The sequence below is a fragment of the Hemitrygon akajei genome, chromosome 6, assembly GCF_048418815.1.
Source record: "Hemitrygon akajei chromosome 6, sHemAka1.3, whole genome shotgun sequence".
Classification (NCBI taxonomy): Eukaryota; Metazoa; Chordata; class Chondrichthyes; order Myliobatiformes; family Dasyatidae; genus Hemitrygon; species Hemitrygon akajei.
Window position 1 is genome coordinate 59,163,192 of NC_133129.1, and position 72,089 is coordinate 59,235,280.

Here is a 72,089-nt window from a genome sequence, read left to right on the forward strand (position 1 = left end):
TGAGCCTATAAGACCTTACTGTTTCCTTGATTACAATAAGAAGTTTAACAAAGAATATTGAATAGAACTTCAAATTTTCAAAACAAATCTCTGACTAATTGCTGCAGTGCTAGAAAGCTGAGGTTGGATATAAATCTCTTAAGGTCTTGAAAAATGAATGTCCATGCAGTATAGGTAACCATATCAAGAACACTAAATACAATAGGAAAGTTTATATGAGATGAATGAAGAGCCCTAGATAAATTGTTGAGACTAGGAGCCAATGACCCTCAAGGACTCTACATCCTAGAGTTTTGAAAAAGTTTTATCATCTTCCAAAATTTAAGGCAAAGGGCTGCAGGCATCAGGCCATTATTTAAGAAAAAGGAAAGAAAAAACTAGAGAACAAGCAGGCTGATAGTCTAAAGTCAGCAGTAAGGAAATAAAAACTTAGAAACATGGAAAACTGCAGCACAATGCAGGTCCTTCGACCCACAGTACTGTCCCAAACATGTACTTACTTTAGAAATTACCTAGAGTTATCCATAGCCCTCCATTTTTCTAAGCTCCATGTACCTATCCAGGAGCCTCTTAAAAGACCCTATAGTATCCACCTCCACAACCATCGCCGGCAGCCCTTTCCACACACTCACCACTCTCTTCGAAAAAACTTACCCCTGACATCCCCACTGTACATATTTCCAAGCAACTTAAAACTGTGCCCTCTCATGCTAGCCATTGAGCCCCAGGAAAAAGCCTCTGACTATCCACACAATCAATCCCTCTGATCATCTTGTACACCTCTATCGGGTCACCCCTCATCCTTCAGCACTCCAAAGAGAAAAGGTCAAGTTCACTCAACCTGTTCTAATAAGGCATGCTCCCCAATCCTGACAGCAACCTTGTTTCCACATCCTTCCTGCAGTGAGATGACCAGAACTGAGCACAGTACTTCAAGTGGAGTCGGACTAGAGTCCTATACAGCTGTAACATTACTCCTCGGCTCCTAAACTCAATCCCATGTTTGATGAAGGCCAATGCACCATATGCCATCTTAACCACAGAATCAACCTGTGCAGCAGCTTTGAGTGTCCCATGGACACAGATCCTAAGATCCCTCCGATCCTCCACACTGCCAAGAGTCTTACCATTAATATTATATCCTGACACTATATTTGACCTACCAAAATGAACCACCTCACACTTCTCTGGGTTGAACTCCATTTGCCACTTATCAGCCCAGTTTTGCATCCTATCAATGTCCCACTGTAACCTCTGACAGCCCTCCAGACTATCCACAACACTGCCAATCTTCGTGTCATCAGCACATTTAATAACCCATCCTTCCACTTCCTCATCCAGGTCATTTATAAAAATCACGAAGAGAATGGGTCCCAGAACAGATCCCTGAGGCGCAACACTGGTCACCAACCTTCATGTAGAATATGACACGTCTACAACCACTCTTTGCCTTCTGTGGGGAAGCCAGTTCTGGATCCACAAAGCAAGGTCCCCTTGGACCCCATGCCTTCTTACTTTCTTAATAAGCTTTGGATGGGGTACCTTATCAAATGCTTTGCTGAAATCCATATAAACTACACCTTCTGCTCTACCTTCCTCAATGTGTTTAGTCACATCCTCAAAAAATTCAATCAGGCTTGTAAGGCAAGACCTGCCTTTGACAAATCCATGCTAACTATTCCTAATTGCATTATGCCTCTCCAAATGTTCATAAATGCTATTTATTTATATTTGCATTTGCACAGTTTGTTTCCTTCTGCATCTGGTAGATCTTTTATTGCGCTTGTTATAACTACTATTCTATAGATTTCCTGAGTATTCCCACAGGAAAGTGAATCTCATGGTTGTACTGTAAATGATGATATTGTAGCGGTGTGCTACACGCAGCGCTGCAATAACGACACAGAGTCGGTGAGCTGCAGTTACAAAAGAGATTTATTCAAACTTCGCGGCCTCGCTTTAAAGCCTTCCTGATCCCGCCCTCCCCGGGCGGGAATACTGTAGGGGGCGCATATTCACAGTCCCATCCCGCGTGCGGGCTTTTCCCCTTGCTGGTGAAGCAGGCTTGGCGCCCTCTTTGGGACCTGCCTCAATGCCGGCGCGCGCCACTTTGTGAGCCAGTTCAAGTGCGCTGGGAAGTAGGTCGCCACATAACCCCCCCAATGTCCACAGTCTGGGTCGGACTCCGTTTAGGAGGTTTGCCTCTGCGCCGCGGTGCCTGAATCTCGACCGGCTGCGCCAAGTCCACATAGGCTGGTTTGAGTCGGTCCACCGTGAAAACCTCCTCTTTCCCCCCAATGTCCAGCACGAATGTGGACCCATTGTTTCTGATCACCATAAACGGTCCCTCGTAGGGCCGCTGTAGCGGTGCCCGATGTCCGCCCTGTCGTACAAAAACGAACTTACAGTTTTGCAGGTCTTTGGGTACGCAGGTCGGGTTCTGCCCATGCTGTGAAGTGGGTATGGGGGCCAGGTTACTGAGCCTCTTGCGTAGTCTGCCCAGGACTGCTGCGGGTTCTTCCTTTTGCCCCCTTGGGGCTGGTATGAACTCTTATGGGACGACCAGGGGTGCGCCATACACCAACTCAGCCGACGAGGTGTGCAGATGCTGAGCAGGACCCAGGAGAGCTCGTCCACCCAGTTAGGCCCTTTGAGGCGGGCCATGAGAGCCGACTTCAGGTGACGGTGGAAACGCTCCACTAGTCCGTTCGACTGTGGGTGGTAAGCAGTTGTGTGGTGCAGCTGTGTACCCAAAAGGCTGGCCATAGCTGACCACAGGCTGGAGGTGAACTGGGCGCCTCTGTCGGAGGTAATGTGGGCCGGTACACCAAAGCGAGATACCCAGGTTGCAATCAGTGCTTGGGCGCAAGATTCGGAGGTGGTGTCGGTGAGCGGGACCGCCTCTGGCCATCTTGTGAACTGGTCCACGATAGTCAGGAGGTGCCACGCTCCTCGCGACACTGGCAGGGGTCCCACGATATCCACATGAATGTGGTCAAAACACCGGCGGGTGGGGTGGAACTGCTGCGGCAGAGCTTTGGTGTGCCACTGCACCTTGGCTGTTTGGCAGTGCATGCACGTTCTGGCCCATTCACTGACCTACTTGCGGAGTCCGTGCCAAATGAACCTCTTGGCTACCACCCGGATGGTTGTCCTGATGGAGGGGTGTGCTAAGTTGTGAATGGATTTGAAAATGCGCTGCCGCCAGGCTGCCGGAACGACGGGGCAGGGTTGGCCGGTGGTGACATGACAGAGTAGGGTCCTCTCACCTGGACCTACGGGGAGGTCCTGGAGCTGCAAACCGGAGACTGCAGTCCTGTAACTAGGGATCTCCTCGTCTGCCTGCTGCGCCTCTGCCAGCGCTTCATAGTCTACCCCCGGGACAGGGCTTGGATGCCACAACATTGTCCTTTCCCGAGACATGCCGGACATCCATCATGTATTCGGAGATGTAGGACAGATGTCGCTGCTGGCGGGACGACCAGGGGTCAGATGCTTTCGTGAACGCAAAGGTAAGCGGTTTGTGGTCCGTGAACGTGGTGAAAGGCCTACCTTCTAAGAAGTACCTGAAATGCCAGATTGCCAGATATAGCGCCAACAGTTCCCAGTCGAAAGCACTGTATTTGAGCTCGGGTGGTCGTAGGTGTTTGCTGAAAAATGCCAGGGGTTGCCAGCGACCCTCGATGAGTTGTTCCAGCACCCCACCGACTGCCGTGTTGGATGCGTCCACTGTGAGGGCAGTAGGGACGTCCATTCTGGGGTGCACTAGCATAGCGCCGTTTGCTAAGGCTTCTTTGGTTTTAATGAAAGTGGCGGCGGACTCCTCGTCCCAGGTAATGTCCTTGCCCTTACCCGACATCAGGGCGAACAGGGGCTGCATGATTCGGGCAGCTGAAGGGAGGAAGCGGTGGTAGAAATTCACCATATCCACGAATTCCTGAAGGCCTTTGATTGTGTTGGGTCAGGGGAAATGGCGGACCGCGTCTGCCTTGGCGGGCAGAGGGGTTGCCCCGTCTTTAGTAATCCTGTGACCCAGGAAGTCGATGGTGTCGAGCCCGAACTGGCATTTGGCCAGGTTGATTGTCAGGCCGTATTCACTCACTCGGGCGTACAGTTGACGGAGGTGAGACAAATGCTCCTGTCAACTGCTGCTGGCTATAAGGATGTCGTCCAAATAGACGAAAGCGAAGTCCAGGTCGTGCCCCACCAAGTCCATTAACCGCTGAAACGTCTGTGCGGCATTCTTTAGGCCGAATGGCATGCGGAGGAACTTGAAAAGGCCGAAAGGGGTGATGAGTGCCATTTTGGGGATGTCGTCTGGATGCATCGGGGTTTGATGGTATCCCCGGATGAGGTCTACCTTGGAGAAGATCTGTGTGCCGCGCAGGTTTGCTGCAAAGTCCTGAATCTGCGGCACAGGGTAGCGGTCCGGTGTTGTAGCCTCGTTCAGTCTGCAGTAGTCGCCGCATGGTCTCCAGCCCCCTGTCGCTTTGGGCACCATGTGCAGGGAGGAGGCCCATGGGCTGTCGGACCGCTGTATGATCCCCAATTCCTCCGTCCTCTTGAACTCCTCCTTCGCCAGTCGGAGCTTGTCTGGGGGAAGCCTTAGAGCATGGGCGTGGAGGCATGGTCCTTTTGTTGGGATGTGGTGCTGTACGCCGTGTCTGGGCATGGCTGCCATGAACTGTGGTGCCAGAACCGATGGGAAATCCGTCAGGACTCTGGTGAAGTAGTTGTCGGACAGCGTGACGTCCGCCCGGGCCGCCACCTTCCGGGGGTCACTGAAATCCGTGTCGGACAGCAGCAGGCGTATGTCCTCGGGCAGCTGCTCCAGGAATGCCTGCTCAAACATGAGGCAGGGCTTGTGACCTCCGGCCAGGGAGAGCATCTCGTTCATCAAAGCCGACAGAGGCCTGTCCCCCAAACCATCCAGGTGCAGTAAGCGGGCAGCTCACTCACGCCGTGAGAGTCCGAAAGTCCTTATGAGCAAGGCTTTGAATTCTGTGTATTTGCCATCCGCTGGGGGCGATTGTATGAACTCCTCAACCTGGGCGGCTGTCTCCTGGTCGAGGGAGCTCACCACGTAGTAATAACGTGTGGCATCCGAGGTTATCTGCCGAATGTGGAATTGGGCTTCTGCTTGCTGGAACCATAGGTGAGGTCGCAGCATCCAGAAGCTTGACAGTTTTAATGAAACTGCGTGAACAGATGCGGCTTTGTTCATCTCCGGTCCAAATATCGTTTGGGCCGTTGGGGTCACCAATTGTAGCGGTGTGCTACATGCAGCGCTGCAATAACGACACGGAGTCGGTGAGCTGCAGTTACAAAAGAGATTTATTCAAACTTCGCGGCCTCGCTTTAAAGCCTTCCTGATCCCGCCCTCCCCAGGCGGTAATGCTGTAGGGGGTGCGTATTCACAGTCCCATCCCGCGTGCGGGTTTTTCCCCTTGCTGGTGAAGCAGGCTTGGCGCCCGCTTTGGCACCTGCCTCAAAGCCGGCGCGCGCCGCTTTGTGAGCCGGTTCGAGTGCGCTGGGAAGTGGGTCGCCACAATATATACATTATGTATTTTAATAATAACATTTACTTTGAACTTTGAACTTCTTTATGTTTTACAATTTCTGGCAAAGTTGGATTTAATTGCATTTTTAACTTCCCTTGAGTGCATGACTTCTCCTGTTGAGCTTTTGTGGCTTATACAAATACTTATTTTGCAAGTTATGCATTGAAAATTTCAGAATATGTCAAGCACATTTTTTCCTTATCTGTGATGTGTGTCAATCATAAACTGGATGCAGGGTTTTGACTCAATTCCTTTCCCTTCCATAGATGCTGCTGACCTTTCTACCACATCATTTATTGCTTCAGTTTTAGTATCTGCAGTCTCTTGTATTCCTGGTTATTTTGGATGCTTTTTATTATTTGCAGTTTATTGAAGTTCTTACCTTGCCTTGTGTGTGAGTGTGCACGTGTGTGTAAAATTGCTATTCCTTCACAAGTGCATGAAAAGAGTTTTGAGACTTAACCTATCTCAGTGGGAGGTATTATTGGCTTAGTTCTGCCCATCTCCAGAAGCCTGATAATTGATCTGATTATTAAGCAGGACAATTGATTCTAGTTGATTCTTGCAAAGTCATACTACGAGTTTGCACATTTATTGTTTCCTTTGCGTATTGTATGGAAGTAGAATCAGAAGACATTAACTTAGAAGAGTTTCTTCAATAATACAGTATTTTACTACATACGGTAATGGGAAAGTTTTTGCATTAGCCTGTATAAGTTAAGGGGCACATCCTTAATTTCAGTAATGTGCTGAACTTCAGAGTAAGTTTATTACAATGCTTAACATGTTGGGGTTGCTGGAAGCAATTTACAATGTGAATATAGTTGACAACTTTGAAATTGGACATAGGGCCATGAGATCAGATTCCACTATAGCATGCAGAGAGACTGGTCAATTTTGTTCAGTTTTGGGATAACAGTGAAAGCATATAACCATCTGATTTAAGAGCAGGAGAACTTACTTAGGTCCTCAAGCTTGTTCTATTGTTTAATAATGTAACTTCAATACTCTTACATCTATTCATGGTAAAGTTTTAAAAAGTATACAAAGTCAACTTCCATGGCTATTTGAGGCAGAGATCCTCATTCTACCACTATTTGCAGAATGGAACTGCTAAAATGCATGAATGAGATAGATTGATTATTTGAATGGTGTCACAATAACCTCACACTCAACATCAGCAAGGACAAGGAATTGATTTTGGGGTTCAGGAAGGGGAGGTCAGGAGAGAATGTTCCAGTCTTTATTGAGGATTCAGTGATGGAATGGGTGAGCAGCTTTAAGTTCCTGGGCATTAACATCTCAGAGGATCTACCCTTGGCTCAACACATTGATGCATTCGTGAAGAAGGCATGCCAATGGCTCTACTTCCTTAGGAATTTGAGGAGACTTGGTATGTCACTGAAGATGCTTGCAAAATTCTACAGGTGTACAGTGAGGAGAATTCTGATTTGGTTGCATCACCACCTTGTATAAAGGCACCAGTGTACAGAATTGAAGGAGTTTGCAGAGGGCTGTAGACTCAGAAAGTTTCATCAGGGGCACATTCCTCCCCATCATAAAGAACACCTTCAAGAGGAGATGGCATCCATCATTAAGAGCCCTCAACATCTGGGACATGCACTCTTCTCATTATTGCATCCAGGAGGAGGTACAGAAGCAGAAAGGCCCACGTTCAAGTTTTAGGAACAGATACTTTCTTTCCGCCATCAGATTTCTGAACAATACACGAACCCATGAACATTACCCTGTTATTCATCTTCTGCACTATTTATTTATTTTTGTAACTTATAGTAATTTTTATGCCTTCCATAGTACTGCTGTTATAAAACAGTAAATTTATGACATATGTCAGAGATAATAAATTTAGCCCTGATTTTGATTCCAAAAAATACTTTAAGAATGCTTCCACTAATATCATTCAGAGAAAAAAAACAATCATTCTCTTTGACTTGGCCGGTATGTAGTTCCAGTGTAATAGCACATGGTTAACATTGATTGTATTCTGAAGAACCTTAACAAGCCAATGAATTGCTACTGATACTCATTTACGGAAGGGAGGATGAAAAATATAACTTTGATGATGTTACCCACAATAAAACAATTCTGAAAGTATTTCTAATTTAATAAGACTCATCGTGTTCTTATAAAATCCCCCACAGGGTGACCCCTAACTTTTACTTCAGTTATATTCAAGAGAACTTTCTGAACTATTGTGTTTATTTTGTAAAATGAGTTACAGGATGATATCCAGATACAAATCATTCATATTTTTGATAGTAAGGCTCTCTCATGGATTTATATTGATGCATTACATGTATCAGCACGGGATAAATCTAGACCTGCTTAATTACTCATTTTTACCTCAGATCTTTGTCAGCTGGGCCCAGACAGCTCAGGATGTTGGAGGAATTAATTATTCATGCTTGTATGTAAGATTCTGCAGTCTGCATCAGTTTGCATTAATAGGTCAGTAATGAAGATTACAAAGCTCAGCACGAGCTGATGGCAGATGATAATTATTTTTAAAATCTCAATTTTCACCTGGTGAAGTTGTTTGCCTTAATATGCCTTCTTTGAGCTGCCAGTCAAAGCTATAAGCACAACTACAATGAAAATTGTTTAGTCTTCAAAGAAAAAGAAGATACACGTTGGTCTAACAATGCTTTAAACTGCTTAGTAAGAGCTGATTTATATTGGAAATACAATGATAGTTTTGGAAGGTCAACCTGTGTCACTTGAATAGCAAGTCAACAGCATTACCACAAAAAAGCTTCAAATCAAATGAAAATTCTGAATATTTTGTTTGAAATTGAACTCAGATAAGCATGAACAAATGAATAGAAATGAAGAAGAATTCTAGAATAATAAAAAAACAATAATTTTGAATCTGTGAATCTCAGAACCATATTAACCAATTTCCCTTCTGTGAATCAATTCTATTTGGTGGATTAGTAATGCAATTAAAAAGAAGCAGAGGTGTTAATTTCAGTTGATGACTCAGCAGGATGGAAGACTGACATTTGAAATACACACATAGAACAAAAAAGGTGTTAAATTACATTGGTGTGAATCCATCTTTGAACCTTGACCTCCAGTATGCATTCTATTTTCACTCCTCCAAAATGTTTGATGTTTTATCGATTTCGTTCTTCCCATTTCCAGATATACAGTTAACTGGACTGCAGATGATTTTTTTCTCTCTGACTCACAAGTAGATAGAGTCAACTTTCATTCCGTTGACCTGATGTCAACCTCAGGGTTAATCAGCTTACAACACTATTATTAATTGCCATACAGATGTTGATCAGTCACAGATATTCAGGATCTGTGGCTTTTGAAGAAAGTAATGGGGGTAGTGTAGAAGGTCATCAGGTAACTTGTTCTTTCCAGCACTCTAAGACTTTTGGGATAATTTAATTCAAGGACTAGATTAAGTTATAAAGTTGTGGAAATTTTGTAACCAGGGCATATGTCCCAAAGTGCCACTAATAATGATTGATAAACAACATCAAAAACTTGAGGCATTAATATTTTAGTGTTGGAAAATTAATTGATACATTCATTTGTAATAGCCACATATACCAAGGTAGAATGAAATCATACAAATCATACAAATCATACAAATCATACAAATCATTATATTACATCAGCACAGGTAGTAACAAGAAAAGAAAATAACAATGCAGAATAAGGCATTGCAATTACAGAGAAATTGCTATTCAGACAGTGAATGATGAGTTAGAATGTGAGGTCAAGATTCCATCTTATCACACAAAAAATCCATTCAATAGTCTGCGAAAAGTAGGATAGAAGCTATCCTTTGAGCCCGGCAGTACATTCTTTCAGGCTTTTGTATCTTCTGCCATTTGGAAGGGAGGGGAGAGAGAATATTTAGAGTGGCTGTGTCTATGATATTATTATCTCCTTTACTGTGGCAGTGAGAATATCAGATAGAATAAATGGATGGGAGGATGGTTTTCATGACGTTGTGAGTTGTGTTCACAATTCTCTACAGTTTCTTGCAAGCTTGGGCAAAGTGATTGACAGGTCAATTATTGATGCACTTAGATAAGGTGCCTTGTGTAGTGCATGTAAAAAAAATGGTGAGGGTTAAAGTTGACATGGCAAATTATTTTTGCCTGTTGGAAAATAGAGGTGCTCATGTGCCTTCTTGGCATGGCTTCTATGATGTTTGAGCAGGACAGGCTATTGCTGATGTTTACTCTTAGAAATTATGCTCTGAACTATCTCAACCTCAGCACCATTCTTGTAAGTAGAAAAGTGTGCACTAGTCCCTTTCTTAAACTTGAAGGCCAGCTGTTTGTTTTGCTGATATTAACGGAAAGGTTGTTGTCATAACACTAAGCCATTCGACACTTCGTCATCTGAAATGGTCCAGGAGTTTTGAGAGAAGTTTGCTTGGAATTAATGGTGTTGAAGGTGGAGTGTAGTCCATGAATAGAAGTCTGTGAGATATCAGAACAACCTAATTCTTTCAATACATTCCTTGTGCAATTTGGAAATAATAATGATTATAGTTTTTTAGGAAGAGTGACCACCTTTATCCACATCTACACTTAACACATCTCCAGAGATAACAAATGAGATCTGGTATACTCTGGGCATGGGCCACTGAAATTTTGTAGTTAATGCTCACTCTGCCGTGATCCACTTGTCACTTGATGAAAAGGCTTCACATACATCTCATTTTCCATTCACTACATCCTGTTTTTGTGTCTCCTGAAAGTATGTACTCAGCTGTAGTGAAAAACAAACATGACATTGTCAATTTTGGCAGTTCTTCAATAGCCTGATCAAATGGCAATCCCACATTAGAAAAGTCAGTATGCTGTTTGACCAGGTAAATTTCTGTTTCTTTCATCATTTATAGTTTCCAATCTGTATAATGTTTTAATTTTCAAACTACTCTTTAATGCAATCAGAGTTAAGATTAGCAAATATTTTAATTATGTCTTAAAAGATTTTCAAAACTTGATAGGAAAATAATTTACAAATAGTTTCTCAAAATACACGTTACAACTCAATCTCACTTCATGAGACTAAGGGGATTTATTGCTTCTGATATCCTCCTTGTATCATGATCTGTCTTCTGATATAGGTGTTGGTTTTATCTGCAAAGTTCAAAGTACATATTATGTTACCATATATAACCCTGAGATTCATTTTCTTGTGGTATACTCAATAAATCCAAGAACCACAACAGAATCAATAAAAAACCGTACCCAACAGGGCAGCCAACAACCAACTTGCAAAAGACAGCAAATTGTGCAAATACAAAAATTTTAAAAAAAAATAAGCAATAATTATTGAGAACATGAGATGAAGAGTCCTTGAAAGTGAGTCTGTAGGTTGTGGGAGCAGTTCAGTGATCGGACAAGTGAAGTTGAGTGAAGTTATTCCCACCGGTTCATGAGCCTGATGGTTGAGGGGTAAAAACTGAACCTGGTGGTGTGAGTCCTAAGGCTCCTCTACAACTTTTCCTGATGGCAGATGCAAGAAGAGAACATAACCTGTGTGGCGGGGGTCCCGGACGCTGCTTTCCTCCAACAATTGTCCATGTAGATGAAATCAATGGTGGGGAGGGCTTTACCCATGATGGACTGAGCTGTATCCACTACTTTTTGTAGGATTTTTAGTTCAAAGGCTTTGGTGTTTCCATACCAGACTGTGATACAACCAATCAATATACACCCCACCACATATCTATATAAGTTTGTAAAAGTTTTAGATGCGACACTGAATCTTTGCAAACTTCTATGGAATTAGAGGTGCTGCCATGACTTCTTTGTAATTGTACTTACTCGCAGGGCCCAGAACAGCTCCTCTGAATTATAAACACCGAGGCATTTAAAGCCGCTGACCCTCTCCATCTCTGATTCCCCACTGAGGTCTGACTCATGGAGCTCTGGTTTCCTCCTCCTGAGTTCAATGATCAGTTTCCTGCTCTTGCAGACATTGTGTAAGAGTTTGTAGACACCACTCAGCCAAATTCTCATTCTCCCTGCTATATGCTGATTCATCACCATCTTTGATTCAGTGGTGTTGTCAGCAAACTTATACAGCATATGGCATTGGAACTGCACTTAGCCACACAGCCATCAGTGTAAAGTGAGTAGAGCAGGGGGCTAAGCACACAGCCTTGTGGTGCACCTGTGCTGATGGAGATTGTGGAGGACTGGGGTCTGCAGGTGAGGAACTTGAGGATCCAATTGCACAATGAGGTATTGAGGCCAAGGTCTTGAAGCTTTTTGATTCGTTTTGAAGGGATTGATAAGGGGCATCCTGATGTAAGCACCGTTGTTGTTCAGGGTTGAGTGAAGAGCCAATGAAATGGCATCTGTTGTGCTGGTAAGCGGATCCAAGTCACTGCTCAGGGAGGAATTGGTGTGCTTCATCATCATTTCCTGTTTCACAATCTGGGCATCGTTGGCAAGGTCAACATTTGTTGCTCCATCCTGATTGCCCTTCAGTTACATTGTTTACGGGAGGGCATTTGGAACTCTGGCACATGGGCACAGAGTTATATCGAAGTCAGATTGAATACAGACAGTAGTTTTCCTTCCTTGAAGGACGTGCATGAGTATGAAGTATTCTTGTGATAGTCTAATAGTTTTTCTCATCATTCGTACTCAGTTGTTTTAGTCTATGTGCCTTTGGACTATAATTAAACAGCTCAGCAGTGGGTTTTTTCTATAACTTTCCTTTTCATCATTTTTCAGTCTCTCAGGTGTGATTAAGCAGCCAAATTATATTTACTCTCCTTATTTATTTTCACAAAAATTGCTTGAGGTTGTAAATAGTATAACAGTTTAGCTGGTGTTCTATGGACATTGTGGAAGGGTGTTGATGCACCATCAATAACTCTGTGAGATGTGAGGCGAGATATAGGCTTTTATTGGCTGGAGGAAAGAACAAGCAGCAATTGACCACTACACTGCATCCTGGAGACTGAGGCCGGAGTGGTGTCTCCAAACGCCTTTATACTGGGGTCCTTGGGAGGAGCCACGGTCAGTGGGAGGAGCCACAGGAGTCAGTGGGGGGGCGTGTCCAGACAGGTATATGTAGTTCACCACAGGTGTGTATGGAGTTCTGGATGATTCTTAATATTCAGTGAGCGGGTGCACTGTCAAGGCAAGTAAGAAACCTGAGCTCATGTCTGATCATGCTGCCAGCTCTAATGGAAGCCCCATTTGAAGTACTGGGCTGAGAGATTCCCCTCATCCTGCTTCAGACCTCAGCAATTGGGCCTTGTAGTAGCATATAGGAAAGCACCAGTAAAGATACATTTCCTGCAACACCCTCATACTTTCTTCATCTTTCAGCCATAAATGAAAGAAAAGGGGCTTTAACTAAATTTGGAGATAACTGGTTGCTTCTTTGTTGAGAATTCCATGGCTATCTTCAGAGACTCAGGAAATGATGAGAACTTGGGATTATGCTTGAGCAGATCTTTATCGTCCCGTTATATTCTGCTCTTGAAATCAATGATAGGTAATTTTTAACTCAAATATACACTCCAATTTCAAGCAGCAATGTCAAGTATGTATTGCATATGAACTGTCATCTCCCACTGTGCATCCAGTCTCCCTTTGCATAGAAGCATCAATTGCTGAACTAATTGCACTTTTAGAAATCAAAGGCTTTGAATCCATTTTCTCAAAATCTATATGTAAAAACTACATTGGAAAGACTAAACGCTTTCACAGAGTTAGAAGTACATGGAAAAGATCAAATTCTTTGACTTTAAAAAACTGAACAGTTCATTCTACATTACATCTTTCCTGGTGTGCCTAACAACAAATGATCTTAGTAATGACTGGAAGTACTGAATGTTCTCAGTTTTATTTACCCTCACTCTTACAACTCAGTGGTGCAGGCAGTTATATTTTCATACCTGTTTTATGATTAATATATTCAAAGCAGGAGATGAAACCCGAGACTGTTGTTTGGGGTTTAGCATTATGTCAGGAAAAGTGTTAGCTTCCTTAGTTGTCAGGTTTGAACAGATATTTGTATTAACTAGGTATTATGTTCTTCTTCATTCTGGTAAAAAAAGAAATAGTCGACAAGTTAACACTGTAACAATATAGCAACAATGATATATTGTGTGGCCCGTTCCTCTTATTTTCACTGTTCAATTAAATCTTACTAATCTATAGGTTAACTTTATCTACAAATACATGCTTTGCTTTTTGTAGATACCAGCAAAATTTTTCTTGCTTTCCCTTTTTGTAGCAATCATTACAGGTCATCCTTAGGTTATTGCAGGGTGACCTGTTCATAACCCAAACAATTCGCAAGTCAGAAATGTAGCTGTAATGCTGGTTCCCAGGAGGTAGAAGGTGCTTGCAGCCCCACAGCAGCCAGAAAACCTATCCTGCCGGTCTCTCAATTGCTCATTTGTAATGCAGAGGCTGTACATAAGGTGAGTATTCCTAAGCTGGGGAAGATCTGCACTTAACTTTAATGTTGTTCAAATCTTCCTTGATAGATACAACCTCCAGTGTTCTCTGTATCAATAGATGGAAAGAGAAAAAATCCCTGATGTTGGTAAACACAGGTGAGCACTGTGATACAGCAATACAGACAACAGAATTAACAGATCACTACCAAAAAAATTCTGAGATATGGAATAGAAACTTACTCTCATAGAACTCCCAACTTCTATTTTTTTTTAAAAAAAGATATACAGATGCTGGGTCTCATATTAAGAAAGGTGGAAAGAAATTGTCGACCAGTTAACCTGACTTCAGTGGTTGGGAAGATGTTGGAGTCAATTGTTAAGGATGATGTGATGGAGTACTTGGTGACATAGGACAAGTTAGGACAAAGTCAGCACGGTTTCCTCAAGGGAAAATCTTGCCTGACAAACCTGTTGGAATTCTTTGGGGAGATTTGAGAGATTAAGGGAATGCAGTGGATGTTGTTTATTTGGATTTTAAGGAGGCAGTTGACAAGGTACCATACATGAGGCTGCTTACCAAGTTAAGAGCCCTTGATATTACAGCAAAGTTACTGCCATGCTTAGACTGTTGGCTAATTGGTAGGAGGCAGTGACTGGGAATAAAAGGATCTTTTTCTGGTTGGCTACCAGTGACTAGAGGTGTTCCACAGGGGTCGGTGTTGGGACATCTTCTTTTTCTGCTGTATATCAATGATTTAGATGATAGAATAAATTACTTAGTTGCCAAGCTTGCAGATGATACGAAGATTGGTGGAGGGGCAGGTAGTGTTGAGGAAACAGTAATGCTGCAGAACAACTTAGACAGATTAAGAGAAGGGGCAAGAAATTGTGTGTCAGTGTAGCTGTCTCAGTTTTACATCTATCACAATAACTATCAACATTAGAAAAGATCTTAGACAATCTCTCCTTCATCAAATTGTAACGAGGTACAATTTTAAATTGAATCAGTGAATGACTAGCGTAAATCGAAGAAGAGTTAACCAAATTCAAGATTCACATCCAGTCTTCCATCGTAAAAGTCAGATTAAGTTCCTTTACCCAATCTTATTTAATCTTAAAGAAAGGGTGCTTATCCCATTGTAATAACAAATTATAAATTCTTCCAATGGAACCCTTCATCAAAAGGTTCTTACTCGTAATAGTATCTAACAGGTTGGCATCTAATAAGTAAGGAAAATTACTTAAATATTTTTGTAAGAAATGTCTAACTTGAAGGTATTGTAAAAAGTGTGAGTATGAAAGAGAATATTTATCAACTAATTGTTCAAAAGACATCAGTTTATCTTCTTTAAATAGATCCAAAAAAGAATTAATATCTTTACTTTTCCAAAATAAAAAAATTGGATCACTCAAAGAAGGCTTAAAAAAATATTTTCGATAAATTAAACTACAAAGTTTAAAATTTTAAGATTAAAAAAATTACAGAACTGGAGCCGAATTTGTAAAGAATACTTAATCACAGGGTATAAGTTTAAATTAGCAACTTTAGCTAATTGTATAGGTAGAGCAGCTCCCAATAATGAGGTAAAATAAAATTAATTTACAACCTAACAAATTAACTGAGCTCTTTGGAATAATTCCTCAAAATATCTATGGTTTTTTTTTGTCTGACCAACATGTTATTGCGTTTGTTACATTGATAGCTAGGAGGGCCATTCTGTTGAAGTAGAAGGATACGTCGGCTCCCACTCTGTTACAATGGTTCTCTCAAGTTTGGAGAAAATTAGAAGTTGAACCTTCGAGCCTATGTTTGATTTTGAGAAAAGACGGGGTTCATTTGCTCATTACTACCATTTGAGTTCATTGATACATTTCCTCCACGATCTAATTGTAAATTTTGGAATAATTTTTTTTGCTGGCGGTTTGATGTTTATCTTTAGAAGCTTTTTGTATGACACGTGGCTCCGGGGTTGAACACCTAATGGGTCCTTTTTTTTTTCTCACTTTTCTTTGCTTTAGTAGGGATTTGTTTTTTTCTTTTCTTTTTTTTGTGTCACCATATTTTTCAATCTTTAAAACATTGGGTTTTTTTTCCCTTTGAGACATTGTAAGTGTTACTTACTTTAATGTACTCTTGTTATTTTGGATTATAATAATAATAAAAAGATTTGAAAAGGAAGAAATACAATGTTGGAAAATGCATGGTTATGCACTTCGGTCGTAGAAGTAAATGTGCCAACTACTTTCTAATTGGGGAGAAAATCCAAAAACCAGAGATGCAAAGGGACTTGGGAAACCTTGTGCAGAACACCTTACAGGTTAACTTGCAGGCTGAATCGATGGTGAGGAAGACAAATGCAATGTTAGCATTCATTTCAATAGGAATGTGATGCTGAGGATTTATAAGGCACTGGTGAGGCCTCATCTTGAGTATTGTGAACAGTTTTGGGTTCCTTATCTTAGAAAAGATGTGCTGGCATTGTAAAGGATCCAGAGGCTGTTCATGAGGATAATTCCCAGAATGGAAGTGTTATCATACCAGGAACATTTGATGCCTCTGGGTCTGTACTCACTGGAATTTAGAAAGTTGAGGTCAGATCTCATTGAAACCTTTCGAATGTTGAAAGGCCTAGGCAGAGTAGAAGTTGGAAGGATGTTTCCTATGGCGGAGGAGTCTAGGAAAAGAAGGCATAGTCTCAGGATAGAGGGATGTCCATTTAAAATAGAGATACGGAGGAATTTCTTTCACCAGAGGGTGAAATTTGTGAAATATGTTACCACAAGCAGCTGTAGAGGCCAGGTTATTGGATGTATTTAAGGCAGAGATTGATAGATTCTTGATTAGACATGGCATCAAATGTTGTGGGAAGAAGGCCTGGGAATGGGGTTGAGGAGGGGGTAAAAACAATCTGCCATGATTAACTAGAGAAAATCTACAGATGCTGCAAATCCAAGCAACACACACAAAATGCTGGAGGAACTCATCAACTGTACTTTTGTCCATAGGTGCTGCCTGGCCTGCTGTGTTCCTCCAGCATTTTGTGTGAGTGGACCAACCGTGATTGAATGGTGGAGCAGATTTGATGGGCCAAATAGCCTAATTCAACTCCTATGTCTTATGGTCTTATGGTCTATTACTAAAAATTACAATGCAGGTGGTTTTCTGGAAAAAACAAAAACTTCTTCCTCACTCCCAACCTCCCCATCCCCCGAACCTGCCAACTTATCTGCCCTAACAGGGGAGTTGCTTGTTTCTTGCTTTCAGGCTGTATTGAAAATATGCACTCAGTGGCCTCCTTATTAATTATCTCATCTTACTAAATTGGTTACTGAGTGTATGTTTGAGGTCTTCTGCTGCTGTAGTCCATACACTTCAAGGTTAGACACATTGTGTATTCAGAGATGCTCTTCTACTCATTACTGTCTATTGCATGATTATTTGAGTTTTTGTCGCCTTCCTGGCAGTTTGAATCAATCTGGCCATTCTCCTCTGATCTCTTTCATTAACAAGACACTTCACCCACAGAACGGTTGCTCACTGAATTTTTTTTTTGTTTTTTGCACCATTCTCTGTAAGCATCAGAGACTTGTGTATGACAATCGTAGGAGATCAGCAGCATTTGTGATACTCAAACTACCCCATCTGGCACCAACAAAACTGGACAACAAAAATTTTGCTTCCTGATTACTTTTTGGTGTATCTTATGAATTTTCGACTGCTGATCAGCTCAGAAAAGTAGAGGGCTGTGGGTAACCCTAGGTAATTTCTAAGGTAAGGACATGTTCAGTGCAGCTTTGTGTGCCGAAGGGCCTATATTGTGCTGTAGATTTTCTATGCTTTCATGTCTCTATGATCATGAAACTCACCATCATGCACAATTATTTTTTAAAAATTGCCTACTTTTGTTATTTCAATTCATAATTCAAGTTATAATAACTGATGCCAAGATTAAAGAAGGCATTTTTGTTGGTCCACAAATCAAACAGGTTATCAATGACAGGCAATTCAAAGAACTTCTAGTGGGACTGGAGAAAATTGCATGGAAGGCATTCAAGGATATTATTGAAAATTTTCTTGGCAACAACAGAGCAGCAAACTACATGCAGTTGGTTGACAAGATGCTTTAAGCGTACAAAATCAGGAAGTGCAACATGTCACTGAAGGTTCATTTTCTGCATTCCCATTTAGATTTCTTCTCTGAAAATCTTGGCGCTGTCGGTGACAAGCATGATGAAAGGTTTTACCAGGACACTGCAGTCATGTAGAAATGGTATCAGGGCAACTGGAATCCATCAATGGCGAGTATCTATTGTTGGACACTTCAGCGTCAGACACTGAGTACAAATGAAAATCATCAACAAAACATTTTTAGCTTAGTTAAGCTATTGCAAAGTATCAGCACCATTATGCAATTAAACATATTATCTTCAATAAAAGTTAATTTCTTGTTTCTCCAAATTCCTATGTTGTATAAGTAGTCTGAAATTATATTTGTGTTCAGCTTCAAGTGGTGTATCATAAACAAAAACAATTCTGAGGGAGCAACAATTATGGAACAAAAATTGTTGTCCAGTGCAATTATTCTACAGTCAAAGTCAGTTGGATCACATTTCTTCCCCATTCTTCTGTTTGATCTGAACAAAAACAAAACCTCTTGACCATGTCTGCATGCTTTTAATCATTACGTTGCTGCCACGTGACTTCATGATTAGATATTCACATTAATGAGCTTTATCAGGCATACAGGTATACCTGATAAAGTGGCCACTGAGCATAATGTCACATTGCACTTTTTTTTAACACATTATTTGGGAACTCAACTTTCCCACTTTAAAATTGCTTTGAGGGTTGATATGATCTTTATTACTTAACAACATTAAGAGAAGATGGATTAATGGAGCTAAGATCTATTTTAGCCACAAACTAAATGAAATGTCAGAATGGATTCAAGAAGGTGAAGTTTTACCTCTTGTTCCTGATTTATCGATTGTGTTTGTAATAGAAAATCATTTCTGTATTCCGAGAACTAACTCAATAAATAGTTCACAGCTTGGTGAAATTGGGAAGTGTTTGGAGACTCATTTTTACATCAATCCATAAAAATATCAATTTTTTGAAATAAGATTATAATTAACTCAAATATATATTTATTCATACTGTCAATGAGATATACTATGAAGATATTTTACTGTCCTTTTTTATTGATGTACAGAGATTATATTTTACAATGTAATGACAATCAAATCTCCTCTATTCATTCATTTAATTTATGTCAATCTTATCATAATACATAGCGTATTTGAAGTAAATTGTGAGTCTGGCAGCAGAATACAAAAAAAATATGAATATTTATTAAAGCTTGTTTCAAATATAAGATTTAGAAATAGTTTTGCATTTGTTATACTCCTAATTGGCAAACCATTGAAAATTGAATGCTGATGCAGATTGTTTCGTTAGTGTGAGTTATTTGATGAATATCATATAGTGCTTGAAGTGCTTTCAAACATTAAGGTGACACAGTAGAGCAAGTGGTAAAGCTGCTCCTGTAACCCCGGTTTAATTCCGACTTTGGGCATTATCTTTATGGAGTTTATACATTTTTCCTGTAACTGCTTGTTTTTTTTCCTGGGCGCTGTGGTTTCCTCTCATATCTCAAAGATGTGTAGATTGGCCGTTTAATAATCATCGTAGGTGAATTTGAGGCTCTGGATGGGAATTTGGGAATCATAAAGTGAGTTGGGATGAGATGAGTATAAATGACTGCCTGATGCCCCAGACTTGATTGGCCTACTTGATTCACCATATACATTTATATGTGTTCGGAATTTGCTCTGGTGTGTTGGTCAAGGTGCAACATGCACAAAAAAATGGCATTCAACAATTAAAAAGAAATTAGCATTATTTTAAGAAAACAAAACAAAGGTTAAAGTACAGATATGGAATAAAATATGCATAAATATGAAGAGAATTGTTAAAATGGTTTAAAGGGTTTACAGTGCAGTGCAGTGATGGGGGTAACAGAGAGAGGGGGTGGGCTGGGAGCTTACTAGAATGGTTGATCAGATTATCTGCCTGGGAGAAGGAACTTTTAAGATACTTCTATGCCATATCTATGCTTTGACTCTATGGCGCACTTGGCCCTTCTAATGTAAAATAATCATGGTACTGTCATAGCAGATAATGGGGCAACCTCCCATTGAGATTTGCTTGCACCTGTCTATAGTTTAGCGCGTAACAGAGCTACTCCCAAGTGTCGGCTGACATGCAGCCTTTAGTTCAGCAGGATATTCCACCCGCACCAGTGGACTCTGGAATCCATTAGGACAGCACCAATATCCAGAGTGAACCCACTGAATTTGATCCTGATTAGTCCTGATGCAGAGTTTTGAGCCAAAACATCAACAGTTTGTTGTGGTTTGCTTCTCCAGCTCCTAGTGTCTATAACCTCTTGTGTCTCCCTAGACTCACTGCAACTACCATTAAAATGAATGAAACAGACTGCTTGATGCAAGAGACTGCAGTTGCTGGAATCTGGAGCAACACACTGGAGGAACTCTGCAGATCAGTCAGTATCTATGGCTATCGATGTAGGGTCTTGATCCGAAACATCAACCGTCCATTTTTCTCCATAGAAAAATGTGCCTGACCTGCACAATTTTTACAGTTTTTTTTTGTGGAAACAATCAGTTGCTGGGAAAAATTCTGTATCATTCTTTCCATCTAATTTAACCAAGTTAGCTTACATGCATCTTATTCCTCTGAAGTATTTTTTAGTCTTTGATTTGTTAAAATGTAGTTTTTATAATAGGTTTAATTCTGTGATTTTGAATGTCTGTGAACATCAATGATGTCTAGGGAAATTCAATGGTAGTGACACTGAGCTTGGATCAGTGCCTGCAATGGATATCAAAGCCACTTTGTCAGTGTAACAGTCAATATTTGAAGCCTGCACTGTACTTTACCGAACCACACCAAATATGCAGTAAGTGCCAATTTGGCAGAGGATTGCAAGACATCAAAGAAAACAATATTATGATCCGTGAACAGAGAGCAGCAATCTTGGGGAAGGCCAATGATCTGTCCCATCTGGAATAAATGGACAACAGCTCTTGCTAGCAGTATTCGTGTTACCAAGTATGAAATTCACAATCTGCTGTGCAGTTCAACCAGTCTCTACTTAGCTGCAAGAACCGCTCTTTAATAGAATTTGGATTAAAACACACAAAAAAAACATAAAAGTTGCATAGTCAGAGATAAGTGATGTTATAATGAATATGTTAATCTAAAGTAGGACCAAACTTCTTTATTGGTCTGGGAAATTTAATTTTATAAACACTGAGTGTTATTCAATTTACCTATTGTTCAGTTTTTTTCAAAGATATCTCTCTGATATTATATTTCATTCTCTTTATTTTACTTTGAATTCAGTAGTTAATTTATGCTTCTCTATTTCAAATCTATGAGACACAATGAGGATTCTACAATGTGATTGGTTAGAAGTATACAGTAATGCTTAGTCCACAGACTCTTAGCACCCCTCCTCTTTCTCTCTCTCTCTCACACACACACACACACACACACACACACACACACACACACACACACACACACACACACACACACACACACACACACACACACACACACACACACACACACACACACACACACACACACACTCTCCATTTCTAATCAACTAAGGACTTGTGTTCTTTTGCCAATGTCAACAACACCCAGGCCATCAGACGGAAGACGTTGTTTGATGTTCCTCTCCTTATGCTGTGTATCTGTACTGTTAACTTTATAAAGAACTGATTGATTGGTATTTAAGTCCACGTCCACAATATCCAATGTTCTCATGTAATACATTTACTGAAGATAGGATATTGAGTTAGAATTAGGCCTTCCATTTTCACCTTTTGAGCACATTAGATGATGATAGAATAGGGCATGTTTGTGTTTCATCGCTGTGCTGCACTGCATAGTTTAAATAAGTGTGGTTTATCATTAAATCCTGGCAAAAAAGATGCTTTAATTCTTTATTTTTTTCTGTGTTATCTATGCTGCCATCAGGAAGAAGGTAAAGAAGCCTGAAGGCACTCACTCAATGATTCAAGAACAGCTTCCTTCTATTTGCCATCTGATTTTTAAACGGACATTGAACCCATGAACACTATTTCACTACTTCTTTATTTCTATCTTTTGCACTACTTATTTAATTTAACAATATAATATATACCTACTGTAAATCACAGTTTTTTTTTATTATTAGGTATTGCATTATACTGTTGCTGCAAAGTTAACATATTTCACGACATATGCTGGTAATATTAAACCGAATTCTGATCCTGACTACATAAGGATAAGAGTCAGATAGGTTGATATAATATTTTAAAGAATACTTGAAATTTTAATATGCATAATTTATTTCTGAAATTCAAAAGAATGTACTTTGAGTTCATAATTAGTATATGATCTAATTAGGAAAGTGCTGGTATAAACCCTGGTAATAGACAATAGACAATAGGTGTAGGAGTAGGCCATTTGGACTTTTGAGCCAGCACCACCATTCACTGTGATCATGGCTGATTATCCACAGTTAGTATCCCTTTCCTGCCTTCTCCCCATATCCCTTTAACTCCATTCTTCTCCCCACGTTCCCAAAAATGGATGGGTCATTTCCATTTTCTTCCAAAGATTTACAGATAAGATTGTCATGCTAAACCTGTCACAACACTCATTTGCAGACCACAGAACTTCAAGGAATTACAGAATGGTGACTGCATAATCATAGACAATTGAGCCCATCAAGTTGAAACTGCCTATATCTAAGAGCAATCGCGCTTGTTGTGCATCCCCCCCTTTCCAATAACTTTCCTTTCAAAAACTTAATGGGCTTCCATTCCATAAATGGGCTTTTATTTTTTGTCCTTTCTCATTCTCTTCTTCTGCCTTCCATATTCCCTCTTTCTGTTTCCCTTTTGAACTTCCCGTAACCACATTGACCCTCAATTACATTAACAATATATTGCATCTGTCATGCATTCTATTTTTCTGTTCTATTTGCTTCCTAACACTATCTCAAACTATGTTTCTATTTCCCTCTTTCAAATTGTGCTTGAGTCATTACCAAAATACAGTCGGCCCTCCTTATCCGCAAATTCTACATGCACGAATTCTACTCACGAAAACCCGGAAGTGCTCTTCCAGCACTTGTTGTTCGAGCATGTACAGTCTTTTTTTTTCTTGTCATTATTCCCTAAACAATGCAGTATAACAACCATTTTACATAGCATTTACATTGTATTAGGTATTATAAGTAATCTAGAGATGATTTAAAGTATACGGGAGGATGTGCATGGGTTATCGTGGATTGGGATCGAAAAAAATCGGAAGTGCTCTTACTAAGTAAATCAGAACAGGTACATCCGGTATTATTTAGCGTCAGTTAGTCAAACATTTGTCTTAGTATGTAGTATATAATTATGTTTCAGTGCCGGGTTCAATCCAGTGACAGACCGCTCCCGAATGCGCTCTTCTCCGTGCCAGTTTGATGTGGAGGATCAAAAATTCAAAACCCAATAATTAAACCACAGCGTTACTTAGTAATAATTGTAGCTTTCTTCAGGGCAGAACCTTTCTCACTTTATCCTATAAAATTGTTCCGATCGTTGACCGATGTAGCCTAATGCTTTTCTAATGACCGATGGCATTTCACCTCTTTCCAATCGCTTTATTATTTCCACTTTATTTTCAATCATGATCGTGATTATTTTTGTGAACAGAAACACTGCGGATTCAGAGCTCTGACGCCGGGTCCTAATGTCCACCGCACTGAACCGGTGAAATAAGGCCTGGGGTTCCGCTGGGTCCTAAGGTTCACAGCATTGGGACAGGTTGAATAACGGACTTGAGCATCCGTGAATTTTGGTATCCGCGAGGGGTCCCAGAACCAATACCTCGCGGATAAGGAGGGCCAACTGTACACAAAACGCTGGAGGAAAGAGTACAGTGGCCATTTCGGGCCAAGACCCTGAGTCCTACCGAAGGGTCTTGGCCTGAAATATCAATTGTACTCTTCTCTATAGATGCTGCCTGGCCTTCTGAGTTCCTCCAGCATTTTGTGTGTGTTGCTTGGATTTCCAGCATCTGCAGATTTTCTCTTGATTGTGCTTGAATCATTATGCTTATTTTGTCATGTAAGTTATCATAATTTATGTTAATTTGCATTAATTTATGTTTGCAATATGCTCTGCTGCATAAAACAAACTTTGATAACATTTATACCCTTTCTATGTAGGTCTATGACAAAATCTTGAATTCAAATTCTGTCTTTCCGGTTATCTAGTGAGATTTGTCTTAAACAACACAGCAAGCACTTGAGGAACTCAATGAGTTAAACAACATCTATAGAGGGAAATTGGCAGTCAACATTTTGTGTCAAGAGCCTTGTTTTTCCATATTTAGTTTTAAGTTCCTGATTCTTCCACATTGAAGAGTACTCTGATTGTAGCACCACCTTAAAGGATTTCAATGCTCAGTTATAGTTTTAGCTGTCAACTATTGACTCCAATTTACCCAGGCTAGTTATGTTCTGATCCCATTGATATTAACAGAAGGAATATCTTTTTATTATGCCCTGAGAATTTAGCAGTGAAGTGCTGTCAGTGCTGGCAGTTAACAGCAAAGGAATAGCATGTGTTGGCACTATTGCAGACATTGCAAATACAGGTCCAGGCTTAACTACCTGGCAGTGACTGAAGAACACGACCACAAGAGGCTGAGAATTAGTGAGGAAATAGCAACTGAGGTTTACTAGCTTTTAAAAATGCAGTATCGAGTAATTAGGTGTCTGCCTGCCTGTCTTGTTTGCATAAAAACTGACATTCATTTAAGTCTTCTTGACTACGAACAAAACCTTGCAAATCTCATGTAGATGATTTAGTTCCAATGCACCAGATTGATTTATATTCCAATGCATTGATATGTAAAGTTGGCTGCATGTTGCATACAAATAGAGCACTTGATCACTTGTACGGGTAATTGTTTGTGGCCCATTTACATGAATTATCTGCTCTGGCTTTGTGGTTTGTAGCAGTGGCAACATTGCATTCATAACCACTTGTCCCTGCAGACACAATATTTTGTTCAATAACTTTCATAATTTTAGTTTCCTGGCTACTACTAATTGACTTTTGTTCACTTAAAGTTGGTTATGAGTAGTGAGGTGAGAAACTTGATTCAAACCAAGCTTTGATACTAAAAAGATACAAATCATCGTTGGAGTCTGAAGCACTAGTACAAAAAACTTAGGGATACATCACAGAACAAGCCCTTTCAGTCCACCCAGCAAGCCACCGATTTTAACCCTACTCTCATCACGGAATCACTTACAATGACTAATTAACCTACTAACCAGTACATCTTTGGACTGTGGGAGGAAACCAGAGCAACTGGAGGAAACCCACGAGTACACAGGAAGAATGTATAGTAAAAACTTTCTTACAGAGGGACGGTGCCAGAATTGAACTTCGAAATTCTTCAAAGGATGTTTGTGTAGCACCTCAGCTTGTCAGTACAGTCTGCACGTAACTTCAAAATTAAATCCAAGCTCAATTAGGATATTTTTGATATAACTTTCATAACTGACCCGGATAACCATTGAAAAGTAACTGCATCACTGAGTTAAATTGTCTAATTGCAATTCCATAGTTTATAGGTGAATAATGTCTCCAAATATAATAAATCATTCCTCCAAAAACAACTGACACAAGCCTTTCAGGTTCACCAATTATGGAGTGTTTATGTGGAAATAGATTTGATTCAACACCAATCTCTTCCTCTTTGCTGTGTTTCAGTGAATATTTAGTGTGAGTGGATTGATGGGATGAGACTAAATGGTTCTGTACTTTGGACTGTGAAACTGATTACATCTAAAAATAACCCATCACATTGAGGTGTATTATGTAAAATATATTCCATTTACCACAGCTGGGAGTTTCCTGAAGAGAAAGGAATTGCCCTGACTGTTATGTGCATTGACATTGTAAGCAAGTTATTTTTTAAAAATACAATTACGATGTCACTATGCAAAAGGAAGCTGAACAATTGTTTCACCATGTTGTTAAATCGATGGTTTCCATCATCTGTGAAATTTATTGACTGACACTGTGCAAGCACAGGTGCTTTGATGATGTAACAGCAACACTCACGAAATTTACCTGGGCCACATCCTGAAGACCAGTCTCAGTGTCCCAGACGGTACCAGGGCAGAGAGCGAATGCAGTTGCAGAGTCTCCAATGAGATAATGGAGGATCAGAACAAGCCCTACCACTCAAACATGACTGAATGAAAGAACAAAATGACCCACTTATACAAGTGGAATAGCCCCAACTGTCAAGCATCTCTGAATGTGCAGTAATTAAAACAGCATGTAAGCATGGTATTTAATGATAAAATGAAGGTTTCTATATATTTTTAAGTACTTTGCTGAACTTTTATTTTCCATCATGCCTCAAGAAGGCAACTTTCTGTTTTTTTTTACATAAACCTAGAAAGGCAGATAGAACCTCAATTTGCTGGAAGAGGGCACCCTGAGATGTGCAAACTTTTCCCCATACCATAGTACAAGGTCAAACTGGACTATTCGGCTAAGTGTCTGGAGTGGAGTTTATACTTCACATCCTCTGACTCCAGAGGTGAGAGTGCTATTACTGAACTGTAGCTAATAGCTAACCAAAAGGTTTAGAATGGTGTAATTCCAATCATTATAAAACTTAGATCTAAACAACAGAAAATAATATTTTTTCTGCTATTTGATCCTTCTTCGTCATTATCTATTCTGCACATGGTGACACATCAGTTAACATATTTCTTCCATACTGTAATATATAGCAGGTATATCATCTCAGATATATCATGGGTTATGTTTTTCTACTTGATAATAAAGACTCTTTATATGCTGACAGGCTATCAGCACGACACATTTTCACCAGACATGAGTATCTCACAGGACGCTACCCTGGTAATCAGAGGTTGCAATTTTCATTTCCGCTCACTGAGGCAGTCTCCCTTGAGGTGAGAACCCACAGCTCTCTGACTCAGAGAAAATTATACTTATCACACAAAATATCTATTTCTAAGAAAAGTAATTCCTTTCCATTTTCTCATTTATAACTACTTTTTATTTTGCCTGCGGAATGTTCAGTACTGGCTCTCCCCGGCTTACAAATACTTGACTAATGTACAGGCCAAACATACAGTTGAGCATTTGGGACACGGCAGGAAGCTGCTGTGGAGCTGATGGCTCCTTTGTCGTGTGGGAACTCAGCTCACGGTAATATTGTTGATTTAAACACATTGGTTTAACTACATGTTGCCCTTGGTTGGCTGATTTTTTTATTTAAATATATTGCTGTGCAGCTGCATTTCCAAGCAGTGGACTGCAGAGGTTATGAACATTTCTCAGGAATGGAATACTGTCATAATCTGGGGAGGGCCTGAAGTTGATTTGGAAAGAGACTGTGGTAACATTGCCTTGCCTACCTGCTCATGCCAAAGTCATGTGTATTATTGAAATCCCAAAAGCTGTAAACTCCTGATGGAGTAATAACTACCAGTAATAGCAGCGGCTGGACAGCAAAGCACAACACAACTCACAGATGAAGCACTCTGGAGAACGCTTGCCAGGGTGATAAAATGCTGAACTGACATCTGTGGGCCAACTGGCCAAATGTAAGTGCCCAGGCAAGAGAATCTGTCAATGATAGTGTTAAAGTAGTTGAACTGAAATCTGATGAGAGAAAAGAAATACTACCAGGGTACTACTTGGTTACTGATATAAAGGAGGAAGGAATACAATGCACAGGTCTGCAGTTCGCTCTGAAGTTTGATCTGAATGTGCACTCAATGTCATTCAATTTTAGCAACATCAACTGACACCCAAATATCCTCCCAATCTGATTAGATTAGCCATGAATTTAAAATGGACAAAAAATTCAATGATAATCTCACACCATAAGTATGAATATTTAAGTTTTATGCTTTTAATTATTCATATACATCAGATACAGCATGTTTAGAAATCTGAAATTGGGGAAGCCAATCAATTTTTAATGTGACCTCTACTTATGCCATTAAAATAAATCAGAAACAGGGAATTCAAAGCCGGTCATGTGAGGGTGAATGAAAAATGTACATTTGAAGAAACTGCTGGAAAACAGCAGGTAGGTGACATTCCTTTGCACTGCCCCTGAAAGATGTAACCGCAACTTTAAAAGGACTCCAACATTTAATTGGAGGTCACATGAATTTATAGCCAGGGGAAGGGTAGCTTTAGAGGTGGAAATCATCCTGACAAAAGATTTGTCAAAAGAAGATGTTGCTGCTTTGCAGAATTATAATCAGGTATATAGTATCACTGATTTATCTTGTGAAATTTGTTGTTGTGTGGCAGCAGCACAGTGCCTTACATAAAAAAATAAATAACATTAAAAAATGACAGTTACTCTGGGGCTAAGGTGCAAAAGACAGTACCAACAGGTGTACACAGCTCAAGCACACATAGCACATATAAAACAGCAGTAAAATACAGTCACACAAAAAAATATAGTCCAAGTCCTTGAGTCAATGAATGTTGCAGCAGTCTACAATCAAACACGATAGATCTTGTCTCCTGCTGAGCAAACACTGGAAAGCAGCACCAACTCCAGCATGGACTCTGCACCACTCCACCTCCAGCATTCCAGTGGAGCACACTGACTTTGATGCTTCTCTCCTGGGTGGCTGCAAACAGGCAACACCATGGTCTGAGGCTTACTCCTCCCTACAACCAATGCCACACAGCTCCTCTGCTGTCCGTATACACCATTCACCAATAAAGCAGTGAATCAGACTGTAGTATTCCACATTACCAATGTCCAACAGGGTCTTGTGATCACAAGAAGAGCAACTATGATGATGACTTGCTGTTAGACTGTAGAAGGAAGGACTGCAGACAGATGTAAGTATCTTCCATTGATATGGTGTTTACTCTCTGATGCACCTGTATGAAAACATTGAGCAGTAATCTAAATGCAGATCAATCATCATTGGCTAATGGATCTGGGTGATTAATTGGGGAGCAGAACACTTTCAGTAAGTCAAAGGCATTCCTGATCACACAATTGCTTGTCTGTGTGTTGTATGTGTGTTGCACAGCATTCTAGGAAACAAGGCATACATCAATGTGTTGCACTGAGGAGACCCCAAGTGCAGGACACCGGCACGTCGACTGAGTTGGGGATGCTGGCGTAGATGTGAACATAGAACAGCAGACCGGAGGAATCTTGACAAGGAGACGGGATTTACAGGGACTATCTTGAAACTGGAGCTGAACTTAGAACTAACAGTTCTAATCAGACAAGGGAACAAAGTATAACACTCTGTCAGGTTACAAACTGACAACCGTAATAGTAAAGCCATTGAACTTATTTCACAGTCTCTGATGAAAACCAAGTGTACTGTGTTACGAATGTGCCACAACTCTGAGGGGCTGAAGGGTACAAAGTCGCCCCCTCCTTTTTGAGAATCGCAAGATCGCTATTAATTCGGGTCTGGGACCCAGGAAATGAGAGAGAATCCACAAGGTTTGGAATGTGTCCTGGCCTCAGCGAAAACAAAACCATTGATAACGGCTATTGTCTCTTGGAGACGGAATTGTGTATTGAGTACTGTACTATTCATTGAAGCCCCTCAGGGGACGACCAGAGTGGGCTGGTTGAGGGATTGCATCATCCCAACCTGATCGACATCTGAGACCCCGTGAGTAAGGATAAAAGAGGGTCTGGGGAACAACCCCTTTAGACGCACCAGGAGAAACGCTGGAAATCCAGTGACAGTGTTTTATAGCGAACGCCGGTGAGGGCCTGTGTGCGTCCTCCCTTGCCAGGGTAGCGGGCTCATCACAGAAGAACGGCTTAGCTAAAGGAGAGGCCACAAGTGAATGGCCACACCAACGAGACTCCGACGGATCGAATTCATAAAAGGAATCGGCATGTTTTTCTCCCAAAACTCTCTCTCTCTCCAACCATTGAAAACCCAGCGGTCCCCAAAGGCTGCAGCCTGCATGAACTGAGTGACTTTTATATTTCCATCGGACAATACATTATCCTCTAGACAACGATAGAGCTTATTTCTTATTGATTATTATTATACCCGCACTTTTAGATTTAGTATTGACGACGTATATTATCTGTATATTTGCATTGACATTATTTTTGTGTATTTTTACTAATAAATACTGTTAAAAATAGTATCATCAGACTTCAACGGACCTCTCTATCTTTGCTGGTAAGTGACCCATTTACGGGGTTCGTAACAACTGTAATTAAGTAAACTAGCAGCAATTGGAAGTCTAATGATTGAAATTAGGGTATAATCAGGGAGAAAGGAGCGTTAAAGGGGAACAGCCAACCGGAACCATGACACAATGTTCAGATCTTTATTGTACTTAGTTACTTATTTGGGCCCTTAGCTCTGAAGTGGAACATCGACCATTGATGACCTCCCATCTCCATTGCCCTTTGAAGCCAATGGTATAGTCAGAGTACATCAATGATTCTGCAATCCATTGCAACCTCTGTACAGGAGATTGGCCTATACAGCTTCACCAGAGCCCTGCTGGCTAGCATTACCTGTTTCCACCTCTCATGAAGAGGACACAGGTTGGACTTTAAGATGCAATATTCAGATCTTTGTTGTTCTAACCAACATCAATTGTGGTTGGCAGAGCAGTTATTAGTTCTGCATTTATTGCTAAATGTTTGCCAATATATTTGGAACCTTCAGTTCGGACCTCTGACGTGCAGAAGAGATATTGCTCATGGTTGACCTTTTTCACTTTTTTTTGTTGCACAAGATGCAAAGCTCTCCAGTAGCTCACTGTAGTGACCTTGGAGGTAGGTCAAAGGGAACTATATGAAGATAGGTGGAGGTGCAGGTAGTGTTGAGGAAGCAGGAATTCCGGAGAACAACATAGACAAATTGGGTTGGAATATAGTGTAAGGTAATATATGGTCATGCACTTTGGTAGAAGGAGTGAAGGCACAGACTATTTCTTAAATAGGGAGAAAATTCAAAAATCATAAATGCAAAGGGATAGGATTCCCTAAAGGTTAATTTGAAGATTGGATTTGGTGATAATGAGGGCAAATGCAATGTTACCATTCATTTTGAGAGGACCAGAATACAAGAGTAAGGATGCAACAGTGAGACTTTATAAGGCATTGGTCAGACCGTGCTCAGAGTATTGCAGACAGTTCTGGGCTCCTTATCTAAGAAAGGATGTGCTGGCATTGGGACTGTAGGAGTTTTATGAAAATTACTCAGGAAATGAATGGGGTAACATATGAGGAGAGTTTCATGGCTCTGGGCCTGTAGTCACTGGAGTTTAGAAGAATGAGGTGGGGATTTCATTGAAACCTATTGAAAATTGAAAGACTGGGATAGAGTGGATGTGGATAGGATGTTTCTTAGACTGGCTGATTCTAGGACCAGAGGGCACCAACTCAGAAAAGAGAGTCATCCATTTAGAATAGAGACCTTATTTGCTCCCTGTTTCCTATACATGTTGTACATCTCTCTCTTCTTCTTTAACAGAGTTCCAATATCCCTTGAGAACCAAGTTTCCTTATTCTTATTCACTTTGCCTTTAATCCTGACAGGAACATACAAACTCTGCACTCTCAAAATTTCTCCTTTGAAGGCCTCCCATTTACCAATCACATCCTTGTCAGAGAACAATATGTCCCAATCCACACTTGTTAGATCCTTTCTCATTTCTTCAGATTTGGCCTTTTTCCAATTTAGAACTTCAACCTGAGGATCAGATCTATCTTTTTCCATGATCAAGTTGAAACTAATGGTGTTATGATCACTGGAACCAATGTGTTCCCCTACACACACTTCCGTCACTTGTCCTAACTCATTTCCTAATAGGAGATCTAATATTGCATCCTCCCTAGTTGGTACCTCTATATATTGATTTAGAAAACTTTCCTGAACACATTTTACAAACTCTAACTCGTCTAGACCTTTAACAATATGGGAGTCCCAATCAATGTGTGCAAAATTAAAATCCTCTACTATCACAACTTTATGTTTCCTGCAGTTGTCTGCTATCACTCTGCAGATGTGCTCCTCCAATTCTTGCTGACTGTTGGGTGCTCTATAATACAACCCCTTTAATGTGATCATACCTTTCCTGTTTCTCAGCTCCACCCATATGGCCTCGGTAGTCAAGCCCTCTAATCTGTCCTGCCTGAGCACTGCTGTAACATTTTCCCTGATTAGCAATGCCACCCTCCTCCACCCTTCATCCCTCTGCCTCTATCACGTCTGAAACATCGGAACCCTGGAACATTAAACTGCCAGTCCTGCCCCTCCTGTAGCCAAGTTTCACTAATGGCTATAATGTCTTAATTCCATGTGTCAATCCATGCCCTCAGCTTTAAAACAGAAGTTGGTAAGTTCCTGGTTAGTCAAGGCAACAAAGGTTAGGGGGAGAAGGCAGGAGAATGTAGTTGAGAGAGATAATGAATCAGCCATTATAGAATGGAGGAGCTGACTCGATGGGCCAAATGGCCTTATTCTTCTTCTCTGTCTTATGGTCTAAATTTCAGCCTGCAGCTGGCAGGCATTTTGCAAGTGATGTATTCCATGCTCTAAAACAAAATATACCAAACAACACAACTATTTAGTTTCAAATAATGTCATGTTGTGCATCAACATTAGAACAGGTATCTGCATCTTATTATGATGCAAGAGCTATGTCAACATCACTGATGCAAGGAGCTCATAATAAAGGCACTGTTCAAAAGCATGTAGAATATCTTTGTTGCATTTGAAGGCAGATGAAGTAGAATCTCAAAACTACATAAAGATCAACTTGCAGGCAAGAGTGACATTTACTCATGCCCACCGTTTAGAGCATGTAATTAGTTTCCTTATCACAAAAATTACAGCACAATCAGGTATCTGGCTACATTCAGTTCTTCACTACAGGCAGTCCTTGATTAATTGTTGAAATTTTGTTTTACTTGCCGTTTTATAGATAATTGAAACTATCAGCACAAAGGAGTTACATAAAGATAACATAAAAGAATTGATTAGGAACAGTGCTGTTTAGTATTGGAAAATAATACATTTGATACCCTCACCTCATCACACCCAATCCCAAACAATAAGTAGCCCAGTTAAAACATATGGAATGAGAAGCATAATGTTCATATAAGCAGACCTTTCTTCAATAACTTGTTAGCATTAGGAGTGGGTAATGGTATGTGGATCTCCTTGAGGTTTTCAATGAAAGAAAGGCCACCACCCTGCCCCCACACCGGCCATACAACTGTGTCATACACCTCCTACCTGGCACCAGTCCTCCCCGGGGTGGGCTCTTTTCCCTTTCTCGTCCTGAAACAGTGACCATGGAGGAATACATTAAGGAGGAATTGAGCATGGGTTCTATCCATCCGTCAACCTCACCAGTAGGAGCGGGCTTCATTTTTTCTCAGCAAGAAAGATGGTGAGCTCCATCCCTGTATCAATTATCAGTCCCTGAACAACATCACTGTGAAGAACCACTACCATCTTCCCTTGCAGGCATCTGCCATTTGAACATCTCCAGGGGGCAACAATATTTTCCAAAATTGATCTGTGAAATGCTTACAATCTGATTCGCGTATGAGAAGGGGATGAGTGGAAAACAGCTTTCAGCACCTCTAATGGCCACAATGAATACCTGGTGATGCCTTTTGGTCTGGTCAACGCCGCGCTGTATTCCAGACCTTGGCTAACGATGTGCTCAGGGTCATGTTGAACCAGTTTGTGTTTGTGTATTTAGATGACATCCTTATCTATTCCCGCTCTCATCAGCAGCACGTCCAGCATGTCCGGAGAATACCAAGACACCTTCTTGAAAATAACCTGTACGCCAAGCCCGAAAAATGTGAATTCCATAAAGACCAGGTGTCATTCTTGGGCTATATACTTACTCCATCCAGTGTTCAAATGGACCCTAGTAAAGTTCAGACAGTTGCAAACCATCTACAGACAAACAGGTACAGCACTTCATGGGGTTTGTGAACTTTTATTGCCGCTTCATCCGGAATTTTGGCTCTGTCGTGGCTCCAATTAATGCACTCACCAAGAAGACCTCAGCAGGATTCCATTGGACGGAAGATGCCCACCAAGCATTTTCCGAGCTAAAGCGACGTTTCACCACCGCCCCGCTGCTGCCACACCCAGACCCATCTCAGCCATTCATTGTCGAGCAGGATGCATCCAACGTAGTCATTGGAGCTGTCCTCTCTATGCACTTATCTACGGATATCCACCTGCACACTTGTGCCTTTTTTTTCTGTCGCTTGACTCCGGCCGAGAGGAATCACGACATTGGGCTGTCAAGGAGGCTCTGGAGGAATGGCAACACTGGCTGGACGGGGCAGAGCATCCATTCTTGGTCTGGACAGATCACAAGAACCTCTCCTATATTCAGGATGCTCGGAGACTCAACTCTCGTCAAGCCCAGTGGGCTGTCTTCTTTACACGCTTCAATTTTGTCCTCACTTATCATCCTGGCAACAAGAATACAAAGGTCGACGCTCTCTCCCGGCAGTCCAATGCCTGTCCAGAGCCCATTCTTCCTCACTTGTGTATCGCTGCTCCGGTGATCTGGGGTGAGGCAGAGGCAGAGGTGAGGGCCACCCAACAATCAGACCCAGGCCCGGATGGGGTTCCTCCCAACCGGCTGTTTGTCTTTGCTGCGGTGCATTCCGAAGTGTTGGAATGGGGTCACTCCTTCCATCTGGCTGGACATCCGGGAATTCAATGGACTCAGGAGTTTATAAAGAGACAATTTTGGTGGCAATCTATGTCCCAGGATGTCCATGACTTTGTATCTGCCTGTCCCACCTGCGCTCAGAACAAGACATCATGCCAGCATCCTGCAGGTCTGTTATGTCCACTGCCTGTGCCCCACCGCCCCTGGTCCCACCTCTCAGTAGATTTCATCTCTGGGCTGTCCCCATCTAATGGAAACACCAACATTTTGGTGTTGTGGATCAATTTTCCAAGGCTGCCCACTTCATTGTCCTCCTCAAGCTCCCATCGGCTCGTGAGACTGCCACACTCATGGTTCAACATGTGTTCAGGCTCCATGGCTTTCCTCAAAACATAGTGTCTGATCATGGACCACAGTTCACTTCCCGCTTTTGGAAGGCTTTCTGCTCTCTTGTAGGAGCCATGGTCAGCCTCTCGTCTGGCTTCCTCCCCCAATTCAATGGCCAGACTGAGAGAGTGAACCAGGAGTTGGAGACAACCCTGTGCTGTCTTGCCCCTTCCAACCCCACATCCTGGAGCTCCCAATTTGTTTAGGCAGAGATCATCCACAATAATCTCCAGGTGTCCTCCACCGGTATGTCTCCCTTTGAATGACAGAAGGGATTCCAGCCCCCGCTCTTCCCTGATCAGGAGATCGTTGCAGGAGTTCTGGCTGCTGAACAGCTGATCCAGTGCTACAATGCACCTGGAGACAAGGCAGGGCTTCTCCGCTGCGTGCCCAGAAACAGCATTCCCAGCAGGCTGATCAGCTCCGTCGACAGGTAAAGCTATTCAAGACAGGAGAGGAGGTCTGGTTGGCATCAAGGGATCTTCCGCTGAAAGTCAAGAACCGAAGATTGGCTCCGCGCTATGTGGGACCATTTGAATTGGAAAAGGCCGTCAACAAGGTGTCCTGTAGGTTGCGTCTACCAGCATCACTGAAGATCCACTCAGTATTCCATGTTTTCCACCTCAAGCCAATTACTACCTCTCCCTTGGCCCCAGTCACCCAACCTCCCACTCCTCCCTGGTTGATGGTTCCCTTCTCTATACTGTGGGAGGCCTCCTGGCATCTCACCGGGTACGTGTTAAGGTCCAATTCCTTGTGGACTGGGAAAGGTATGGCCCAGAAGAATGTATTTGGATCCCAGCGAAGGACATCTTGGACAAGTCACTGATCCGGGACTTCCAGCGGACACAGGTCTGTGGCGCCTCAGTGGCTGCGCCTAGAGAGGGGGCCCTGTCACAAGCATGGATTTGGCAGTGTAGTAGATATCGCAACTGCGCTTGTGAATTTGCACATGTCAGCTATTTATTATTTAATTGTGATAGTATTTAACTCCATACTTATCATCGTCATGCTTGTCGAGACTTGGACAGAGCAAAGCGATGTTTTGCTGCTGTTTTGCATTCGGCCTTCCCTGAGATATTGGACTTTCAAGTCAACTGACTCTGAAGACCAGCGGTATTCGTTTAATGTTTAGATGTTCTTTTCAGTCACAGTGAGACTTCATTTCCTTTTGAGAGTTTTAGCTAACAGTCATGTTTGGCCTAGCGTTTATTGTTTTATTTTCCATTTTACACTGTTCGTATTAAAGTCTGTGAACTATCGATCTGCTTCAGTGTCTCTCACTCCGCACTTGGGCCATATCCGAACCTGGTAACACATTAAGTACCTCCGTTACCTCCTTCGACTCCATGTGTGGCAACACTTGTAGGCTGCCCCCAGCACATCCTTGGGTGTGGTGGTTGCTAATGCAAACAATGCATTTCACTGTGTGCTTTGATGTACTTATGATACATAAATCTGAATCTGATACTCTGCATCAGTAATTGGAATGAATTATTGTTTGTTGAAACCCTAAAAGTAACTCTTCACATTTAATTTATAAAGACAGTTCAAGTGAATCTTCTCATTGGAGGAAGGATGGTTGAAATATATATTGTTTAATAGCTACCATTAACAACCTGTATTTTGGTGGCAAAAATAGAGTTAGTAAGTTCCTATAGATAGAACAGCATTCAGCAACTTTCTCAGTTGAGACTTTTCTGTTTTCCAGTTCTGCTCTGTGTGTCTGGTCAGATCAATCACATAATCCATTTTTTTAAACAATTATGAGATGTTTCTCCATTGCCGCTACTGTAAGATATTACTAAAGGAACTAGAGTAGCACTGGAAAATTGTCCATTCAGTTAATAATGTGAACAGGATCAGTAGTTACTGTGGTCAGTAAGTAATTGCATTTCAAGCTTTTCATTCTAATCCATTATAATCCAGATATATGGTCCAATATTCTACAATAATGAATAGAGTTTTTGAAACTGATGAATATTGCTCTATTTTGCTTTCCCTGGAGTTTGGAAAAAATGAAAATAAACTGTGTTCTGTACATTAGTCTCTTAATACTTCCTAAGCATTTTACTGGAATTGCGAAGTAAAAGAATATATTCTCCTCTGAATTAATAAACACCCACTTCTAAGTTATAATTATCTTTATGTATTACACAATCCTTGACCCCAAAAGGCTGAAAAATAGAAGGAAAAATTTAACACAGAGCTTTCATTTCAAATACAGACCAAGTAACATTGAGAAACTGTAGGCTCTTGCTGACCTGAACATTTGGCAGTCAGGCAGTTTCCTTTCTACCTGCCTCTGGAATTGTGCATGAACATCTTCGTAATGATGTACATGCCACTCCTGGCAAACATAAAGTGGTATTTTTAAGAGCAATCATAAGACAGTGTACCTTGATGCCTTCCTGATCATTGTGGGGGTCTTAAACCAGGCTAGCTTGAAAAAGTTTCTGACAAACTACCACCAATGTCACCAAAGGAGCCAACACACACAATCACCGCTGCACCACCATCAAGTACACTTACTAAGACATTCTGACCCCATATTTTGGCCAGTCCAATCACCTGGATGTAGAGAGACTCCTTACAGAGGATGCAGGCATTGATCTCTGAATTCCACCACTCCGAACTGTAATAGCATTACACTAACCATGGCACCTAGGAATAAGGGCGATGAATTTAGAGCATGCGTAAATACATGGAACTACAACGTCATGGCCATTCCAAAGACTTGGCTGTCTCAAGGGTAGGAATAAGTGCTAAATGGTAGAGACACTGATAATATGAATAAGGCAAAGTATCACAGTTGCAGAAAGAGAGGGATCGATCGTCTACTCAGTCAGTGAGGATGTTAAGTAAGAAACAATGAGGGAGCAATCACTCTGTTAGAATATTCTGTTCTCAACCAGCCCCCCCCTCACTCCCAATAGCCACAGGGACACCGAGGAGCAGATGGGAAAGCAGATTTTGGAAAGGTACAAAATATGCAGGTTTATTGTCATGGGTTGTTGTATCTTCTCTAATATTACCTGGCACCTCCTTACCTACTACCTTGTGTTTCTTCCTCCCCTCCCTTCCCCTCCCCACCTTCTTACTCTGACCTCAACTTTTTTCTCCAGTCCTGATGAAGGATCTCGGCCTGTAATGTCAACTGTTTACTATTTTCCATAGATAGTTCCTCCGGCAATTTGTGTGTGTTGCTAGGATTTTCTTTTGATAGGAATGTGTAGTTTGCAAGTTACTGTTGGTGCCATAGAACTCACGCAGTGTGTCCCCAGCATTTGCACTTTGGTGGGGGGGGGGGGGTGATGGGCGAGGTGGAGGGGTCGTACACAGCCATAAATACAATAGCAGTGAATCCTTCAGTAAATAGAGGGGCTTGCATTTCACCATGACAAACTGTACCACAGGCAAACAGTGGGCCATCACTAACAAAGCATACCAGTTCTTATTAGCAACAATATATACAACTCCACCGCAGGTCTTCCAGAGATCACTGGAAAGACATAAAACACTCTAGTTTGACTGTTGACTCGAGGGGTGGTATCCCAGAGACACATTTCCCTCAGGATAAGCGCACTGCTGTCCGTCATCACACACACTGATTTAATCTCAGGCACAAGCAACCTAGTTGATTCTCTAGTGATTGAACACTTAAAAGTAGAGTCAATGGGAGAGCTGACCTGCAGGGGTTCGCCTTTATTCTCACACGAATTTCAGCGCGCTTTCTGCTTGTTTTCAGGATGAGTCAGCTCTCTTTCTACTTCACTCCAAAGAGATAAGGTCGTAGCTCACTCAAAAAGGCACATGCATGAAAGAAAAATGGAGAGCTATGTGAGACAGAAGAGCTAGGTTTGTCATAGAATATGCTAATGGTTGGCACATCATGATGGGCCGAAGGGCCTGTACTGAGCTGTAATATTCTATGTTCAATTCCTCAGCCAAGTGTACAATGAGAACAAAATAATGGGGATTTATTAACAACTTCTTGCCCAACAAAGTATTTTTGTCTGAAGTTGTCTGTAAGTACACAGTCACTCAGAGGAAGACGAAATGTTGCTTCATCACCAGCAACATTGCTCATGGAATCTCTCAATCCAGTCAAGTAGATTAATTTAGGATCCTTACAGAGAAATGCTGTGGTTGAAGTTTATATAGTTAAAAATCAATAATAGCAATACAATCTGCCAGTCATTCTTCTGGTGAAAGGGAGAAGCTTGTAAATCTGTGACTCACGACTACATCATAATAGACTCTTGCAGAATGGTGGCCATGCACTTTGATCAGATGCCATAGTATAGCTTTGAGTCCAGAGGAATTTGTTATTTGAGTCTCCAGTGAGGCATGAAACCTAATGCTGAGTAAAGACTTTGGGATATTTTTTTGTTGTCACAAGGAGAAGAATCACAAAGTTACAAACCCACATGGAATAAATGGCTAAATCATTGATCAATGCAGGTTTATGAATAAAGCAAGACATTGGGCACAATCATTCACTTTTGTGATTGACTACCCCAATATACAGTACATCAGTAATAGCAGTTTGATGCAATCTAATTCATGTCATGAGAAAGGCTTGACATGGAAACCAGTAAGGTTTCAACTCTTTTCATTGAAACATTTAATCAGTGACTTTCTCCTGCCAGCATGTATTGAATTCACCACATGAACAGCTGAACAGAAAGACGACAGTTTATGCTCAACATAAAAGGAACAAACCCTAAACTTTTAAATGGTATGATTTGTACCATCTGTACCATATTCCTGAAGAAGGGTCTTGGCACAAATGACTGATGGCTTATAAAGTTCCATTGATGCTGCCTGACCTGCTGAGTTCCTCCAGCATTTTGATTTATACAGAGTTATGAAAGCTCATCTGGCCCAAATCTCTTTACATCCATGCAGCTGACCTTCATAAGTGCTCAGACCAATGCAAGTAGATGGCTTGGACTAGATGGATCAATCATAGGGTCATGCCATCAACTCACAGCTATCATGAAGTAGGAGGTACTGAAGCACCACAATGTTTAAGAACAGCTAGCTGTCCCTTCAACCATTTGGTTTGGATCTTGAACTGACCTATATAAATCAAAACACCATCTCAGTACAGAACTTCGATAATCATTTTGATCACTTTGCATTAGAGTGGACTTTGCTTTTTGATCTAATTGTATTTTTCTTGTAAAAATGCATATAGTGTATGTTTAATTTAAGTTTCCTTCTTATGACTGCTTACCTGATGCTATGTACCTGTGCTACAGCTTGCAAGTAAGTTTCTCATTGCACTGGTGCATATGACAATAAACTCAACTTCTGGCTTTTCTTTAACTTTTGATTGAAGTAACTTTAGAAAGTTCTTTAATTATGACTGTCGGGTATAGATTTGTGGTAGTGCATAAGAGATGTAGAGGGGATTTTAAGCAGGATTGACTTTCAGCTAGAGACTGGTTGAATCTGGAACACTGGAATCTGAGGAGATGATGGAGGCAGGTACTCCCACAACTTTTGAAAGGTGTTAGTTGAGCAATGAACACACCATGGTATTTACAGTTTTGGTCTTTAAAGGGCATTTGGACAAGTGCAGGGATAGAGAAAGTCAAGAGGAATATGGGCCAAAGGCATACAAATGGAGGATGCCAATTTGGACATTTGAGTCAGCGCAGATGTTTTGGACTGAAGAGCATGTTTATTTCTCTACCCATGTTGCATTACTCCATGACCCCATGACATAAAAGACAGAGTTGTAAAAATAAAATTAGTATAGACAGGTTCTTTTTAACCAGCATGGATAGTGAGTAAAATAACTTGTTTCCACAATTTGTAATTCTGAGTCTGAGAGTAATTCTGAGAGAATGAGAGAATGAAAGACAATATTTATATTCAGAGTACCACACAGTTAAAGTAACTCACAATATCACAACTGCCTGCTAATTATCATTTTGCATTTGGCACCAGATAATTCATGTTAACATCATTTACATTGGCTCACATTGATGCTTGACTGTCCTCTGAAAAGGTCAAGTTAAGTTAACAAGTTCAATGGCAATTAGGGATGGATGACACAAGCTGGCATTACCAGCAACACCCACACCTATGAGTGAAAACTCTTAAGAATATATGGAAAATGAAACATATTTCTTCTCTTTGATGTAGAATGCCCCTTTTAGCGTCAGGCATTGAAATATAATGTTAACTGTGTAGTGCATCTGATTTTGAACACATTCGGAGAAAGGCCATTGTTGCACTGCTCCAGCAGTTCTCTCAGATGTTCAAATACTGAAAACTGGAACCATAAAAAAGGTTTGTATTGAACACTCTTGGCAAAACAATGATGACAAAAAAGAGCTTACTGTCTTTGCATTGCATCACTGATTGGGCTTTTTAGGCCCACTAAATCAACACAGTGCTCTTCCTATCACTTTAGCAAGGCTGGAGGAAGGTTGCTGTCTCTTGTGGGTAACAACAGCAGATCTTGTTGATGAGCAGCTCTTGTCCTGTAGGACCTGTTGGTAACTGCAGTTTCTTGCCATGAGGGACTGTTGTCTTGCTTAGGCAAGACTGGTGCCTGAGATCCAGATCCAGAAGTGGTAGGAAGAATACTGACAATCTGAGAGAGGGTAGTACTTCCCCACTCTGTAATGTGAGGGGAAATCTCTAGCAATAGAGCAGATTGTTTATCTGCCATGTCTTAGACAGCACAGTTACTGACAAAACCTCCATATCCATAACAGCATGAGCAATCAACTCACTCACAACAGCACTGTACTCCTGGTTGTCAGTTCTCCACTCTTGAAGATCGGCAATCTGTTGCCACTTGACAACAATCTGTTTCCCTAGGTGGTAGGTCTCTGTTCTTGTGGAGCAACAATCTGGTTCCAGGTGGCAGCAAGCAGTGTTCTAAATGCTTCTGTCTGAGATTCCATTGAAGTATAAGGACTTTGGAAAGCCTCTGCCTGTGCCTTCATGGAAGCAGAATGTGTATCAGTGATGTTCTCTAACTGGGCTTTACCATTCCACTAAGAAAGGATATTAGTATTGTAGGAGTCATTCTGTATGAAGTAATCTGAATTCAGTACTCTTTTCCACAGAGGCAATATTTAAAATTGAATCTCATCTCTTCATTTCCCACTGAACAATTTCTTTATCAAAATCATAAAATCACAATACAGACACAGATAATGAAGATCATTCAGCCTTTTTCAATTTTGTTTCAATGCTATAGTCCAGGTTATCATCACCAATCTGAATTGACTGTTCATTTCTCCAAGCCTTGCTTTACATTAGACATATATTGAAGAATATTTAATAATAACTAATGTGTATCTGTTCTTCCTTGTCCCATTGACATGATATAATCTCAAATAATGTTTTTTTTTTATTTCTTATACCATGTCATTTATTTACAATGCACACTATTTCAAGACGTTGCTCTTGATGACTTTATGAAATTGCAAGGATAAAAGACCCTACTGGAGATATATTTTTTGACCCCCAGACAGTAGCCAGGATATAGGTTACAAATTACAGTGGGAGATAGAAAACACATGTTGAACGGGCAATGTTACAATTGTCATGGGGGATTTCAATATGCAGGTAAACAGGGAAAATCAGGATGCCACTGGATCCCACACAAGGAATATGTGGAATGCCTACGAGATGGCATTTCAGAGCAGCTTGTGGTTGAACCCACTAAGGGAAAGGCTAATCCCAATTGGGTGTTGTGTAATTAACCAGATTTGATTAGGGAGCCTAAGATAAAGGAACCCTTAGGAGACAACAATCATAATATGATAGACTTCACCCTGCAATATGAGAGGGAGAAGCTAAGGTCGGATGTATCAGTATTACAGAGAGGAGCTGGTCAAAGTTGATTGGAAGGGGACACTGACAGCAATGACCACAGAACTGCAATGGCTGGAATTCTGGAGGCAATTTGTAAAGTGCAGCATAGATACATCACAAAAATGAAGAAGTACTCTAAATGGTGGAAGACGTGACCATGACTGACAAGGGAAGTCAAAAACTGCATTAAAGCAAATATGGGGCATATAATATAGCAAAATTTATTTATTTATTTAGCGATACAGCACAGAGTAGGCTATTCCAGCCCATCGAGCCATGCTGCCTCAGCGCCCCTGAGAAAACCGATTAACCCGAAACTAATCATTAACTAAGACGTGATACATCTTTGGGCTGTAGGGGAAGCCAGAGGACCAGGAGAAAACCCATGCATTCCACGAGGAGGAGTTAACCTTCAAACTCTGAAATACCCTGAGCTGTAAAAGATAGATAGATAGATACCTTATTGATCCCAAAGGAAATTACAAGGGGTGATTGATAAGTGTGTGGCCTAAGGTAGAAGGAGTCAATTTTAGAAAACTTAGCACATATATTTTTCAACATAGTCCCCTCCTACATTTACACACTTTTGTCCAGCGGTCGTGGAGCATACGGATCTTGGATCTCTAGAAAGTGTCTACAGCGGGGTGATTGATAGGTTTGTGGCCTGGGGTGGAGGGATATAAGTTATACAGCTCTCATTACATGCACATGCAGTTCAACTCTTTGAATGATTATGCAGAAAGTTTGAAGTTAATAACTCCTCAGTTAATAGCTCATCAGAGGTGATTGATAAGTTTGTGGCCTAAGGTAGAAGGAGATGAGTTATTATCTTAAGATACCATGTTGGAAGTTTAAGAGTGTCAGGGGGCAGAAGTGAGTGCAATTGCCAGTACTAAGGAAAAGGAGAATCATTAGTTGTTGTACACTTGGATTTTCAGAAGGCCTTTGATGAAGTGCCACACATGAAGTTGGTTAACAAAACAAGAGCACGTAATAATACAGGAAAGATATTAGCATGGATAGAGGATTGGCTGACTGGAAGGAGGCAAAGGATGTGAATAAAGGGAGCCTTTTCTGGCTGACTGCCAGTGACTAGTGGTGTTCAACAGATATCTATGTTGGGACCACTTCTTTTTATGTCATAGACAATGATTTGCATGATGGAATTGATGGCTTTGTGCTAGGTTTGTAGATGTTATGAAGACAGGTGGAGGGGCAGTTAGTGTTGAGGAAGCAGGGAAGCCACAGAAGGATGAGGCAGATTATGATAATGGCCAAAGAAGTGGCGGATGAAATACAGTGTGGGAAGTATTTGGTCATGCACTTTGGTAGAAGGTGTAGACTATCTTCTAAACAGGCAGAAAAGTGGCAAAGGGACTTGGGAGTCTTCATGTAGGATTCCCTCAAGGTTATCTTGCAGGTTGAGTTGGTGGTAAGGAAAGCAAATGCAGTATTAGCATTCAGTTTATGAGGACTAGAATATAAAAGCAGGGATGTAATGCTGAGCTTTACAAGGCACTGATGAGGCCCCATTTGAAGTATTATGAGCAATTTTGGGCCCTTTATCTAATAAAGGATCTGTTGACATTGGACGGAGTTCAGAGAAGGCTTATGAGAATTATTCCAGGAATGAAAGGGTTATTGTACGAGGAGTATTTGATAGCTCTGGTTCTGTAGTCAGTGGAATTCAGAAGAATGAGGGGTGAGCTCCTTGAAGTCTATTGAATATAGAAAGGCTTAGATAGAGTGGATATGGAGAGGATGTTTCCTATAATGGGGGAGTCTAGAGCCAGAAGGGCACAGCCCTAGAGGGACACCCATTTAGAATGGAGATGAGGAGGAATTTCTTTAGCCAGAGAGTGGTGAATCTGTGGAATTCATTGCCAAAGGTGTTATGAACACAGTACAAACTACAATTGCAGGAATCTGGATCAACAACCAAATATGGGGGATCTCAGTGGATCCAGAATGAGACAAATTGAGGTAAATTTGTCTCTATGCTGCAGTGAAGAGATTAAGCACATTGCAGTAACAGATTCCCCGGCCATCTTCAAATTAAGTTCTGCAGTTCTATTTCTTGCAATATTCTGCAAATTCAATCATTGAAATTTCCCTGAGCTGATGTTTAACCATTTAAAAATAAAACGTACTGTACCTTACTAAGTAGTGGGAGGAGAAATTCAGAAGTACTTTTAGAATCTACAATTACACATATCAGTTGTTCAAGAAATGTAATTTCAAGGAACTTCCCCAACTAATAGATATACAATGAGCATGGTTCATAGCAATTCATGATTTCCTTAATGCCACTGATCTGTTTTGTCAATCTGGCTGTTGTTTTACTAAGTAATGCACTAGCATATACAAATATATCAGAGATGTTTTAGACCAACATATATTCCCTTGAGACTAATCGGGAATTGTCAACATAATTTCTATTATCTTACATCAGCGCCATCAACAATACAATTGAGCAGCACATATTGTGGGGAATGGGTGGGGGAAGGTGAGGATGAGATTGTTGATGTTTTGTGTTGGAATGCTGCATTATTTCCTCCCACAATGACACTTTGAGCCAGGACAGCAGCAGGCTGAGCTTGTATAGTCCCATGTATAACTGCTGAACCGGCAGACCGCATCTCACCTCCCACTAGACTATTTCTTCACTGACTGACTTCTGCTTGTGAGGAGAAGGAGGTTGAGATGTTGGTAAATTGATGCTGCACAGTGATTGAGTCTGTGAGGATTGGTAAACTAGCTACCGCTGTCATGTTGAAATAGATGCAATTATGTAAGTGCAATGGCGAATAAAGCACAGCAGCACTTCTACTTTATTGGGAGTTTGCGAAGATTCAGAATGACATCTAAACCTTTATCAAGTGTATGTTGGAGAGTATATTCACTGGTTGCATCACAGCCTGGTATGAAAACACCACTGCTGTTGAATAGAAAATCCTACAAAAAGCAATGGATACTACCCCGTCCATTATGAATAAAGCCCTCCGCAATATTGAACACATCTACACAAAGCGTTGTCACAGGAAAGCAACATCCATCATCAGGGACCCCACCTTCCAGGACATGCTCTCTTCTTGCTGCTGCCATCTGGAAGAAGGCATAGAAGCCACAGGACTCACACCACCAGGTTCAGCTATAGTTATTACCCCACAACCATCAGGCTCTTGAACCAGTGGAGATAACGTCACTCAGCTGTACTTGCCTGGTCATTGAACTTCTCCCACAATCTATGGATTCAATTTCAAGGACTCTTCATCTCATGTTCTTGTTATTTTTGCTTCTTTATTTATTATTATTCTTTCTTTTTATTTTGTACTTCCACAGTTTGTTGTCTTTTGCACAATGATTTTTGTCCACCCTGGTGGGTGCAGTCTTTTATCGATTCTATTATGGTTATTGCTCTGTGGATTTATTGCGTATACCTGCAAGAAAATGAATTTCAGGGCTGTATATGGTGGTGTATATGTACTTTGATAATAAATTTACTTTGAACTTTGAACAATCTCCTACAATATGACAAGTGCCAGTATCTACATTAGTGACTGTGAATTCTAGATTAAGTGTTGGAGTAATTTGAAATTGGGTTACCAATACAGTGTACAAACCTTTATTTACCTACCATTCAGACAGATATAATTATATCGAGGGGAGTACAAAAGGAAGACAAAACAGAACCAGAATATGGTGTTACAAATACAGAGAAAGTGCAGTGCAGGCAGGCAGTTAAAGTGCAAGGTCCATGATGGGGTGGATTGAAAGATGAAGATTTCATCTTTGTCATATAAAGAAGCCCTGAACTTCATTCAACTCTACAAACTATAGACTAACTTTCAAAACCTCACAACTCAAGTTCTCAGTATTATTTATTTTCTGTTTTATTACTTGCATGATTTGTCTTCTTATGCACATTGGTTGTTTGTCAGTCTTTGTTTATGTATAGTTTTTCATAAATTCTATTGTATTCCTTTATTTTCATGTAAATGCCTGATGACATATATGTAGTTTGATAATAAATCTGACTTAACAGCAATCAGCTGGAGAACACCAGCAGGCCAAGTAGATTCTGTGGGACCAAAGCAATTCGGTGATAATCACCAAAACTGGCGATAATAAATTTGATTCTGATTCAGATTCTCAGCAATTTGGGTTGAACCACCACATCTGGGTAACAACTTCCTTCCTCCCACTAATGTTGTTTAGCCAGTGGATTGTTTGTTGCTTCAGATTTGAGTATCTGCAATCTCTTGTGATTCAATAGTTCTACTTTTCCCTATGCAACAGCTCTGCAGTGCGCAAATCCCAATACAACACAAGGTTTGTTTAAAATACTGTGCCTCGGACCATTAGCAGTGTCTGTATTGAAAGCAAGAGTGATCCAATAGTTAAGTCCTAACAAAAGCTTGGATCTATCACACAGATCTGAAATGTCAGCATATATCACAATATACGTAAGACCATAATTATAATACAAAGTCTGCTAGCAGTGCCTAGGGACAAGTTTTGAACCTCCCTGGATTTGTTCCAAATTGTATTCCTTTATAATGCGAAGAAATTGCTGTTTACTATTTTACATTTTCACTGCAAAGATTGATCAATTGATTCTAGATATTGTTGCTAATTAATTGTGCAACAGAATGCTCAAAATTTCCTCATTATTTGTTATGATTAATTATGTCGCTATTCAATTGTAATAAGTGGGGACTCAATGGCTCAGCTAGGTGCTCAGACATTCTCAGTGTAATTACGTTCTTCAGAACTTGAGGAGTTATAAAATGATGCTGGTGCTTTACAATCTGTTCACATACTGTCACCAAGATGTAAGATGTGTGGTGCCCAGTTGTCAATTTATATTAACCTCCTGAAATTCTGCTGGAGCTCTAAAGCAATTTTTTGATTGAATCATATGCATCTGCTTTCTTGATTTCAAAACACTGTTATTCTTTTAAATGAAACACCAATCATATTTAGAATGTTCTTTAGCATGATTTACAATTATTCTTTTACAGTGAAAAGTACTGCCATGGAAATGCTTTACTACTGGAACTCAAAGGAACCCACATTTTTTTTAACCCTGTGTTGGTAGTGCACTTCATTTCCCCTGAACCTCAATCAACAGTGAGACTGTTGATTGAGACATGCTGATTTCCCCAGAAGTCCGTCTTTGGGAGCTTTCCATTTCAGCACTTGTTGTAATTGACACTCTAACTTGAATCACAAAGTGGAGCAAACCATTAGCTCACAGCACTTCTGGAAGTAATTAAAGAGTACTGCAGAGAACTCAGGCTTTTAAGGATGGCTGCCATGGCTCTGCCACTTGGTGTGAGCAAGCTTGGAGATCCAATGATGGAGATATCAACATCCTGGTTGAAGAGCTGGGAGTTGGGAGATCATTTAGCACAGGTCTTTCATCAGGTGGGTCCCATCCCCCATATATATACACACATACAGATAGAGGAAATGAACAGATTTTGATACCATGGATCTAATCCAAGTATGGATAAAAGTTTAATGACCTTAGCTCTTCCAAGACAATTGCGACTGTCTCTAACTCTTTCAAAGTTGCATTGACATTCGTTATCTTCTGGTCATTAAAGGAAATACAAAATGCCCTGTAGCAATTCACTTTGGAGCAGTTTATTACCTTAATGATAATATGAAAATGAGATGTCTCAGCAATCCAAGGCAGGCTGTGTGCCCTGTTCATAAGCGCATCACTGGAAGAGAGCAAAACCTTGTTAACTCTCCTCAGATCACGATGCTTAGTCACAATTCTCATTGACAACAGTAAATGACAAAAGTGCAAACTTAACCTTGAAAAATCTAGGTGCATGGGATTTCATTGCTATGATCACTTTGGCAGTCATTGGCAATGCTTTTCTTACCCTGCTTGGTGATCACTGATGTGGCATGAACAGATTTCATTGAGAAATTGCTAAATGAGGTATGGACCATTCATCCTTTGATCCTTTGTTCCATGCTGAGGGCAGTGGACAAATATTGCTTCAGTTTTCAACCTTCTGGTGTTTTTCTTCCACAACATGGTCTCTGTTCAGTCTGCCGGCCATATAGATATCTATTAATGTACTTGGCGCTTTGTCCTGGCATAAACCTTGAAATTAGACTGCATTTTAACATGAGCTAAAATTCTCTCTGTAGACCTTTACAAATGAAAACAAGTATAGAAAGCACCATATGCTTGCATGAGCCAGAGAAAACATATTAACTTCAAACATGCAGTTAGCTGATAACGTTTTTTAGGGATAATCTCTTGTCTTGCTGAGTGCCATGCATGGCCGAGAGATTACATCAGCTGGAGCATTGCATTCCAGAAGGGTCATAAAATCTCTGTTACAAATCGATTGACACTGTGATCTGGAATGCACTAATGCTCATGCACTAAAACCTTCAACCATTTGCTTTCTGATGCGATCCGTTGCAGAAATGTTACAGATGTCAAGGCCACTCATGGTACCCCAAAAACTTGAAACCAATGGTCTCACAGAGATTTTTCCCCCCAATAGAGGTCAAGAAAACTGGAGAAGCAAGATTGCAATGCCCTCTACTGGTAGGATTCTTTGCTTACATAGGAGCTGATTGATTTAGGTCAATTACAATGTTTGGCATCTGAATTTAAAGTAAATTATTCTGATCTGGAAATATTACAAGCTCAAAACATTGCAAACTCTGAATCTGTAGATCATATTGCACCAGCTATACAAGCATTTTAAAAATATATCAATAATATTTATGTTTATATTTTTATCAATTGCTGAGTGTTTTGCTTTCATACTCAACTTAATTATTGGCCCAGATGAAACAATTTAACTTACAATCACAAAAGAGAAAGTTCTAGGAAATCGGAATTCACAAATAATGTTAGCTGAGATATGGTTTTGAAATGTCTTTTAAATACAGCCTACAATGATAAAGATAATTAAAATAAGAGGTGTATCCTTCCCCCAGTGAAAGAAGAAGCTTCAACTATTATAGAACCATAGAACCATAGAACATTACAGCACAGAAACAAGACTTTTGGCCCTTCTTGGCTGTGCCAAACCATTTTTCTGCCTAGTCCCACTGACCTGCACCCGGCCCATATCCCTCCAAACCGCTCTCATCCATATACCTGTCCAAGTTTTTCTTAAATGTCAAAAGTGAGCCCGCATTCACCACTGCATCTGGCAGCTCAGTCCACACTCCCACCACTCCCTGCCTGAAGAAGCCCCTCCGACAAATGTTCCCTTTAAACTTTTCCCCCTTCACCCTTAACCCATGACATTCTGTTTTTTTTTCCTCCCCTGGCCTCAGTGCAAAAAAAATCTATTACTAAATAGAAATGAAAAAAAGAATTTATTACTAAAGAAGAACCAAACGTTTCAGTAGTTAGTCATGTTGGTTTTATCTGGTTATTATTGTCATTTTGTTAGAGGAATGCATTCATGCAAAGTTAAACAGTATGCAAAAGGATGCAAGATGAATGCAGTTGGAAGGAATAGTACCTACATTTGCCAGAAGTTTATATTAAATACATTTCTTTCAGTACCTCTTACCCAGATCTGATAAAATTGTTGCAAATGGGTATGAACTTTGAAGTACATGTTTCATTTAGGACAAATACTACTGCCATACCTCTATGCAATTGTTCTTTGTTGAAAATCAGTGCTAGGCAATGATCCAATTCAAAATTAGCCACAAACACAGGAGATTCTGTAGATGCTGAAAATCCAGTTTAACATATACGAAATACTGGAGGAACTCAGCAGGTCAGGCAGCATCCATGGAAATAAATTAACTGTCAACATTTCTAGCTGAGACCCTTCATCAGGCCCGGAAAAGAGGAGGCAAGAAGCCAGAATGAGAAAGCAGCACAAGCTAGAAGGTGGTGGGTGAAGTCAGCTGAGCGGGGGAAGCGGGGGGGGGGTGAAGTCAAAAGCTATAGGTGAGAAAGGTAAAGTGCTGAAGAAAGAATCTGTGATAGGAGAGTAGAGCGAACCATCAGAGAAAGGAAAGGGGGTGATAGGTAGATGAGAAGAAGAAAAGAGTGGAGCCAGAGTAGTGAATTAGAAAAGAGGAAAGGAAGACTGGGAAAATAACTGGAAGTGAGAGAAGTCAATGTTCATGCCATCAGACTGGGGCTACCCAGGCAGATATTGAATTGAATTGAATTGACTTTATTACTTACATCCTTCATATACATGAGGAGTAAAAATCTTTTACTCCTTCATTCTGATAGTGGCCTCATTGTGTATTTTTGTGTATTTAATATTTCAGTAATATTTGAGTAACCTTGTACACACACACACGCATATAGTTTGATTAAGCATTCTTGTTCATTGAAAATAGTTAATTATAGGTAATATGTACAAATAAGTGAATTGCATATGTCTTCAAACTACCATGTGATACATGTGTGCCTCGCTTAAAGTAAGCTTGCATTTTGGACACCTCTGTCTTCGTTTGAATTAGTTTAATGTTTTGAAGTTACAAAACATAACATTGGCAGTAGAGGAGATCATGGACTGACATGTTGGAATGAGGATGGGGATTGGAATTAAAATGGATGGCCACCAGGAAATCCTGCTTGTAGCTGGTAGTGTTACTTAAAATGAGCCACATGCCCTGATCAAATTACTATTGCAGGCTACAACTAATTGTATACAATGAAGCTCTTTAAATTAAACATTTTTGGGTGTTAGGAATCTATTTGCCATATTTAAAAGCTTTGAATACATATGTTTTTAATTTACAAGAAGATTGCTATTTCCTCCATAATATTACCAGCAAACAGTGCTACAGTATGTGGTCCTAATTAAAATTATTTTGAGATATGGGTTCTAGCAAAATCCTGCTTTTTAAAAAAGCTTTTTTAAACTGGCTGAAACATCAATGAAAACAAAATGACAGTGGATGCTGAGAGATTGAAATGCCATCACTTAAGTGAGTTTCAGGTGAATTAAATTGAAAGAAAAGCATAACTAAGCAAAACCCAACCATTCTCCATAGCAAAGCACAAAGGTTCTTCAGTAGACAAAATTGATGCATACGGAGACACAAATACACACATCCAATGTGGAAAGAAACGGAATGTATTGTGTGCTGAAAGACCAAAGACAAAGAGACAATGTTACTAGATTCAAATAAATAATAATATTCATATTTCTTCATTGTTTGTATTGATGACCAGAAGATTGGATCTGTGTGCTGTTGCTGAGCTAATGACTGCCATCACAAAATACCACTGAAACTGCATTTCCAGTAAATATGAGCCCTTTAATAAGTTAGTCTTTGATTCCATTTTTTTTTCTGTGGAAACTAAATACTCAAACTCCATCAGTAACGCTGGCATCCCTGCACTTATCGACATGGTACATAGTTCAGGGTCAAGTTTAAAAGCAAGAAGCAATGAAAATGACAACAACTGCACCCCATAAATAATCCTCAGTAACATTATATTCAAGTTTCAGTTTTTAAAATGAGAGAAAAGAGAACTAATAGGATCATAATCTCAAACCATTCCTTTTTTGACAACTCTTCAGTAGCCTGGAAGGGTGTTTTGGCACTTGGAAAATTTCAGCCAAACATCTCATAAAACTCCATCTTGAACTCACAATGTAACCTGAAATGTTATTACCCTGATGGTATGTACTAAATTACCATGATGCCAATGATGTGTGCAAAAAAAAAAGTTTATCTGTACATTTGTGTTGTTCTTGTAATCAGGTCCATAAAGTCTTTTCTTAAGTCATTTTATTTCAATTGACTTTATGTGGTTGCTATATTTTGTGAAAATTCTGTCACGTCAGAGAAACATATTTTCTTAAAGTTCACCAAGAAATTTCTAATTATGAATAACCTCGAGTTTTTCTTTTCCGAAGGTGGTTAATACAGAGATTACAAAGACACATTATTACAATACTTCTCTCCACGCACTTTTTACTGCTTCAAATTATAACATGATCATCGCTTTTTAAAACACACTTCAGCTCCTGTGGCACCCAGTGATCCCAGAAATCCTCTACTTCAGTGATCTCCAACCACCAGGCCGCGGACTGGTACCGAGCCGCCAAGCATGTGCTACTGGGTTGTGCGTCATTACGCACGTGAGGTCATCAGTCCGTCATTAACCTACAACTATTCGATGAATAAAAAACAAATGTCGCTTGAGAATTTCTTTGGAAGAGTGGGTAGGGGATATAAAAGGCCTAACGATGATGATAACGCAAAGACAGCTGAGGCTGAGACTGCAAAAAAAAAGGCTTCCTTCAACAGAAAATACGATGAGTCGTACATAAAATATGGTTTTAATGCAACCAGTGACTCGTATGCTCCAAGTCCCCTGTGTGTGCTATGTGGAGACAAGCTGTCTAATGAGGCAATGAAGCCCTCAAAACTGCTTTGGCACCCTGAGTCCAAGCACCCTGCACTTAAAGATAAACCTGTTGAGTTTTTTGAGCAGAAAAAAACATGAACAAGTGGGTCAGAAGCAAGTGTTTAGAGCCATCACCTCCACAAATGCTGCTGCTCTGAGTGTGTCATACTTAGTGGCCAGCCGTATTGCTAAGGCTAAGTAGCCTTTCACTGTTGGTGAAGAATTCATTCTGCCAGCTCCCAAGGACAAGTGCCGTGAACTGTTGGGAGAAGCTGCAGCTAACAAGATGGCACAGGTTTCTCTTTCAGCTACCACAGTTTCAAGGAGAATCGATGACATAGCGGAGGACATCGAAGCACAGCTGTTGGAATGGCTTAACGAGTCACCATGGTATGCTATCCAGGTCGACGAGTCTACTGATGTCGACAACAAGACAATACTGCTGGTTTATGTGCAATAAATATTTCAAGACAATGTGCATGAGGATACGTTGTGTGCACTGCTGCTACCGACTAATACAACTGGGGCAGAACTATTCAAGTCTGAATGACTACATGTCAGGCGAACTGGTCTGGTTATTCTGTGTTGGAATATGCACAGAAGGGTCTGCAGCTATGACCGGATGGCTGTCTGGTTTCACTACCCGAGTCAAAGAGGTTGCTCCTGAATGCCACTGTGTCTTATACAGGGAAATGCTGGCTAGCCGAAAAATGTCACCTGATCTTAACAGCATATTGAGTAATGTTGTTGAAGTTATCAATCACATCAAAACTCGATTATCTGTGTGACAACTTCAACCTGCTCAATGAACTCAATTTGTCACTTCAGGGGAGAATGACAACTGTCTTCAAGTTGGCAGCTAAAGTGTCTGATTTTAAAGCCAAACTGGAACTGTGGGGACGGCGAGTGGACAGGGGCATATTTGACATGTTCCCAATATTGGCTGGGAACTTGGGAGACACTGAGGCTGTACCATCCTTCTCACAGCTGGTGTGCGATCACCTATCTTCACTGACGACAGAATTCGAGCGTTACTTCCCAACCGCAAATGACCCAAGACATGCAAAGGAATGGGTCTGTGATCCATTTGTGAATGTCCCCGGTGAATCATCCATGTCAGTGTGGGAAGAAGATCAACTCCTCGAGCTTGCAGATGACGGTGGGCTGAAAAGTATGTTTGACGTAACATCTCTGCCGGCATTCTGGATCAAAGTCAAGGCTGAATATCCTGAATTATCCACGAAAGTATTGAAAACATTGCTTCCATTTCCAACATCATATCTCTGAGATATTGGTGTGTTGCAATGATTTTATATGTTTATACGAGGAAAATATGTGCTGTGTTTAATATTCAAATGTTACTTAAAATGTTATGGTGCTATTGACTTATAAGTGACTTATAATTGACTTACTGCTATATTCATGTGAGGAAAATAAGCGCTTTGTGTTTACTATGAAATTCATTTGATAAACACTTTTAGAAACAAAATTGAGTGTATTAGCCACTTATAAGTGACTTATAGTTGACTTATCACCTATATTTCGGTTGTGTTTAACACCCCCCCAACCCCCCTCCCATCGACCGGTCTGCAATAATATTGTCAATATTAAACCGGTCCGCAGTGCAGAAAAGGTTGGTGACCCCTGCTCTACTTTACTAATGGATAACAGGCACTCCTTCTCTAGGAACACACAGGTACAGATGCAACGTCAGGCGAGGGGGAAGCAATCACCTCACGCAGAAGTCTCAAATGCCCACCACCTAGACGCATGGATGACCGTCTTGTCTGGGCACAGGAGCAAATTGACCAGATCACATGAATGACCCATCCCAATCTGCACTGGGTGACAGAAGGAGTGTAGGGATGAATTGCAGCCTAAACCTGAGGAGCAGTCCCTTCAAATACTCAAATAGAGGCTGCAGCCTCTTATATTCCATATATACACAATATACTGTCTCCTTCCAACTGCAGAAAAGACAGGCAGCTGGGATATTGGTGACCTGACATAAGAATTCTCCTATTATGGATTGAGAAAGGGCAGGTCAAGTTTGTGTAGCCAATCATTTTGCACCTAGTGATCACAATGCCACTAGTTTCAAGGTAATTATGGAGAGGGATAGGGCTAATCTCTGGTTTGAAATTCCAAATTGGAGAAGGGCCAATTTTGATGGTATCAGAAATGATCTGATAAGTGTAGATTGAGACAGGTTGTTTTATGGCAAAGTTATACTTGGTAAGTGGGAGGCCTTCAAAAGCAAATTTTGAGAGTCAAGTTTATATGTTCCTGTCAGAATAAAAGACAAGGATAGTAGGTTTAAAGAACCTTGGCTTTTGAGAGAAATTGAGGCCCCAGTTAAGGAAAAGAAAGAGGTGCATAACAGGTATAATAGGAAGGAGCAAATGAGATATTTCGGAAGTATAAGAAATGCTAAAGAACACATAATTAGGAAATCTGGAGGGTCTAAAAGAAGGCATGAGGTTGCTCTAAGCGAAGAAGAATCCCAAGGGCTTCTACAGATATACTGTATTGAGAAAAATGATAGCAAGTGACAAAATTGGTCCTCTGGAAGACCAGATTGGGTATCCATGCCATGGTAGTATAACAGTTAGTGTGACACTGTTACAACTTGGGGAGTCAGAGTTTGGAATTCAATTCCAATGTCATCTGTAAGGAGTCTGTACTGTATTTCCTCTTCATGGAATGCGTGGGTTTTCTTGGGCTGCTCCGGATTCCTCCCATAGTCCAAAGACGTACTTGGTAGCAGGTACAATTAGTCATTGTAAATTGTCCCAATCTTAAATAAGGGAAGGGTTGCTGTGTAGTGCAGTTCAAAGGGCCAGAAAGGTCTATTCCATGCTGTATGTCTAAGTAAAGTTTTAAAAAAATAGAAAGACATGCAGCCAAAACAGTTGGTGCAGATCTTAAATGGTTGTTTTGCATTTACTTGGGAGATGGACATGTATTCCATTGCGGTGAGGCAAAGCAGCAGTGAGGTCATGGACCATTTACAGATTACAGAGGATGGGTGTTTGCTGTCTTGAGGCAAATTATGGTGGATAAGTCCCCATGGCCTGATAAAGTGTTCTCTCAGACCCTGTAGGAGGCTAGTCCATAAATTGCGGGAGTCTGAGCAGAGATATTTTAAACATCCTTAGCCAACAGTGAGGTGCCAGAATATGTGAGGATAGCTAATGTTGCTCCGTTGTTTAAGAAAGGTTCAAAGAATAAGCCAGGAAATTATAAGCCAGTGAGCCTAATGTCAGTAGTGAGTTAGTTATTGTAAGCCATTTTAAGGGACTGGATATCTATGCATTTGGATACACAGCGTCTGATTAAGGATGGTCAACATGGCTTTGTGTGCAGTAGATTATATCCAACTAATCTTATAGAGCTTTTTGAGGAAGTCACTATGAAAGTTGATGACTGTAAGGCAGTGGATGTCATCTACATGGACGTTAGCAAGGCCAATGACAAGGGCCCGCATGGGAGATTGATCAAGACGTTTCAAACACTTGGCATTCAAGTTGAGATATTAAGTTGGATTAGGTATTGGCTTTGTGGAAGAAGCCAGAGAATGGTTATAGATGGTTGCCTCTCTAACTGGAGGCCTATGACTAGTAGTGTTCTGCAGGGACCGGTGCTGGGTCTATTGTTGTTTGAGATCTAGATCAATGATCTGTATGATAATGTGGTACTGGATCAGCAAGTTTGCAGATGACACCAAGAAAGGCAGCATAGTGGACTATCAAAATGACTATCAAAGCTTGCAACAAGATCAACTGGGCTGAAAAATGACAGATGGAATTCAATGCAGATAAGTACAAGCTGTTGCACTTTGGGAGGACAAACCAGGGCAGGACTTTGACAGTGAGCAGTAGGGCATTGAGGAGTGTGGTAACACAGAGGGATCTGCAAATACAGATCCAGAATTCCTTAAAAGGGGCATCACAGGTAAAGGGAGTAATAAAGAAATCTGTTGGAATATTGTCCTTCATAGATCAAAAGTTTTCAGTGTAAGAGTTGTATAAGAGGAAGGCCTAATTTGGAGTATTTGGAGCAGTTCTGGTCACCTATCTATAGGAAACATGTCAATAGGAGTAAAAGAGTTCAAAGGAAATTTACAAGGATGTTGCCAGGATTTGAGAACCTGAGTTACAGTATAAGGAAAGGATGAATGGTTTAGGACTTTGTTCTCGAGTTTGGAGAAGGATAAGGGGAGATATGATGGAGGTATATAAAATTATGAGAGGTATAGATAGGGTAAATGCAAGCAGGCTTTTTCCACTGAAGTTGGCTGAGGCTAGAACTAAAGGTCATGGGTTTTGGATGAAAGGAGAAATGTTTAACATGAGGGGGAATTTTTTCACTCAGAGGAAGATGAGAGTGTGCAACAAGCTGCTAGTGGAATTGGTGAATGTGGTTCAATTTCAATACTGTCCAATAGAAATTGGATAGATACATGGAAGGGAGGGGTATGGAGGACTATGGTCAAGGTGCAAGTCGATGGGATTAGGAAGATACTAGTTTGGCATGAACTAGATTGGCAGAAGGACCTACTTCTGTGCTGTTGTGTTTTATAACTATGACTCTGGTATTGCTTTGTGCAACAATTTCCAACCCTGGTTCAAAATGTGAAAAGGGAGGAATCCTGTGTAAAGAGACCTGTACAGGGGACCTCTATAATGACCTGGAGTTTTGGAGTCAGTGAAAAGATTGGCACTCACTTCTGAAGTTGACAAAAACTGCCCACAAAGCATCTTGAGCTTCGTCGTATTCACATTCCTTTTCCAGCATTGGATGCTCTGGGTATCTCTTTTGACCAGCAGAGTGGAGCCATCAAACTAGCTAAATCTACAGTCCCATATGCAATTTTTGAGGGAATTTTCAGACTGAAAAGTAAAATTAAATATTTCACATGTGGTAGGATTTGATATGTCACAGGATTTTCTTAGCAATGACTATAGCCTTGTGCATAATTAAAAACAATCTCACCCCAAGCAACAAAGTATGTACGACTACACAAGAAAAAAAACGTGTAAGCCATTTGGACCTTTACTCCACTCTGCCTTTCAATAAAAAACTGAGCCAAATCAAGTTTGAAATGGCGTGAGAGAGGTTTACACCCTGATTGAGGTCCTTGATTCTTAATGCGACGTCAGTCAATTTCTTATTCCTAACTCAGATGGTCATATCCTTGCATCCCAACAGTCCTTGCCTCCTGTGTTATGTCAGAGTCTCATTAACAGCTAGAAAGAGCAATGATTCCTCTGACAAGGGTCTCTGATAGTTATGCTGCAGTGTTTTCTGCTCCATCCAAAGTCATTAGAGGTGGAGGTATGACTTATGAACTATAGTGTCATTCATTGTGAGCCTGGGAAGATGTTAGGTGCACTAAAATGAAGAATTCATGGAAATTGCCAATCCAATTTCAAAAGATTATCCAATCATTAGTACCTACCTCAACCCACTATGGATAAGACTGAATGCCTGAGAATCTGGCTTTGCACAGTTTAATTCCGAGGTTATAAAGTTCTTCTCAAATCATTAATTTCCCCTGAGCAATTGGGAATTCTGCAAAACTATGCAACCTAGTTTAGAATTAGGCTATAATACCCATATTTAAGTGAATAAGTGTGTACTGTACACGTTTCTATTTTGTTAGTTCCAGGTTGCTATTTGTTAGTTCCCTGATGTGCTAATGCTGTTGAGAACTTTTATAATTATTTTAATTAGAAAATGTGAGCCACCTCATCAGGTACCTTGTATATAATTTGGATAATAGAAATCAGACTATCAGAAACTGATAAACTATCTGAAAGTTGTTTGAGATTGTTATTGATATCGAAGGATTGAATTTTGGCAGGTCTGCATATGATCAAGTCTCAGTAAAGTGATCAAAGTATGGCTGTTTATTCTGGCAGAAGGTGAAAACTATAAAACGAAGAAGAATCAATGCCGGGATCATTGTTGCACAATATTAAGCTTTGGAATCTAAAATATAATTTGTAAATTTGTGAATGATACCATGTTATAGGAATCATCTTTGCTATTGAGGGCCAGAACAAATTTAATTCAACAAACGAAATAAGAAGAGCAAACCAGAAGTCACTTATTAGGGAGAGATCAAGAAATAATTAGGGAATTCAAAGTAATTTTCTTTTTCTGAAGACATTTAAGAATATGGGATTTACTACACAGTCAATGGCCTTGACAGCATAATTACATTTATGTGGATGCTTTGATTGAATAGAGGATTATAATGTAGTGAATTGTATAAGAAAAGATTGGAAGAGGCTCGGGAAGCACAAATGTTGGTATTGACATGTTGGTTAAAACGTCTTTCTCTGTCCATGTTATTGTACTTATTTCTAACTTTGTGCAGAGTAATGGCCATTACTTGATCTAACACTTACCAGCATCAGCTCAGGAATTCAGATCCCTAAAGCTGGATTATAGGCAAATGATGTAACACAATTAAAAAAAGGCACTGACTCAACAGAGGCCGAGATCACATATATTTCTGCTGCAGTAACTCAGATATGGTCTTAAGTAGGACAAGGAACATGATGAAATGCTTGGTGAATTGGGAAGTCTGATAAGCTACCTGTTTCCAGAGAAGGGAAACAAATAGAAATCTTCAACAAACTTATGCAATATCCTTTGCAGAGGCCATTTGTTCCAGCATGAAAGTGTTCCCTTGCTGCTATGATTTGATGAATCATAAAGATTTAAGATAATTCTTTAGTGGCAAACATTACTAATTGGAGCATGTTTAAATTCTAGAATGATCTGAATTTGTTATCTTGATTTCCCATGGTGGGCCTTAACTATCCTCATGAGGTCAGCTTTGGATTATTAGGTCCAGTAATCATTATCCATGAATTCACTATGATGTAATTAATGTTTGCAAGGTAAAGCATTAACTTGGATTGTAGAACAAGCATGTTATACACAAAATCCTTATGGTGAAATAGATGGTCAGAGTGAAGTCATCCAAGTCAGCCATTATTAGTGCAGTTAGTGGCAGAATGAGCTTTCAGAATACCTAACAGTTCAGCAGCTTGTTCTCTACAAATTATTGGAATTGCATATGCTTCAATTCCAGATTGCAACATTAACTCTCTGGAGCATAATTCTGCTGTGTTCTGAGAGACTAACTGTACATCCTCTGAACAACCACCAGCTGATGCCATTCCGGGCCTGGCTGTCCATCAGGCCAAACTGCCACTCCCACCATGTTCAGACTCACCTACTGAAAGACTGTAGCTTCTCAAAATAACTTGAGTAGCATAGTGTAAGAGCAGAAGAAAAGGGAAAAAAATTCACGTAACGCTGGTTCTAAGTGAATGTACAAGGGGTATTAGTTTCCATTTTGATATACTTTCACTTTACAATTTGTTTATATATATATATATGTGTGCTTTTAATTCATTGCACTCAAACTAATGAGGTTATACGTAGTTATAGAATAAAGGTAAATAATGTGGAAAATTGGACTGCACTTATTGGCATCTCATCAAATCTCAGTCAAGCAGAAAAGGCAAGATAAGAACACAGCCTTTCTTCCTTTTCCTTTTCCTTCCACCTTCTTGTGCTCCTGCTCCACAAATCCTTGCATGATGGGTGAACTGAATGGCTCAATCCATACAATGTTGAGGCTGTACATCATAGAGCATTGATCAGTAGATACAGGAACAGGCCCTGTGGCCCACAATGCTTGTGGAACTGTGCTGTCCATCCAAATTAATCCCATTTGCCTACATGTAGTTTATATTGCTCTATTTCTTGCCTGCTCATAGACCTGTCTAAATCACTCTTAAATGTTGCTATCACATCTGCTTCCGCCATTTTCCTTGGCTGTGTGTTCTAGGCATCTGACGCTTATTGATTTAAAAAAAAAGTATCTTGTAAATCACCTTTAAACTTTTCTCTTCTCATTTTAAATTCATGCCAGTACTGAGTAGTGCCACAACAACAACATCTCACTCAATGTCAGCAAGCTGAGTATTCACTGCAGGAGGTCCATGAGGCAAGTCCTCATTAGGGGATCAGAGGTGGAGAATGTCAGTAACTTTAAATGCTTTGGTGTTATCATTTCAGAGGACCTGTCCTGGGTCCAGCATGTAAGTGCCATTATAATGAAAGCATGGCAGCCTCTCTCCTTCCTTACAAGTTTGTATAGATTTGACACATCATCAAAAACTTTGATAAATTTCTGTAGATGTGCAGTGGAGGGGATATTGACTGGTTGTATTACAGCCTGGTATGAAGCACCAATGCCCCTGAATGGAAAAGCCTAGTCCATCACAGGTAAAGCCCTCCCCACCATTGAGCATATCTACATGGCTTCATTTATTCAGTTTGTACAGGACTTGCAGAACAAGAACAAGAAGAACAGTCAGCACTGCTCTGTGATTGAATGGTTACCTGCATTATCTGGGTGGTAATCCAGTACAACAGAGCAGCATCTAATCTTAAACAGAACCTGCCTAATTTACATTTCATTAAAAGTAAATAGTAGCCGTGTATGTGTGGAGCCACAGGGATTTTGACAGCTGAGATTTTTAATGTCTGTTTCTCCATGGTGTTTACTAAGGAGGATATCATGCATGCTTAAGAAATGACAGTAATAAATGAGGTATTGAATCACATACATGATGAGATAGGAGGTATTTACAGCCTTGAAATTCATTAATGTCAGCAAATTCTCAGAGCCTGACCAAGTATTGCCCACCATTCTAAAGGGAAACAAAGGAAGAAATTGAGGAGGCCTTTAAGGAGATATTTTTACCACTGGTGAACTTTCAGAGACTGGAAGGTGGCAAACGTTATTCCACTGATCAAAACAAGTAGCAAGAGTAGGCCAGGGAACTACAGTGAGCCTGATTTCAGTTACAGGGAACTTACTGGAGTTAATCCTGAGGGATAAAACTTATCTTCACATGGATAGTCAAGGCTTGATCAGGAATCATCAACACGGTTTTGTACATGGGAGGTTATATTTAATGATTCTTCTGGAGTATTCCAAAGAGGTAATTAAGGGGATGGATGAAGATAGATCTATGGATGTTGCTTATATGAAATTTAGTAAAGCCTTTGACGGGGCCTGTTTGGCAAGCTGCTCTGAAAAGTTAGGTTTCATGAGATTCAGGAGGAGCCAACGAGATGGAATCAGAATAGGTTCATGAAAGCAAGCAGAGGGTGATGGTTGAATTCAATTCTTTCTGAGTTGAGGTCTGTGATTAGTGGGGTCTGTGATCAAAGGGTCAGTGTTTAACCTCTGTTAGTCACTATTTAAATACATGTTTTGAATATGAATGCTTGTTCGTGATACTACATTAGTGGGGTTTTGTTAAGAGTGAAGCAGGTTACAATGAACTGCAAAGCAATCTTGATCAGTTAGGGAGATAGGGTGAGGAATGGTAAATTGATTCCAATCTAGGTATGTACGTGGGGTGCAGTTTGGAGAATTAACAAATAGCGCAACACTATTACAGCTTGGGACGTCAAAGATCGGAGTTCAATTCTGCCGTAATCTGTACAGAGTCTGTACATCCACCAAATGGAATGGGAGGGTTTTCTCTTGGTGCTCCAGTTTCTTCCCACAGTAAAGATGTAGGTTAATTGGTCATTGTAATTTGCCCGATGGTTGCACTAGAGTTAAGTCAGAGGTTACTGGGGCCGTATGATTTGAAGGGCCGGAAGAGCCTAATCCATGCTGTATCTCTAAATAAAATAAAAAATTAAACCAGGGTAGGACTTATACAGTGAATGGTAGGGTGCTGAGAGTTTTGTGAGACAGACGGACCTGGAAGTACTGTACAAATACACTGTTAGTAGCCATGGATGTAGACAACGTGATGAAGAAGGTGTTTAGCATGCTTGTCCTCAGGGCATCAAGTTTAGGAGTAGGGGCATTATGCTGTTGTTATGCAAGTTGTTGGTGAGGCTGCATTTGAAGTATTGTGGTAAAGTTATGGTCATGCTTTTATAAGAATGACATTGTCATGCTGGAGAGGGTGCATAAGAGATTTATGAGGATGCTACCTGAGTTTTGGGGACCGTGTTGGATCTTTATTCCTTGAAACATAGGAAAATTAGGGTTACCTCATTGAAGTTTATAAGAACATGAGAAGTATGGATAAGGTTGACAGTCAACGTCTTTTCCCTGGGGTTCAAGAGTACAAAACTGAAGAGCACTAACATAGGAGGAAGAGATTTGAGAGGTAACTTCTGATTTGAGACCTGAGAGGTAACTTCTTTACACAGAGGTTGGTGAGTACAAAGAACGAGCTGCCAGAGGAAGTGATGAACGTGGGTACGTACTAGATCTAGCCTCTGTAGTCCTGCCACATCCAGCTGTGAACGGTGATGGACAATCAAACAACTTACTGGAGGAGGAGGCTCCACAAAAATCCCCATCCTCAATGATAGAGGAGCTCAGCACACCTGTGCAAAAGACAAGGCTGAGGCATTTGCAACAATCTTCAGTCAGAAATGCTGAGTAGATGATCCAGCTTGGCCTCCTAGATGTCAGTATGCAGCCAATCCAATTCACTCCATGTGATATCAAGAAACGACTGAAAACACTGTATACAGCAAAGGCTATGGGTTCAGAGAAAATCCCAGCAATAGTCCTGAAGACTTGTGCTCCAGAACTTGCCGCACCACTAGCCAAGCTGTTCCATTGTGGCTACAACACAGGCATTTACCCAGCCATGTGGAAAATTGTCCAGGTATGTCCTATACACAAGAAATAGGATGAGTCCAACTCAGCCAATTACCACCCTATCAGCTTACTCTCAATCATCAGCAAAGTAATGGAAGGGGTCATCAACAGTGCTATCATGCAGCACCTACTTGGCAATAACCTGCTAACGGACGCCCAGTTTGGGCTCTGTCAAGGCCACTCAGCTCCTGACTTCATCGCCTCCTTGGCTAAATGAAAAAGGTGAGGTGAGCGTGATTGCCTCGACATCAAGGCAGCATTTGACCATATGCCAAGAAGGTGTCCTAGCTAAAATTGAGTCAATGGGAATTAGGGAGAAAACCCTCACCTGGTTGGAATCATACCTGACACAAAGGAAAATGGTTGTGGTGGTTGGAGGTCAATCATCTCATCCTCAGTACACCACTGCAGGAGTTCCTCAGGGAAGTGTCCTAGGACCAACCATTTCCAGTTGCTTCATAAATGACCTTCTTTCTGTCACAAAGTCAGAAGTGGGGATGTTCACTGATGACTGCACAATGTTCTGCACCGTGACTCCTCAGATAGGGAAACAGTTCATACCCAAATGCAGCAGGACCTGGACAACATCAAGGCTTGGGCTTACAAGTGGCAAGTAACATTCAAACCACACAAGTGCCAGGCAATAACCATCTCCAACAAGAGAGGCTCTAACCATCATCGCTTGATATTCAATGGCTTCACCATCATTGAATCCCCTACTATCAACATCCTGGGGGTTACCATTGATAGGAAACTGAACTGATCTAGCCATAGAAACACTGTGGCTATCAGAACAAGTCAAAGACTAGATATCCTGTGGCATGTAACTCACCTTCTGCCTCCCCAAAGCCTGTCCACCATCTACAAGGTTCATGTCATGAGTGTAAGGAAATACTCGCCACTAACCTGGATGAGTGCAGCTCCATCAACACTCAAAAAGCTTGTCACCATCCAGTACAAGGCAGCCCACTTGTGACACTGGGTCAAAATAATGGAATTCCCTCCCTAACAGCACTGTGGGTGTACCTACTGCTCAGGGACTGCAGCGGTTCAAGAAGGCAGCTCATCACCACCTTCTCAAGGGCAACTACGGATGGGAAAAAAATGCTGGCTTAGCTGGTGACACCCACATCCAGTAAATGAATAAATAAAAATAAGAGAGCAGCTTGTAGAGATATGGCCAGAAACAGGCAACTGGGACTAGCAGGGAGGATGCTGTCATGGGCATGGAGCAGTTGGGCTGTTTCTATGACACTATGACTCTAAAGGTGAATTGTGATGATTTGGATACACAATAATTTTTGAGCCTTTGTATTTGTCTTTGATTTCAGTTAATAGAGTGAATGAAATAAATTACAACCAATCCATAGACTTGTTTATTTTTTTTTTCTTCAAGGTATAGAAAGCCCATGAAATTGTTCCCAGCTGCCAGAGCAATTGCTGAATCCCATTTCCCCTCTTCTTTCCTGTAACCCATTCTCTCGCACATTCCCATAACTCTATTCTCTTATCTTCCACCCACACAAGTGGTAATTTACAATAACTGATGCATGTGTCAACTGACATGTCTTTGGGATGTGGGAGGAAATCGGAGGGAAAGGGTAAATTCACAGGGTCACAGAATAAGCATACATGCGAGACACAGACTGTACCAGAGGGAAGGATCAAACCTGGATCACTAGAAATCTAGCTGTTGTGATATGGTAGTACAGAGCTGTCAGAAGAATCCAATTTAGTAATTGGAAATTGGTTTATTATTGTCATATGCAAAGAGGTCCAGTGAAAAGCAAGATCAAATCTGCAGATGCTAGAAATCCAAGCAACACGCACAAAATGCTGGAGGAATTCAGCAGACGTACTGCTGGAGGGTCCGGTCCTGCTGAAGGGTTTCAGCCCGATATGTCAACTGTACTTTTTTCCACAGATGCTGCCTGGCCTTCTGAGCTGCTCCAGCATTTTGTGTGTGTTCCAGTGAAAAGCTTTTGTTGGCATGCCATCTTGACAGTTCATTCTGTATAGAAATAGCACAAAAGGGATTAAAAATAAATCAGAATGCAGAGTGTGGTGTTACTGTTACAGAGAAAATGCTGTGCATATAGACAAATAAAATGCAAGGGCCATGTTGAGGTACATTCAAAGATCAAGAGTTCATTTTTATCATATAAGAGGTCATTCACAAGTCTTATAACAGCAGGTAGAAGCTGTCCTTGTATGCATTCTCGAGCTTTTGTGTCTTCTGCTCGATGAAACATAGAGACGAGCAAATGACCGGGGTTGGGAGTGTCCTTGATTATGCTGGTTGGTGTTCCAAGGCAGCGGGAAGTGTAGACAGTCAGTGAGAGGAGGCTGGTATTCATGATAAACTGGGCTGCACTCACAACTTTCTTTTAAATTGTACATGTAACTTAATCGATTGGATATATTCATTTCAACTCAGCTAGGTAAAAATGGACTGACATTTATATATCTTTGCAGTCAATAAGTCAATTTTGAATTCTACCAGTGCCATAACAAGGCACTATTGTAGCCAATTTATGAACAGCAAGCTCCCACAAATAGCAAATTGAATATAACCAGATAATTACTTTTGTGATATTGATGGATGGATCAATATTCCTCAGGGCATCAGTGAAAATTCTCCTACTTCTCTTCAAGATAACATTTTGAGTTTTCTTGCATCCACCTAATGGAGATGGGCCCTTGATAATTGATAACAGAGTCCACCACCCACTAAATGCTGCATAGGAGATGGAGCCTCTTGATTTTTTTTTTGCAAAGTGAAACTAAACTCACAAAATTCTGATCCAATAATGAGAAAATTTCCAGATGAGACATAGTCAGTAACTGAATGCATATACTAATTTGAAAAATTCCTAACAGCAAGGCATTAGTGCTGATTTCCCATTGAACTGAAAGAGGGTAGAATGCTAGCTGCGCCCTGGGAAGAATTGATATACCGATTTAATTATTTCAAAGTTAAATTTCCGATTTTCCGATTTCTTCCATTGGAGACCCTGCTGTTCCAATTCATTGAAAAAATTGTAATGTTTCTAAAAACATTCTAACTATTGATGATGAGAATTAAACTTGAAAGGATGCTGCAATCAGAGTGGGCACAAAATTTTAAAAAAACATTACGATTTCTCAAGTAGTTTCTACTCTTAATATCCCTCCTTTAAAGAAATACTCCTGTCACTTTCATCATTGCTATCTGCTACTCTACTGTATATTGGACATCCGCTTTCAATCCAAAGACCCTCAATTATATTCTGCTTGGGCTCTTCATCTTTCTAGTTACTCTCATCGTTCTGTAATCCAGCCTTTATTCTTCTCATAGTATTCTCAAGATATGAACCAAAGTTAGAATTTTTACTATTTCCAATAGTTTACTATGACTGGACTCTTTTCTCAAAAGCTTTCAATATGGCCAATCAATCCATCAACCCTCAAATGTTCTAACTTCTGTAAAAGAAAATGAATTGTTATGATTTACGTAACACCCAACATGACTTTATAAGCAATAACATACTTGTGAAGTATTGCCATTGTTAATGTTGATGAGGAATAAGTTTTGCAATGATGTCAGGTGTAATTTTTATATTCTTTGAAATAGCTTCAAGGATATTTTATGTGCATCTGAGAGAGTAGTTTAATATTGCATCTGAATGACCACGCCTTTTGTTGATGTGATGACAGTCTCAATAATTATACTGAATTCTATGGAGTAAATTTGAACATGAGGCTTTCAGAGACCCTGATGAGTACTCTTCCCCAAGTTCCATTGTATCTAATTCCATTTCATTACATCTAAAAATAGTCACATCACCTTTGTAAATATCTTTTCCTGCCTTTTCTTTGGGTGTTGGCAAGATGGGAAGTGACCAATGTGGCTAACGGCGATGTCCTTTAGACAATTCACTAAACTACTTCTTCTCTTTCTTTCTTTAAAATATGCCTCTACTGCTATTCTGTGTGTGATTGGAACCTGTAATTTACATCTTGATACTGTGTTTTTGGGTCAAATGGGTTATCTGGTGCTTTTGCTCTCTCCAAAGTAACTTGGCGTGGTTGAGAATGGAGTATGCAGCCTCCTCACGGAGTGTGAATTATTGATCGGCTCCATTACTTGATGATCCCGCTGATTAATGTATCAACAAGGATGAGAGAGGAAGGCGAGTGGGCGTTCACTGCCATCTGCCTGTGTTTTACCCGTCTGCCTCTGCCTCTCCCTCTCACTCACTGTTGCAGGAGTCTTGTGTCTTGGGCAAGGCTTGGTCAGAGTGCTTTGTGGTTTGGACTCATTTTTAGAGGTCTCTGTAGTTGATATCATATGTGTTTCTGATTTCCAGTTGCACCCTTCCATAATTCTGCGATTTTGATCGGACGTCTTCGACGCTGACTGGCTCTGTGGCACTAAGGTGAACTGAATTGAACTAACTTGAGCATTCCTAGGCCATTTCAAGGACTCTGTGGTTTGATGTTTAATATTCTGTGTGTTAACTCACTCTTTTTTTACCATTTGCGCAATTTGTTTTTTCTTTGTGCTTTGGGTGTTTGATGTTTTCTTTGAACAGGTTCCATGGTGTTTCTTTGTTTCATGGCTGCCTATGGGGCAAAACCAATCTCAAGGTTGTATACTGCATCCACACTTTGATAACAAATATACGTTGAATCTTTTTGAATCTTCTGTCCCTGTGAAGTCAGCTGTGGAGTCCTGCAGATTAGTGCCAACTCTAGTATTTACCGTTATTTATAAGATAACTTGTCCCTTAATACCATTATCTGCACATAAGTTGATATTTAACTGTGATATACAGTTGTAACTCAGCAGCATCATTGCAACCACCTCTTTGCTGTTTGACTGCAAACAAACATCTTCATCACCCTTGAAGAAGCTGCACTAGAGAAAGGAGATAATAAGATAGGGACTGGGTTTGCTATCACTGCAGATGCTTATACAAGTGAAGCAGGCCATCAGCTATATTAAACATGGAGTGGTATGAGATGAAAATTACCCCTTACCTCACTACAGAGTCAGTTGGAAAATTCTTTAGTTTGTGCTCAGAATTAGCAGCCTCACCAAATGTCTAACTTCCCCAACCATCCACCTGAACATTTGCCCGGCCATAAGCATCTCTCTTCTTTATTATTTGCCCTAAATCTCTCCCCAAGAACCCTGCCCACAAGTTTCTTCCAGCTCTCTTTTTGGTATCTCCATTCTCCATAATGATGGAAGGTCAGCAACCTCTTCTGCCAGTCATGATTCCTTGAGCTGTATGCACAGAAGAATATTTCAGCCTTCTTCTCAAGAGCTATGAAATACCTTCTATCAATTATGATGCCAAAACATATAATTTGGTTCACAGGTTACAAATTGATATTTATGCTACACTGAGACCTTGGCCAATATTCTCTTCAACTGAGGAAAGTGTGGGAATGTCATTAAGAGAAGGATCGGACTGGAAGGTAGATGTCAGGGAAGGAATTGAAAGGCAACACGTATGATGGATCGGATATTTTGAAGTGTATATGTTTAATGCTAGGAGTATTAAGGGTAAGGGTGATTAACTTAGAGCAAGGATCAGCACATGGAACTATAATGTTGAGGCCAATACTAAAACTTGGTTGAGATAGGGACAGGACTGAGTGATTAATGTATCAGGTTTTTGAAGTTTTAGAAAAGATAGATGAGGAACTAAAAAGTGGTGGGGGAGTTGCACTTCTAATCAGGAACAATATCAAAGCTACACTCAGGGGAGACATAGTGGAGGGGGTCAGACACTGTTTCCATTTGGGTAGAATTCAGGGATTGGAAGGGTGCAATCACACTGATGGGATTGTAATACTGATCCCTAATTTCCAACCGGATGCTGAAGAACAGATGTGTAATCAGATTAAGAAATTAGAAAAAATAAGACCATAAAACCATATGATATAGACATTCAGCCCATTGAGACTGCTCTGCCATTCAATCATGGGCTGATCCAATTCTTCCAGTCATCCCAACTCCCCTGCCTTCTCTCCATAACCTTTGATGGCCTGGCTAATCAAGAGTCTATCTATCTCTGCCTTAAATGCACCCAATGTCTTGGCCTCCACAGCCGCTTGTGACAACAAATTCCACAGATTTACCACTCTCTGACTAAAGTAATTTCCCCACGTCTCTGTTCTAAATTGACGTCCTTCAATCCTGAAGCTGTGACCTCTTGTCCTAGACACCCCTACCATGGGAAATAACTTTGCTATTTCTAATCTGCTTAGGCCTTTTAACATTCGGAATGTTTCTATGAGATCCCCCCCTCATTCTCCTGAACTCCAGGGAATACAGCCCAAGAGCTGCCAGACGTTCCTCATAGGGTAAACCTTTCATTCCTGGAATCATTCTCATGAATCTTCTCTGAACCCTCTCCAATGTCAGTATATTGTTTCTAAAATAAAGAGCCCAAAACTGCACACAGTACTCTGTGTGATCTCATGAGTGCCTTATAGAGCCTCACCATCATAGCCCTGCTCTTATATTCTATCCCTCTAGAAATGAATGTCAACATTGCATTCACCTTCTTCACTACTGACTCAACCTGGAGATTAACCTTTAGGGTATCCTGCACAAGGACTCCCAAGTCCCTTTGCAGCTCTGCAGTTTGAATTCTCTTCACATTTAAATAAAAGTCTACCCATTTATTTCTTATACCAAAGTGCATGACCATACACTTTCCAACATTGTATTTCATTTGCCACTTCTTTGCCCATTCCCCTAAACTATCTAAGTCTCTCTGCAGGCTCTCTGTTTCCTCAACACTACCCACTCCTCCACCTATCTTTGTATCATAATAGGTTATTGTCATGGTGGATTCAAATTCCCTAATATAATCATAGTGCAAGGGGTTTAGATTGGGCAGAATTTGTTAAGTGTATCCAGGAAGGTTTCTTAAGTTAATATGTGCACAATGGAATGAAATCGGGGCCGTACTGGATGTCGTGTTGGGTTATTGATGCATCATCAATAACTCTCGGAGATGGGAGGCAAGATATAGGCTTTTATTAGCTGGAAGAGAGGACTATCAGCAGCAAGAGACCTTCACACAACATCCTGGAGACTGAGGGAGGAGCAGTGCCTCCAATCGCCTTTATACAGGGGTCTGTGGGAGGAGCCACAGGAGCAGTCAGCAAGGGGGGGGGGGCGTGTCCAGACAGGTATATGTAGTTCACCACAGTTATGATCCTGGCCAGGTGACTGACATTTCAATGGGAGAACAGAGACCACAACTCCTTAACTTTCAGGATAGATATTGATAAGGATATTTATGGTCCTTGCTGGAGATTTTGTAATTGCAGTAGGGTAATTTACAATGGCTTTATGCAGGAGCTAAGATGACTTTTATGGGAGTACCATTTTTCAGGCAAGTCTGCATCAGACGTGTTTAAAGATCAATTGCTCAGTACAGGAAATGTATGTTCTTGTTAGAAGGAAGCATGGGGATGGAAAGATAAGATTGTATCTCCAGAGAGATGATGATTTTAGTCAAGAAGGAAAAGGAAAAGTATGGAAAACTTCATAAGTTAGGATCATATGAAGAGCATGAGGAGTGTAAAGAACACACACAAAATGCTGGAGAAACTCAGCAGGCCAGGCAGCTTCTAGCAAAAGAGTACAGTTGACGTTTTGGGCTGAAACCCTTCAGCTGCTAAAGAAGCCACAAAAGAACTAAAGAAGGAGGTTAGAAAAACCATGAGAAGCCATGAAAAGTCCTTGGCAGGTAGGATTAAGATGAATCCCATGGCCTTCTATATATGCATTAAGAGCAAGAAGATAGCTGGGGAGAAGGTGGGACCACTCAAGGATAAAGAGGGGAACATATGCTTTGATTTGGAGAATATGAGTGAGGTATTTAATGAGTACTTTGTGCAGTATTTACCAAGTAAAAG